At 40.2% G+C, this 70,369-nt stretch overlaps 8 protein-coding genes across 11 annotated transcripts in view; 3 read left to right on the plus strand and 5 right to left on the minus strand.

Annotated features, from left to right (window-relative positions):
* The window catches only part of wbp2nl (WBP2 N-terminal like), a 10,000-nt gene extending 4,597 nt beyond the window's left edge, over positions 1-5,403 (minus strand). The window contains exons 1-4 of the mRNA XM_080447486.1: positions 5,292-5,403; positions 2,589-2,697; positions 2,287-2,425; positions 2,047-2,139 (exon numbers count right to left, since the gene is read on the minus strand). Of these exons, the coding sequence (XP_080303612.1) occupies positions 2,047-2,139; positions 2,287-2,425; positions 2,589-2,697; positions 5,292-5,350 (400 nt within the window). The 5' untranslated portion in view covers positions 5,351-5,403. The remainder of the gene's footprint in view (positions 1-2,046; positions 2,140-2,286; positions 2,426-2,588; positions 2,698-5,291) is intronic.
* Positions 5,404-8,089: 2,686 nt separating this feature from the next.
* On the plus strand, positions 8,090-16,155 carry LOC308099478 (zona pellucida sperm-binding protein 4-like; the record flags this gene model as incomplete). The annotated part of the gene is made up of 11 exons (XM_080448223.1): positions 8,090-8,095; positions 8,474-8,573; positions 8,884-9,018; positions 9,210-9,388; positions 9,570-9,652; positions 10,042-10,175; positions 10,527-10,710; positions 14,245-14,389; positions 14,745-14,814; positions 15,057-15,191; positions 15,686-16,155. The coding sequence occupies 11 exons, from the start codon at positions 8,090-8,092 to the stop codon at positions 15,823-15,825; spliced, it is 1,311 nt and encodes a 436-aa protein (XP_080304349.1). The 3' UTR covers positions 15,826-16,155.
* A 144-nt stretch (positions 16,156-16,299) lies between these two features.
* Positions 16,300-21,307, minus strand: rrp7a (ribosomal RNA processing 7 homolog A). The gene is made up of 7 exons (XM_080447485.1): positions 21,240-21,307; positions 20,483-20,625; positions 19,768-19,890; positions 19,221-19,344; positions 17,975-18,072; positions 16,917-17,124; positions 16,300-16,426 (listed from the first exon to the last, which is right to left on the minus strand). The coding sequence occupies exons 1-7, from the start codon at positions 21,304-21,306 to the stop codon at positions 16,341-16,343; spliced, it is 849 nt and encodes a 282-aa protein (XP_080303611.1). The 5' UTR covers position 21,307; the 3' UTR covers positions 16,300-16,340.
* A 1,728-nt stretch (positions 21,308-23,035) lies between these two features.
* poldip3 (polymerase (DNA-directed), delta interacting protein 3) lies at positions 23,036-34,932 on the minus strand. 2 transcript variants are annotated; one of them, XM_080447484.1, is made up of 10 exons: positions 34,839-34,932; positions 33,735-33,835; positions 30,398-30,852; positions 30,090-30,134; positions 29,877-29,957; positions 28,637-28,879; positions 27,804-27,881; positions 26,954-27,083; positions 26,619-26,685; positions 23,036-25,559 (listed from the first exon to the last, which is right to left on the minus strand). In XM_080447484.1, exons 1-10 carry the CDS (start codon positions 34,913-34,915, stop codon positions 25,343-25,345), a joined length of 1,494 nt encoding a protein of 497 aa, XP_080303610.1. In that variant the 5' UTR covers positions 34,916-34,932; the 3' UTR covers positions 23,036-25,342. The 2 variants fall into 2 exon arrangements, with proteins under 2 accessions (XP_080303610.1, XP_080303609.1); XM_080447483.1 differs by having other exon boundaries at positions 30,389-30,852.
* A 4,362-nt stretch (positions 34,933-39,294) lies between these two features.
* fam234b (family with sequence similarity 234 member B) lies at positions 39,295-53,823 on the plus strand. The gene is made up of 13 exons (XM_080447476.1): positions 39,295-39,338; positions 43,066-43,602; positions 44,001-44,117; positions 46,642-46,893; positions 48,014-48,129; positions 48,396-48,546; positions 48,853-48,994; positions 49,467-49,661; positions 50,176-50,254; positions 50,755-50,922; positions 51,036-51,156; positions 51,449-51,675; positions 53,155-53,823. The coding sequence occupies exons 1-13, from the start codon at positions 39,302-39,304 to the stop codon at positions 53,155-53,157; spliced, it is 2,145 nt and encodes a 714-aa protein (XP_080303602.1). The 5' UTR covers positions 39,295-39,301; the 3' UTR covers positions 53,158-53,823.
* Positions 53,824-54,249: 426 nt separating this feature from the next.
* On the plus strand, positions 54,250-55,834 carry smdt1a (single-pass membrane protein with aspartate-rich tail 1a). The gene is made up of 3 exons (XM_080447492.1): positions 54,250-54,461; positions 55,189-55,345; positions 55,561-55,834. The coding sequence occupies exons 1-2, from the start codon at positions 54,321-54,323 to the stop codon at positions 55,324-55,326; spliced, it is 279 nt and encodes a 92-aa protein (XP_080303618.1). The 5' UTR covers positions 54,250-54,320; the 3' UTR covers positions 55,327-55,345; positions 55,561-55,834.
* A 349-nt stretch (positions 55,835-56,183) lies between these two features.
* On the minus strand, positions 56,184-58,399 carry ndufa6 (NADH:ubiquinone oxidoreductase subunit A6). The gene is made up of 3 exons (XM_080447490.1): positions 58,251-58,399; positions 57,250-57,365; positions 56,184-56,929 (listed from the first exon to the last, which is right to left on the minus strand). Exons 1-3 carry the CDS (start codon positions 58,387-58,389, stop codon positions 56,798-56,800), a joined length of 387 nt encoding a protein of 128 aa, XP_080303616.1. The 5' UTR covers positions 58,390-58,399; the 3' UTR covers positions 56,184-56,797.
* A 730-nt stretch (positions 58,400-59,129) lies between these two features.
* Positions 59,130-70,369, minus strand: part of triobpb (TRIO and F-actin binding protein b) — a 16,815-nt gene continuing 5,575 nt past the window's right edge. For 2 of the 3 annotated variants that reach the window (XM_080447481.1, XM_080447479.1), the window contains 8 exons: positions 69,949-70,369; positions 69,033-69,279; positions 67,441-67,552; positions 64,759-64,918; positions 63,706-63,819; positions 62,784-62,870; positions 60,336-60,532; positions 59,130-60,223 (listed from right to left, as the gene is read on the minus strand). The exon at positions 69,949-70,369 is cut by the window's right edge and continues 33 nt beyond it. In XM_080447481.1, the coding sequence (XP_080303607.1) occupies positions 60,371-60,532; positions 62,784-62,870; positions 63,706-63,819; positions 64,759-64,918; positions 67,441-67,552; positions 69,033-69,279; positions 69,949-70,369 (1,303 nt within the window). In that variant the 3' untranslated portion in view covers positions 59,130-60,223; positions 60,336-60,370. The remainder of the gene's footprint in view (positions 60,224-60,335; positions 60,533-62,783; positions 62,871-63,705; positions 63,820-64,758; positions 64,919-67,440; positions 67,553-69,032; positions 69,280-69,948) is intronic. The other variant, XM_080447480.1, reaches the window with a different exon arrangement.

Genomic DNA, 70,369 nt, shown 5'->3' on the forward strand with positions numbered 1-70,369 from the left:
CATTGTTCCTGTACAAAAGACCGGTGGTGACCAGATAGCACAACATTTAACTATGAAAGAAATACAGACAACTAATGATTGTCAGGTCACGGACAATTAACACGTTTCAGAATGAATGCAAGATGCAATCTGTACAGCCAACCACATAGTATAGCCAAAATAATAATAGTAACCAGAATGAATAAAATGTTTGAAAATAGCAGATCTACAAGCTCACAATGCGTTGTGAGCTTGTAGATATAAAATAGGGCTAAAGTGGTAAATGTATGTTTTATAATGTAATGTAATGTAACAAGTAACTAAAGTTTTCAAATAATTGTAGTGGAGTAAAAGTACAATATTTGCCTCTGAGATGTAGTTGAGTAGAAGTAAAAAATACTGATAATTGAAAATACTCAAGTAAAGTAAAAACACTTTATTTATTTATTATTTATTTATATTTATTATTAATTTAAATATATTACTTCTACACATTATATTACAAAGAAGATGGTGCAATTAGATCGTGAATGACAGTGCTGTGTTTCTGTACAGAGTAGACTGTGCAGTCATGTCAGTGTAGTCAGTGGGATAAGATGCACACAGTTTCATGCAGTTAGCGTAGCGCATCGCATACGCTCCGCTGGGACCTGAAGCGGAACTGAACGAGAACGTGAACGAATCATTTGAACGAGTCTTTGCCGTGAACTGAACGAGAATCATTCGTTCACCGAAATGAACTGTTTTTCCCATCACTACTACCTACCTACTTCTAAATGCAAGGGAGTTGCTAGAACTGGGCAAGAACGAACGCTAACACACCTATGCCTAGTACTGCTTTGCAAACCAATCGTCACCGTCCCAATGTGAAAGGCTGCCCTTAAGACTTTGGATTGGTTCTATTTTTTATATTGTTTTTGGGGCTTTTCTGCCTTTATTGCGGAGTACTGACAGCAAACAGGGAAAGAGTCAGGGAATGACACGCAGAAATGGTCCATTAGGCTCAGGAATCAAACACAGGACTCGTTGTCATCAGAACCTATATATGGTGCGCGCCTTAACCATTAGGCCATTGGCTCCCCTGCAATGCAGGTCTTTTAAACTCTCACATTTTCCACCCAGGTTCAGCAATGAAAAGTTAAGAGATTGTCCTCAGTCTCAAGTTAAGCGAAGCGTTTAGAGTTTGACTTGTGAGTCTAAAGGCAGCAACACACCAGACCGACGTCGGCATTGTTAGAAAGTGATAGTGTTAAAAGCTCTGTGGGCGAAAATCTGTTGTAGTAGAGGTGGTGTGCACACGGTCGTGACGGGTCGTCAGTTGTAGTGAGGCGTCACTCGCTGACCGAGAAAGCTCAGTCGGTTGTTGCCTGGCGAAAGCAGTGGGTGGCGTAGAAGAGGGTAGAGCTCTCTGGTTGGCCGTTTAGCCTTGCAAGCAGGGGTAGTAGGGGCCTTTCGCAAATGCAATGGAGGTGGTAGCTACTCGCTGTAAATATAATGTCTGTTTTTGTCTGCATATCGCATAGCCTGTACTGCTTTAACATTAAATCGATATGATAAATACAAACCAAAATAGTCTAAATAGCGACTTAAAGCATAGCCTTGTGTATATGTCCTGTAATCCCGCTGCTGTGCAGTGGTCACCTTTATTGCTATGATTTCTCAAATGATTTGAATTCATGTAAATGTACAGTATCAATACTGTAAGCCCCCCAGTTAAGCATGCACGTGTTAATATGTTTGTTGTTGAAAAGTGAACGTCAAGCCATAATTTTAGCACCTTAGTAACCAAGTGTCAAAGAGGTGTATTTCAGTAACTTTTTTACACCTTTCAGCCGACTGATCTCCTGACTTCAATCGACTTAGTCTGTAGTAGTCTGGACAACTAAGTTTAGTGTGTAGCCCGTTTAAGTCTTAAGACATTATTTGGACAATTTCATGCAATGTCTTAGACTCTAAGAAAAAATAATAAATTGTCCTAAAAATGTACTGTAATGTACTATATACGTTTGTGGAAAGAAATAGTTAAAAAGAACAACATATGGGTAGGGGTGGAACGGGGGGTCTTACCATTTGTAGCCAGTTTGAAGAGATGCTGTCCCAGCTCTATAGCTCCCCCACTGTTGAACGACATCTTGAAGTTGGCCTGACCCTCAAAGCCACCTGACATGGGGAAAATGCTATGTTAACACACCAGTGGCACCATTGGAACGACCAAAATGTATGCATTGGAAACAAATGGAAGCCACAAGAGGCAGACACTGACCAAGCTGAACTGTAGCGAGGAGAAGAAAACCAACAATTTCTTACCACCAGCTTCAGCTGACACTGTCCCTTTAATGTAGTTGGCTGCGAAGACCGGTTGTTCAATGCTACAACCCTTCATCAGATAGTAAGGAAACATGGCCGACCCCAGGCAGTCCTTGGCATTACTGCTAATAAACACCAACTAACCCACAGAACGAGAAACAGAGAGATATTGAGAGAGAGAGGATGGGGTATGAGTGCGAGATGCAACATGAGAGAAAAACTACTAGCAACTGCCAAGCAAACACCACATCACACACATAACTAATCCATTTGTTGACAAATAATTGTCGGGTGCACTGTACCCTGTATGGTGTAAGGTAAATTGTTCCTTTTTTGGTCCCTTTAAGGAGATCTGTCTTGCAGGAGACATCGCTGAAGGACAGTTCCACATGCTTACTCTCCCTCAGGACGCTTTGAAAAAGAGGAGACGTATGTCAACATGGGACTGCCTCTTTCTTTGGTGTTTCGCATTGAGTCTAAACCCCAACATTTAACTTCACTAAAACTATGCCTAAACCTAACCTCACAGAAATTACGCTTGTCCGCCCGGTGACAAAGATTAAGACGAGACCAGATCAAGTTGAGACCGCGTCTACTGTTGTCCTAGTAACAGCAGATGTTGTCCACGGTGAAAGAACACGTAGCTGTCCTCGTCAATGCCTGTTGTTTTTTGTTTTCATATCACAATGTCAAAACATACCGATCTGATTCTTGTTTGGATGAAGAAACGTCAGACAGACGAACACTCACGTTGCGTTGGGCGCTGGCTCTCCGTTGGTTTTGTTGTTGTTGAGAAACAGGAAGACTCTTTCCTGTGTCAGTCTCTCTAACAATAGATTTAAACGTTTTATAAATGCTACTATTCGCCATTGGAGTCATTGTGTGTAAGGTACAATATCTATTCAGCCCATTTAAAGCGTGGAAATAAACGCATCAATGAATACATAAATAAATAAATAATTGTTTATCCCCTCGGGGATTCGAACCACTCCCAATGTCAGCATAAATTCACCAGACAGGTGCTTACACCAGTGAGCCATTCTTCTCACAACAATTGCGTACCGTTAACAACTCATACAGTATACAACCAGCCATTAAAAAAACAAAACAGACATGGTCGCCAGATCAACTTGAGACCTCAAGTCACCACACTGATTTTATTTTACTGGTCTCTAACACACGGCTGTTTAGTACAGATTTGTTTCTCAAATATCTCACCATGATCATCTATTATTCATTATGTTATAGGCTACTTAGAAATAGTAAATATGACGCATGATAGGTTAGATAAACTGTTCGTTTATGATCAATGGTAGGCCTAATGATCAATGGTTATTTATATTGACCAGATCTGTAGAGGGCGCAGGTGAGTAATTTAATACTCACCTGCAATACATATTTTATTTTCTGCACAAAAAGTGTATTATACAGAGAAGGTGGTGTGCTGAGATGTAACCCACCGTGGAGAATAGTTTTTCAGCAACACAAAACAGCCTTTGTTTCGATGAGTAGCAAAATCGTTTTCTTTAGTTTTACTACAGTTGGAGACCTCGCACGGTAGTGGAATTTGCAGTCAATGGGAGGAGCACCGCTCCTAACGGAGACCAGAGCTCTAAATGGACATGCCTTGAAATGCCATTTTCTGTGCAGCGACTGCAACTGTATCTTAAACATACTATTTCCAGGTGATTAGATTACATAAACATTAGCTTCAATAATTTGTAGGACATTTACGTCACTGTACTGTGGGGTTTCAGACACTTTTGGCCATATTTTCTCTATAATTGGTCATGTTATAAACAGTTTATCTAACCTATATCATGCGTCATATTTACTATTTCTAAGTAGCCTATAACATAATGAATAATAGATGATCATGGTGAGATATTTTAGAAACAAATCTGTAGTAAACAGCCGTGTTGGAGACCAGTAAAATAAAATCAGTGTGATGACTGAGGTCTCAAGTTAATCTGTGACCATGTCTGTTTTGTTTTTTAATGGCTGGTTGTATACTCTATCATTTGTTTATGGTACCTATTTGTTGTGAAAAGAATGGCGCACCGGAGTAAGCGCCTCTCTGGTGTATTTATGCTGACATTGGGAAGAGTTCGAATCCCAGGAGGGAATGAACATTTATTTATATATTTATTAATTCATTGATGCGTTTATTTGCACGCTTTGAATGGGCTGAATAGTGATTGTACCTTACACATGTTGACTCCGACTCCAATGGCAAATAGTTGCATTTATAAAACGTGTAAATCTATTGTTAGAGAGACTGACACAGGAAGTGGTTGTCTTCCTTTTCCTCAACAACAACAACAAAACCAACGGAGAGCCGTCCACAACGCAACGTGAGTGTTCGTCTGTCTGGCGTTTCTTCACCCAAACAAGAATCAGATCGGTATGTTTTGACATTGTGATATGAAAAAAAAACGGCATTGACGAGGACAGCTACGTGTTTTTTTCACCGGGGACAACATCTGCTGTTACTAGGACGACAGTAGACGCGGTCTCAACTTGATCTGGTCTCCTTACAATTTGAAACACCGGGAACACCAAAGAAAGAGACTCTCCCATGTCAACATAACACAGGTTTGACATAACGTCTGGGTGTAATGATGATGTAACTTTCCAAAGTGACAACATACAGCAGCAGCCTCCCTAGATCCTGTTTTTGTTGCCAGCTAGCATTAGCCTAGCTTAGTGCTGATAGTCAACCTAATGCTAAAGAGCAGTGAGAAAGTACTAGCTTCTGACAACCACGACAACACAGCAGCAATGCTAACTGGTTGAAAACAATATGAACTTTGTCGTCGGATAAACGACGTGTTTTCATTCATGATGGCGCAGACATATTCCAAGCTAGCGTTAAGGCTACCTTAACTTAGCCAGCGTTCACCACACGTTAACGCAAAACAAACGCAATGACCGTTTGCTAGATACACGGAAATTAAGTTAAGCCACGGTAGCCACACAAACGTATTATTGACATTTCAATATACCTCTCTCCGTTGTTTATCAAAAGACCACCGTTTTGGGAATGATTTCGATTCAGAGCCATGTTTACTGGTGTTTGGTGGTCAGGTCTCAGCGTCAACTGGATGCCCCTAACCAGTGTTGCCAGGTTTTGAGAAAGAAACAGGCCACCATGTATATGAAAACAAGCCCAAAAGAAGCGAGCCCTTCGCCCTTTAAACATTGTCTATTTGAAAATGGCAGATCTACAAGCTCACAACGTTGTGAGCTTGTAGATGAGCTATTTTCAACAACAAAAAATCTTTAAAGAAAGAAAGAAAGAAAATTTGAAAAATGTGGAATATTTTTTTTAAACATTTTAACAAGACAAATCTATCCACTCCCCTAGCATAACATATTTTCAGATGGGGGTCCGCAGACAAATACATATTAATTTGGGGGTCCTTCACTTGAAAATATTTGAGAAACACTGGTTTAAACAACACTAGAAACATGCCCAAAAAATCGCAACCCGCAACAATATTTACAAGCAACTTTACAGACAAACAAGCACAAACTCGCTTATAATAAGCGGATATGGCAACACTGCTAACCTTGCGTCACCAGGCTTTCCGTAGAACCGGTGGAAAGCCTGTTTATCTATTTACTGCTCAGCGCTTGGATCCGGTCTAGAGCCCGCTGTATCCTGTAATTTGTACATCCACGTAGGACGCATGCACATAGATATACGCATGCACGCACACAAACCAATTCCATATCCGTTCCAGACCGGACCTGCAACCTGCCAAGCAAATGGACCCCAGTCGAGATGCCCCAGTAACAGCCAGTAAATGTCAACATGTGACGTCACGACGTCAGCTGGTACTCTTGTGATCTACGGTAAACAAGCGACGAAGAAGCATGTCATTACATTACTGTTATACATGAATGTCTTCTCTTCAGTAATCCTGTAATACTTGTCTTCCAATTAGATCTCAAGCATTGCATCTGCGATTAGACCTTCAATACAACATTGGCCAGTTGGCCAGAATATTTGTCGTGTACATTTCTAATTGAATTAATGAAAGATGGCCTATACTTTAATTGGTCTTGTAATATCTTGATGCCATGTGTTAAACTCGGTCCCGGTATTGAAAATGTACTTGAGTAAGTACAAAACAAGTATTGGCATCAAAATGTACTTAGAGTACCAAAAGTAAAAGTACTCATTATGCAGAATGTCCTATTTCACAAATGTTCAAAATGTATAGAAATCTTTTGAAAATAGCAGATCTACAAGCTCAGAAGGTGACACAAAGCGAAGCGTTCTGAGCTTGCAGATCGGCTATTTTCAAATAGCCAAAGTATAAGTTGAAGTGGTTAATGCATATTTTTATTGTTTTATAATAATAATCAAAATCTACAAAATAACTAGTAGTAACTATAAAGTTGTCAAATAATCAGTGGAGTAAAAGTATTGAAAATCGGAAATACTCCAGTAAAGTAAAATACCTCAAAATTGTACTTGAGTACATGTAGTTACTATACACCATTGTGTGTTTCTAAGGGACAAACCAAATGGCCAGTGTTCTGACCTTATTTTTAACTCTATGGTTCTGACTCACTGCATGAATCATTACAGGTCTTTTTAACGTGACATTTAAAAGGAAAGATACAGCTGGCAATGAAGTGACTAAGTGGTTATATAATAATTAGGTGCATTAGCATTTCCACGGGGATAATATAATGAGAGAGGGCGATGATGCTTCCATGAGGAGAGGCTGTGCTGTCATTTTAAACGCTGACTTTCAAATGAATGTGTCCTCATTTTTATTAGAATGTAAAAATTAGATTATTATTATTATTTCTTTATTTTTCAGTTTAATTAAAACAAATAAATAATAGCTACATAACTTCACCGATACAAATGCAAGTCTCGCACTGATTAGTATAATTAATATAAGTCACGTGATTTCTGCCGTGACCCACAAAAACACATCCAACCAAACACTGTTTAAAGTGAATTGAAATTTAACTCGTTCGATAGTGATACACAAACATACATCTACACTGCAACAAAAATGAATTATTGTTCATCAAATCTCTCTTTGATTTGGGTAACTGCTGCCCTCATGGCTCAATACATAATGTGTCTGTCGCACAAGAAAGAACAAACACTTGGGGAGAGGGATGTCCTGCCCAAAGTTACCTGTTCCAGTCATAGAATACGTGCTGTATTTGGTCGACTGGTCCAAAGTAATCTACGCGTAGAAGGTAAGCTAGGCCAAGATATTCTTTGTAATTAACAGTCAACGTTGGGCTACAGCTTTAACTGGATAGCAGTGGTGGAAAGTAATCTGCTATTTTCAAAAGATTTGTATACATTTCATACATTTGAAAACTTGTGAAACGGGACATTCTGCATAATGAGTACTTTCTACTTTTGGTACTTTAAGTCCATTTTGATACCAATACTTTTTTTTACTTTTAATCAAGTAAATCTTTAATTCCGGATTTTTACTTGTAACAGTATTTCTACATTGCAGGATTGATCATTTTACTTAAGAAATTTGAGTACTTTTTTCCACCACTGCTAGATAGTCATACTCAAGTGGGCTATCAAGTTGATAGAACATTAACAATATTTAATTCCTGTACTGTATTATTGGATTAATTTAAGATCAGACTATAATATATGATCAACAAAGTGACCTTTCTAACATCTCCAGACAGTGCAGGAGAAGTTCCTGTGCGTAATGATGAACACTGTGGGGTGTGGAAGAGAGATAAGAACAACACCCTAATTTTTTTCAGCAAATATGACAGCTGCTATACTCTTGTGGACATGGAGGTAAAGTAGCCTCACTGTGTCTGGGACTCTGGGCCAAACAATCGCACTATCCATTTTATTAATAACCATAATCTGAAGGCCCAGTGTGTGTGAGAGTTTCCTAAAAATGACATGTAGACTACCACAAAGGCACAAACCTGTGTTGGTGAGATGCTGACCATGGTTGATTTGGCCAATAAACTGAAGCAAAGCATAAAAGTCACATGTTACAGCCTCGATGCAAAAATATTTATTAAGGATATTGCTAAACAGCCATGGCAAGGCCTTAATAAATATTTTTGCATTGAGGTTGGGGTGTGTGACTATTTAAAAATGGCCATTATATTTTCCATAGCATAGTTTCCTAACATCCATCTTTCTATTCTTGTTTATCAACAGGGTAGCAAGGTGGTCATACCGCTACTGGTGCAGCTGACCGGAGATGATCGGTGGTTCGAGGTCAAAATCAGCTGTCCAAGGCCCTACATCACCACCACACGTGAGTACACGTGTGATACACATCTTCATATCTGAAAACAATTAAAAACGATTTACTTTTCACCAGACTTTAGTGTGTTAGAATGTTAAAGAAATTATAGACATTCAAAACAAACCGTTGTATTGCCTATTACTTTCCATGCATATTTGACTACAGACCATCTGAGATGGTTCCAAGGTTTGTAATGTGGATCTATCTATCTGTTAAAAGAAAAAAGTGAGAAATTAGAGAAGATGCTAAATGTAAGACAATTGTTTGATGCAATGAATGAACTATTTACCACAAGTACTAAAATATGTTGTTCCTCCAGTACTGCCTAGAAATTGTGATACCCGGAGAGATCTACGAGTGGATTGTGGCCGCCAAAATGTCTCCATTGATATCTGCCAAAAACTGGGATGCTGCTATGATGTTCAAGATTCGACCTGCTACTACAAACTCAATGGTAATGTGACATGAGTACTTTATTTGTGTTCACACTCACAGTGACACATCTGTGTGATATGTCAGCTATTCCATAGGATGGAACATTACCTTTCAGTCATGAGATAGTCATTCTAACAATGGGGGCCACCCTGCCAAACAACGACTCTGCTAAAGACAAAACAATTTTTTCCCCCAATTTGTTATTTTCAGCCTGTTCCTTGGACGGTCACTTTGTGTTCACTGTGAAGACTGCAGTCAGTGAGTTCCCATTTGGTCCCAGTAGTCTTGTAGTTAAGAATCAGCCACACACTCACTGCTCCCCTGCAGTCACCACTGCAGACACTGCTGTTTTCAAGATTGGTGTCATGGACTGTGGTGCGAAGATGAAGGTAATTCTACATACAATAATGTGGCTCCTCCATCACGTCATCACATTGGCTTTTTAGTCTTTACATGGTCTTTGACGCACTTAGACACGCACACTCGTACATGTGTGCGTGCGTACGTGTGTGTGAGAAGTTGTTCATAATTAATCAGGCTTCTCTCCCGTCTGTCTTGTTTTTGTTGTAGGTAGTTGGAGATGTGGTGAGGTATGAGGTGGAAGTGGAGGCAGTGGTGCAGACCAAAACTGTGAGCCAACATCCACCATTCAGGTGCCATGTTACATCTGCCTACATTTCCTACAATTCACAGGATGAACACAAGATGAAACCATCCCTTTTTATTATTTAGGTTGAACAATTTATCAAAACCTGGCATGGACGTTAGATGAAAGAGGGGTGGATAAGAACAATTATGTCTGTTGAGACACCAAGTGGGCACCTGGCTGTGGTCTCTGATTATTATTAATTAGATTAATTAATTAGAGCCACAATATCTTAAAAAGAATTCAGTCCCTGAAGCAGCCAAGCATATTGTGGGGCTGTGTCCATTTTGTATCTTGTATCAGAGGAAGAGATCCACAGACATCCTGTGACACTGACTGCACATGGCTGGAGATGAGCATGTTATTTGTGCACCTTATTCAATATGGGTTTTACAGGCTACAGGTCCAGTGTGAGTATGAGGCACCACAACTCAAGCGTGCTGCAAAAGCACAGTCGTTATACTTTGCCACCAATCAACCTCCTGTGACTGCCTTGGGGACCTTCGGAGTTCAAATGAGAATTGCAACAGGTACAGGAGTGAAATTAGATTCGATTTTATGATTTTAAGAACAGGGAGTATGATTAATTCACTGTGAATGCAATTTAATTTAATGTAGAATAATTACAATGCAAAAGCTAGTTTTCAATTCATTGTTTTTATACAGCCTTTTTGCTTTATTGATAACTTCAGTGGAGGGAGACAGAACATAGAGGATAGGGAGAGGGGCTGTTGTGCAACAGGTCTTCCACTGGAAAGAAACTCAAGTGCAACTGCGATTGTGGCAGCCTATTTGTTTAAGTGTCAGTATTAACACTCAGCAATTTACAATGTAATAATCTTCACAAAACATCAACTATTGTCCTTTGTCTTTTATTCCAGATGTATCATTCACCTCCTTCTTCCCTGAAGACCAGCTGCCTGTCGCCTTCGCCCTCCGTGAAGTCATATATGTGGAGATTTCCATCGCTCCACCCTCTCTAGACCGCACAATCTCCCTGCGTGTACGAGACTGTTTCGCTTACCCAGCCTCCAGACAATCTGTGTGGACACTCCTCTATGATGGGTGAGTCATAACGTTGCCTTTGCCCACACAGATCACTGAAGTTCTGGAAAAATGCTGTTTGGCTTGCTCAGTTAATTAGAAAGTCACATTTGCCCTCAGACGAATCAAATAAGAGCATGTAAAGAAAAGTAACGGAAATAACAAACCTGCTGTGCTTGGACTGAAACTTTTTTCATCCATCGGAACTGAAGCTGCCTCACATCCATACTTCTTCAGGCGATGAAACCTGTATAGTCGCTGCTAAGCTTTTTTCCTCACATGCGTGGTGTCAGTGTCACTGGTGTGTGTGTCCCACTTGAGCTCATTCCCCAACTTCCAAGGAACTTGAACGTGCTGACCCTGCATCGAAGATTGGTGCGTGCTCTCCCCTCATCTTACTGAAGTTCATGATCAGCTCCTTGGTCTTGTTGACATTGAGGGCGAGGTTGTTCTCCTTGCACCAGAGTGCCAGTAATCTGACCTCATCCCTTTAGGCATACTCATCATTGTTGACAATCTGGCCTATCTATCACTGTCATGTCATCAGCGCACATGATGATGACATTGGAACTGTGCGTGCGTGGCTATGCAGTCATGAGTGTACTGGGCGTAAAGGAGAGGGCTCAGCACGCATCCCTGGGGGGCTCCTTTGCTGAGGGTCAGGGCCAGGGGGTCAGATGTGATGTTGCCCATTCTAACTACCTGGCAGCATTTCGTCAGGAAGTCTAGTATCCAGTTGCACATGCTTGGGTGCAGCCCGAGGTCTCTGAGCTTTATGTCAAGCCTTGCTGGGACTATGGTGTTGAAAGCCGAGCTGAAGTCCACGAACAACATGCATACATACTTGTCCTTGAGCTTCCTGTCATCCATGTGCAAGAGGACGATGTGAACAGCCATGGCCATTGCATCTTCAGTGGATCTGTTTTGACTATATACAAATTGCCACTGACCTAGCGAGTCAGGTAGTGTGGAGCAGATGTAGTCTCTCATCAGCCTCTCAAAGCATTTGCTGACTATTGGGGTGAGGGCGACAGGTCTCCAATCATTCAGGCATGTTACCTTGGATTTCTTGATGATGGGCACAATGGTGGACATTTTTACTCTGAATGCTGTCTTATCTTCTGATGCCGCTGTTGAGAGTGCTGTGAGTAGGCCCTACATTGCCGTATCTGAAAGCACCATCACATTGATGCGTGTGATGTGAGTGTGACCCGTACCTTGTTGTTGATCCACGGTTTCTGGTTGGGGTAGATCCGAACAGTCTTTTTTTGGAACAATGCATCATTGCACTTACTGATAAACCAGTGACTGAGTCTGAGAGCTCATTGACGTTATACCCAGAGGTGTCCTTAAACACCCTCCAGTCAGTCTGGTTTTGATTGATTGAATACTTTATTAACAGTTTGCAAAAAGTGCAGAGGTACAGTTATACAATAATGCTAAAAGGATAACTCAAAAAGCATTAGCATCCGCCTAGATTTAAACATGTGACAATTTACTTTAACCCTTATCTATAAAACTATACTTTTACACAAGCTCAAATTATGAAATCTTTGTTTAAAGGGATATTTCACTTTCAAAAAAACATTTGGTCATTTTATCGTCTACTCAGGCTTTTGTGAACCCCCCAGACAGTTTTTAAGTTGCTCGATTAAGTATTTAGATATTTGATATTCATTTTATCAGACACGCTCCCTTCCTATACAAACCCATTGTAACATCAAACTCCATTTTAACCATGTTAGATTCATCAAAAACACCCGTCCTTGGTTCTGGTGACTCCTACCGCACCCCTAATACGTGAGGGGGCCGTGTTTTTTCAATTAATTTTTTCATTTATTTTTAATATTTTTTTGGGAAAATGAAAAAAATAAAATACAATAAAAAAACAAAATAAAATAAATGAAAAAATGTATCGGAAAAACACGGCCCCCTCACACATTAGGAGGGCAGGGTGAGTCACCAGAACCAAGGACGGGTGTTTTTGATGAATTTAACATGGTTAAAATGGAGTTTGAAGTTACAATGGGTTTGTATAGGAAGGGGGCGTGTCTGATAAAATGAATATCAAATATCTAAATACTGAATTGAGCAACTTAAAAACTGTCTGGGGGGTTCACAAAGGCCTGAGTAGACAATAAAATGACCAAAAGTTTTTTTGAAAGTGAAATATCCCTTTAACATCTTATTATCTTCAAAATAAGTCCACACACATTATACATTCATAATTGCAAACAGCAGTTAGAAATACAATGAGTCAACAAAGACAACAGTTACTTTAAGACTGAATATTTTCCTTAACTGACGTTTCTCTTTGTTAACCATACAAGTCATAGTTATCCAGACTTTAATCATTTTAACTACACACTGCAGACCCAAGACTGAAGAATAATCAAAGTGTATATATTTTAACTGTTTACCCAGTCATCTTGACCTGGCTTCCAACCATTCACTACACATTTCCTGTCTGTAGCTGATCGGCCCAGGAAGGAACAATGATTACTCTGATTAGTTTAAATGAATACAAAAGACTTCTTCTGATAATCAAGACAAGACAGAGGGTGTCAATGCCTCTGTACCAAGGAACAAAAGGTTTATCAAAACGACTGTTGTGCCTCTCACCTCTTACCTGGACTCTACAATGGCCAGGAACTCTGAACTGTTAACTGACTGCATTACAGCTGAGCCCACACAAAGGTCTCTCCCTAGCTTACAGTACTTGGTCAAAGGTCAAACTCAGTTCTAAGTACAAACCTTCAAGTGTTTTACCAATTAAATGGAATATCATGGAAATACATGTTCTCATGTTTGAAAAGCTACTTTTAGTCCTGGATATACCATACAAGATAGAAGACTTGTCAATTTGCAGACAGGTGCTCTTTTATGGCGGTTTCGAAGGAGGGTAGGGAGTCACTGTTTGTAGAGCACTCCACATTTTGGTGGCATAATAGTAGAATGTATTCATCCCAATGTTTGTGCCGAATCTGGGGGGAATGAGATCAGTGGAGCCCCCTCTGGTGTTGTGCCCGTGGGCGTTACTCACTCTTTTGAAGTAGTTAGACAGGAACATGGGCACTGATGCCTTGACTCTGAGTATCTCGAAAACAGGATTGTGGCATAGTCTGTATGTTCCGACCAGATTCAAACCTCCCTCTCAACGACAGGCGCACTTTTTAGCCTCTGCTTGTAGGCCGGTAGCTGTTGGATGGAGCAGTGGTCAGAGCTTCCAAACGTTGGGCGGCGCAGAGCTTTATTATCATCTCGGAATGGGGATTAACAGTTAACACGGGTGCAAATGACCTGCTTAGCTGGTAATATTTAGGAAAGACCTTTTTTGAGGTCTGTCCGATTCAAGTTACCTGTACATACATTACATACGAGTGTGGCATCCGGGTGAGCATTTTTTTGTTCACAGATAGCCAAAGCCTGGTGTAATTGCTTGAGAATGTATCACCTGAATTAATACATAAGTAATGTTTTATTTCTTTGTTACTCATTAATGTTATTACATAATGCTTCACTTATCTAACACATTACCCCCAACACTGTGGACAGGTGTCCTAACGCTGTGGATAACATGAGAAGTTCCATTCACAAGGACAGCCATGGGAAGACAACATCCCACTCCCAGGTCAGGCGATTTGATGTCAAGACTTTTGCCTTTGTGGACCCTCATACTGGCCATCCAAGTGTGGAGGAGGTAAAGTCTTCACATCAGCCTATTGCTGTGATAATAGATTATACAATTGTATGAACACCTGCTACTATTACTTACCAGTGCGTAAATGCACTGTAAATGTGGCATAAATGATATAAATTATATATATATACTGTATATAGTTTTTTTTTTTTGGTGGTGTGGGATGTAAAAATTCCTTGCTAAATAATTATATATAAATATAATTTAATCTTCATTAGTAGGGGAGCGAGTGCAAATGGAAATTGGAATAGAACAATATACTCTTTGCATAGAGCTCCACTATGAATAGGGGAAATGGACTAGAATTGTGCCAACAATGATAGCTTACATTATCAATGACTTTAAACTATTTCAGATATACTTCTACTGCTGGGTGGAAATCTGCACAGAGGATGTGGAGTGTGCACAGCCCTGCATGATTACCTGTGAGTTTTGAGACATGCAGATTTCAATTAATGCAGCATCTCTGGATAAATGGCAGTGTTTTCATCACACTTAAACCTATTGTCTTTATATAATCAGGATGTTTAATCTGATTCAGTCAATCAATTTTGGTTATATTTATTGAATAGGTCTACAATATTTTTATGTTATGCCGTTAAGTTTGAAAGAATAGGCATGACTTTGTTCAAACGGTTCCGTTGCTCTTGTGACTTTCCTTCTACAGCATCTGAGAATGAGAGGCAGAGGAGAGAAGCTTCATCTGGGTCCAAGCAGGCCCAGATTGTCTCTTTGGGACCTCTGTTGATGGGTCAGAACTGCACTGGACCAGAGGAGAATCCATGTGTTGAACAGGGTATAGGTAGGCCCTACGTTACTTTATTATGTATTTGTCGCTGTTGTGGGGGAAACCTTGAAAGTCCAAAACCATTACTTTTCAGGAAATGAGGGAAAGGGAACCTGTGTTCCAAATGGATCCAATATACTGTAGCTAAGCTCTTAATACTTTTAATTGGTTAAATATTTATAAAATCCACAGATTCAACCTGGTGTCCCTATATTGGGCACAGGAGATATTATAGGCAATACAAAATAAAACTACATATGCTATTTTCATCCAACACTGTCATACGAAGTGAAATAGGGCATTCATTTATGAAAAAAGATTAAATAGATGAGGTTTCTGACCGGCAGCAATCTATTATAAATTCAGATTAACACTATTAATAAAGAGCAGAGTTCAATAATTGACAGAACTAAATTCAAATTTTATTTATTCCAAAGATGTTAGATCATTTGTGAAGTTACAATTAGCATCAGATTGTAATCTCTAACCTCCATTTCTCCCTTCCTCAGTGTTTCAGACTACAATGTATGCTCTCTCTGCTGCGAGTGCCGCTCTAACGCTGTTCCTGATATTTATCGTCTTGTCAAGGATGAGGAAACACTCACTAACAGCTTGTTATACACCACCAAGCATTGATCCATGTCAATAAAGCATTTCAGCTCAAATGATATTTCAGTGTGTAAAATTCATTCTAGAGTCCTGAGATGCTCTTGGGTTTTAACCCATTTAGACCCGAAAAACGCCTCCTAAATCCTGACCTAAGTTTTGTGAACAACTTCAAATATTTATTCAAAAATTACAAGAAATGTATGTTGCTATATACTGTACATAGCAACAACAAAATCCCAAAAGGGGTTTCCGTATTGAAAGGTATAGTTACGTAGAGGGGTTCCCGGTCTAAATGGGTTAATAAAGCAAAGCAATCTTGTGTGATTTAGAATGCACAACAGCACCAGTACCCAACATCATTAAATATTAAGGCTTTCCGTACTCTAGAAACCCAAAATGAACACACCTCAGACTGGAAAGAACACTATGTGCAGAACTAGTGATTTATTCACAAAAGGAGTAGTTTATTTTTGTGTGTTCATATATAAGAGAAAACAATGGAAAGGAGATGTCCTCAGGGTAATGATGATGAATTTATTTAGGGTAGCCGTTGGTTTAGTAAGGTCGGAACTTCCGCTGTGCTCTCAGCACAGCTATTCTCTGTTTGTCCTCCTCAAACTTTTTCCTTAGTTCAGCAATATCTGAAAGACATGGTAGTTACATTTAGAAAACAAGTTCAGCTATAGCACTGACGGGCTTCTAAAGCTGTTCCATGTATATTCCCAATCCCAACCACAGTATTTAGTAAGTGGAGATCTGCAGTCCATCTTACATGCTCAACGTGCATCACATTTTAAACACTTAAACCCTACTTTGACTGGGATCCCCCAGGGGTCTATACTTGGTCCCCTCCTTTTCCCCCCCCCCCTCTACACAATCTCTTTACCGAAAATAGCCAATCTACATGCTCGCAATGTGTTGTGAGCATGTTGATCTGCTACTTTAACTCAATGTTCGCTCTAGAAAAGGGACTGAATCTGACTCAAGACCCATGCCACCGATTATTTACTGTCTTATGTGCCATCTACTGGAGCAGAAATGCCTTAACAACAAAAAAATATAATCTTGCGAGCTCCTTCACAGGCTCAGTACTCCCAATGTTTGCATAAAATGTATGTATAATGAACTTACGTTCTTTCTGTGTATTTCTGTGCTGCCAGGTGTAAAAGTTCAGGAGCTCCTTCCTCTTCTTCTTCCTGATCTCCTTCTTTAGAGTCCTCTTGTTGGCTGCCTCACTATGGGGGCGGGCCTTGGCACCTTTGTTTCCTTTTGTGACTTTAACCCATCCCTCTTCATCTTCCTGCTGCTTCTCAGCCTCCTCCTTCTGTAGCTCCTCTTCCTGCAACAAAGATGGAAGTCTTAGGACATACTGTACATGGGCAACTGGCGCCCCCACCTTCACTTAATGCGGCCCACAGGTTAATATTTGGTATACTGATATATTATTGATTTCAGCCGTTACAATTCCAAACATGCAAACATGACCCGCTTTAATTACTTCAGTCTATATTAGTAGCTTAACTCTCTCAGTGCCAATGAAATAAAAAAATATGTTCATACTGTGCCAGTAATTTTTTTAAGTAAAAAAAAAAGTGCTTAGGAAGCGAGATACAGCCTTTTCCAGTTATAAGTTAAACAAAGAGTGGATGGAGCTGCAAATCTTCAGATAATGATATCTTCGGTTCTGAACATTTTTTTCCAAAAAAGTTTTTTTTTTACTCTGGATTTCTCGTTTTGGCACTGAGGGCATTCAGAAAAAACTCGGGATATCTCGTTGTGTGGCACAGAGAGTTAATGACTAGTGTTAAAATTCTATTGTCTTTTTAATGTCCAATGTATTTGTATTTAAGTTCAAAAAGTTTCAACATAAGTATAATTAAATGCATTTGAAATTAAATAAAAATGTTACTTTTCAGGATTCCAATTGAAAAATGGCACAAAAAAATCTGGATTCCAATAAAAGAAATGCAAAAATAGCAGATCTACAAGCTCATAACGCGTCATTTACAAAAAAAAGTTTAAATACAGCTATAAGAGGTTTCTGTACAGTATATGCAATGTGGCCCTCTGGAGTGAGTGTGGAAATATAGTGGCCCTCTCCATCAAAGTTGCCCACCCCTGTCTTAGGAGCTAGAATCTCTGGGAAAATGTGTGGATGTTGGAGGTAAAGCTACATAAATAATCCTCACCGTTTCTTTCCTCCTGTCATAGACTTCCATGAATGTGTCAACCTTTACTTGCAGCGTCTCTGGAGGAATGAACGACTGTCTGTACTGCTCAATCCATTCTGGAAAAATAAAGAAATTAAAGAAACTCCATCAGTTGAAGGGATTTGAACGTCTTCATGGCTTTATATAATAAGTCTTTTTTAGCAACCTCCAACTAAAATTTGCATAGTAAACTACGGTATGGCTTTGTGTAGAAACAGTTCTGTCACATAAAGAAGTGGCTTTCACTGAAAGAATATGCAAAATAGACAACATTGGTTAGGAGGGAAGGAAGCGGGGGCGGATGATTCTGATTTTGGGTGGCAGGGCTTAATTTTTGGGCGGTTTCACCGCCCCTATATGTGAGGTTTGGACAGGGGGTCCGATTGCACCCCCCCAACCCTGCGCTGTGATTGGCCACCATTGTACCCCCCTAACCCTGCACCGTGATTGGCCAATCACAGTCTATTCAGGACTGTGATTGGCTAGTGAAACATGACACATGTGCATAGCCCTATTATAAATAGGACTATGCACTTAAAAAAAACACATTTATGTTTTTTTTTAAGTTAGGGGTGTACAATGGTTGGTCCACAATATTTTCTTTAAGTGAACTTCCATCACTGTGATGACCACTGTGACCACACCACCCACTTCACACTGGGTGTTTTTTTTTTTTTACATTCGTACTTGTCAAACCAGGCAAGTTGAATCCAACCTCTCTTAATCTTTGTTCTTTCAATGTAATAATAAATGCATGGTGGTAAAAAGTCAACCTCATCATTGATTTATTTTGTGTCATCCTACACACTATCACACTTAGTTTTGTAAGTTTTCCTCTCAATCGAGACATATTGGTTAAGTATTAGAGGTGGTCTCCCTGCTCTTCTACCGAGACATTTAGATCCCGTGGTTGGGTAGGTTGAAATTTCATCTTAAATACAAGTATCAAACTGTATGAATGAGGCATCGCCAAATTAAGTTTGATGCGAAATATTCACTGATGCATTTTCCAGTGTGTAAGGACCTTTACTCTTACCTGTAAATCATGTGGTTTACTAACCCTAACCCGTTTACTGCTGTTACTGTTATAACACCAGAACTTTCTCCCGGGCTTCAATAAAGGTGCATCTTTTATTACATTGTCATTTAATGTAGTATTTTGTGTTCTAACACAAAACAAATTTCTGCACCAACAGACAATAAGGAATGATCTAATCTAACTTACTTTGTACACCGGTCTTCACTGCCTGCTGCTCTGTACAGACCACCAATGGCACATCATGGGGGTGAGACTTAGCTGCTGAAATACTGGAGGCATTCTCGAACACAACGTAGCCCACTTTGAAACCCTGTAACCAACAGACATTGATACAAGGGGCAAATACGGATACAGTAAATTACCTGAAATATGAGTGACCGGTACCAGAAAGCATTTATCTTCATACTCAGTGATTCTTATTGGTTTCATGCTGGGCCCTGAATCCGGTATTGACTATGAAATCTTAAACCCAATGTATTTAATACTGAATTCCCCCATGGGCATTTTATCTCATTTTAATTAATGAATAGGGTTTTCAATTATTTCTTTTTACATGTCATGCCCAAAATAGGGAAACCAGGTAAGGTAGTAAGGTGGTTAAAACATATCAACTGCTCATGTTCTGTCCATTACCCAGTCAGTACTTCTTGGATCCCAAACCAATGATTAAGAATAACTGGTAAAAGGGGGTTGTAATGACACTGTGAGAAAAAGCAAGAGAAACAACACACACCTGTTTTTTAGCTGGTTGGAAGGCGTTACTCAAATTGGGTTCAGGTTCAGAGGAACCAGGCTGGTCCCTCAACGATACTGACTGAACAGTGCCAAACTGAGAGAAAAGTTCCTTAACCACCGCCTGTAACAATGTATACAAATGAGACGTTTTGTATGCCAACAGTGATGGAAAAAGTATTCATGTTTTTAACTTAGTAAAAGGTATCAATACTGCAATGTAGAATTACTTTAAAGTCTATAAGTTAAAGTATGGAATTCAAAATATGGTATCAAAAGTAGAAAGTACTCATTATGCAGAATGTCCCATTTCACATGTTTTCAATTGTATAAAATGTATAAAAGATCTTTTGAAAATAGCAGATCTACAAGCTCACAATGCCATGATGAATTGTGAGCTTGTAGAGCTGCTATTTTCAAATGGCCAAAATGTATATAGGTCTGGAATGGTTAATGTATGTTTTGTAATAATAATCAAAATCTACAGAGTAACTAAAGTTTTCAAATAATTGTAGTGGAGTAAAAAAATATTTGTCTCTGAGATGTAGTGGAGTAGAAGTACTGAAAACTGGAAATACTCCAGTAAATTCAAAACACCTAAAATTTGTACTTATGTACAGCAGTACTAGAGTAAATGTACTTAGTTACTTTGTATCACTGAATGCCAATCACGTTCGTCCATATGGAAAGGTGTTTAATTTGGAAAAACAACCTACCTGTGAGCAATACGGAGGAATGTTAAGGACAAACAATGTTCTGTCCAGGGGTCTGTAAGTCGTTTTCTCTGCTCGAACTCTGTGCTCTTTCACGTACAACTTGTGCTGTGCAACACTGTTTGGGGTGAACTGTAAGGACAACACTGCCGGAGAAGACAGACAAGACAGAAAGGTCAACATACGTACATACATTCAGTAGAGAAATTCACTAAACATATACATTACTGCAGCACGCACATGTCGACAGTGTTGCCATCATTTGCGAGAAATAAGCAACCTACTGTAGGAAGGTATAGGAAAACAATCCCAAAAGAAGCAACTTAGGCTACATGAACACTTTAAACCTATATATGCATCGGATAGCCGATTCAAAACAGACGATTCACTTGTACATTTTCAAAAACTCTTGAAATAAAATTTGGAATATTTTGGGGAAAAAAAATGTTTTGAAACATTTTAACAACACAAATGCTCCCTGGGCACAAAACGGTTTCATTAAAATACTTGAGAACCACTGGTTTAAATAATTAAAACATTGTGAAGAAAGTTTAAATATGTACACAAATTTTTACAAGCGAGAAAGCGAAAAAGCCGACATAGCGCGTTGCCGACACAGGATTGCAGGAGGTGCTTTACACGGATACGATACGTTAAAGATCACAAGAGTGAACACTAATATTTCTGACGATGAGTTGTCAATATGTTAATATTGACAACATATAAAATATGTATATGAATGTAAACGATATATTAATACCTGCATATCCCCCAGGAATGATACAAGCTTGACTACTGCCATGTTTCTTCTTCTTGGAGGGCGCCATGTTTGTTTGGTATAACCTATTACACAGGAAGTCGATGACACCGTGCCTTCGACTGGTAGTTGTAGTCAATATGTATTTTAGGGCTTTTTTGTAGTCCTTTCTGAAGACGAACGTAACCGTGATGTTGCAATCTCACTCACAGTACAAAATCCCTATAAACTTTACAGAATAAAGTAACTAAGTACATGTACTGTAGTTAAGTAAAATGTTGGGGCATTTTTACTTATACTGGAGTATTTCCAATTTTCAGTATTTTTTACTTCTAATCCACTCCATCTCAGAGGCAAATATTGTACTTTTACTCCACTACAATTATTTGAAAACTTTATTTACTAATTACTTTGTAGATTTTGATTACAAAACATACATTAACCACTTATGGTATCAAGAAGACTCACTCCAAAACCAACTCACTCCGGAAAACTCACCCCACAGGGTAGGAAAACTCACCCCCAAGATTTTCGGGGGTAGGAAAACTCACCCCAGGACCTGAGAAAACTCACCCCGGAAAACTCACCCCAATGGTTTTTAACTTTGTGAGCTTTCCATTTTCACAGAATGCTTGGGGTAAAACTTTATCAGTCATCCGCGGACTTCTTTTTTTCGCCGATAAAGTAGTTTTGGACCATGACGGAGGCGCGCCGACTCAGCAGACCTTGAGGCTGAGGAGTTGCGCCCGAGCGCCTCCAGGCGCGAGTGCCCGCAACGACCAGCCGATGGTCTGCTAGTCGAATCAGCGCCGTCCGAGTTATGTACCGATAGGGACAGAATAGTAAATATTTTTGGTTGGGACTGCGTTTGCCCCACTGACTGCGTTTGCCCCACTGACTGCGTTTGCCCCAACTGCCACTCAAAGTGACTACTGGCCAATCACAGTGCGTCTCCCCCGGGGTGAGTTTTCCTACCCCCGGGGTGAGTTTTCCTACCCCCGGGGTGAGTGTTCCGGAGTGAGTTTTCTCAGGTCCTGGGGTGAGTTTACCCACCCCCCGGGGTGAGTGTTCCTAGCTCCGGGGTGAGTTTTCCTTTTTGAGTTGGGGTGAGTTGGTTTTGGAGTGAGTCTTCTTGTATTCACCACTTATTACCCTATTTAAACGTTGTACAAGCCCACAACGCGTCGCCATGCAACACGTGAGCTTGTGGATCTGCTATTTTCAAACTTGTGAAACGGGACATTCTGCAAAATGAGTACTTTTACTTTTGGTACTTTAAGTATATTTTGAGGCCAATACTTTTGTACTTTTACTCAAGTCAATTTCGATTACATCGCAGTATTGCTACTTTTACTTAAGTAAAACATTTGAAGGTAATAAACCAAAAATGTCGGTTATATCCTCTATGGTTATACCACCAGAATGCCTATATAGCCTACACAGCCTACACATGAGAAAAGAGCTCCCAGTGTGATCTGACAATAGTCCCCTGTAAGAACGGAAAAGTTTGCTTCTGTTCAGCCCTGGATCCATATCTCCTTGATTAGTAAAGGTACCTCCCTGCTTAAGTATTTTATAAAACAATATACACCAGTGCTGTAACCGATTGTGATTTATTCACGTATAAATAGGTGCTTAAGCAGCGTCGATGCATAGATCTTTGCATCAAAAATATATGCAGTTCATTTTCTGTTTCTGTGTTCAGTCCAATTGCCCTGCATATATTGCCATTTCCTTTAAAAGCAATGTAAGATCAAACATGCAGTGTCTGACTTAAAAAAATGAATGTCAAAACAAGGTACAAAGCAAAATATTTAATGGCAGAATTTCACAAGACTTCACAAGATTTCACCTTACTACCATATTCTTAAGTAGAAAGGGTCATTTACAGTTCTTAAAACACAAAGAGTGAGTAGTAAACTAGCATGGCTTCGATATAATGTACACTGCTTCAAAACTATATAATCAAGTAAAATAAGTCCCACAAAAAAGAAGCACAGAACAATTTGAATGCCATGAGAATGGCAAAACCACAGCAATGGAATATGACTATGTAGGATGCAGTTTGCGCCAACTGTGACTGTTACCTTCCGGTAGCCTACTGGATAATTAGAATGTTCACCTGTAATTGAGGGCATGAATACTACCACTGGTGGTGGCAATTCAATCAACTCAAATCATGGAGGGGTGGTCAAAAGAAACATATCACAATAAAAAAAAACAGGGTGGTGTTCAATGTGAACTAGCTGAACAAAAAAGTGAGCAGCATATACAAAAAAAATGAAGACAAATCCCCATATAAACTCGAATCTGATTTTGCCTTCCATGATCACATTCAATTAAAATACCTACATATACACGAATCAGTCTCCTTCCTGTTGGTCCATGTCAAGAGATGTATGAAATGGCATTGGAATGCCACGAAAACAAACTCTAAAGGGGAAATAATTTATAATGGCAAGTATGTTCATTTCAATGTTGAAAGTTAAACCAGATTTTTTTATGTGCACATTGAGTGTGTACTTAGTTCAAACACGGTAGCCGAACACTCCAACGCAGACAATCTAATTGTTTTGATGGCAAGGCAGTCTTCACGGCAGAAGGCATCCAAATAGTTTGCATGAGGGTGCCTGGTGGCGTAGCCCATTAGTGAACAGACCATATGCTCCTTGTGAAATCAACCCTCATCTTATCCTGCATTCCTCTATTCTTCTTGGTTTCCTCTTTCTCTACACCAGGGGTGTCAAACACAGGTCTGACTGGGCAAAATTTGATATAACCACCAGCATGTGCGCGTTGAATTTGTTCTATTGCCGCCTGCTCTAGAGTTTTTCAACCTGCTCTTATAAGTCAGTCATAGGCTACAAGACCGTTGTGATGAGAGATTAAAATACAATTGAATATTTTAGTATCCTCATCCTTTACATTAAAAGTCATACATTTTCAGTTAAACAAGTTATTTTTTTTAAATCTTTCACCGGCATATTCTTGTCAACCATTTCACAAATGTGTTCTTGACTTCTCTAAACACTTTTTATTCACGAGTGTGTCCCTGACTCTCGCGCCAAAATGATGCAGGCACCTTAAATGTATTAAAGTATTTTTGTGTTAAATAGTTTCTGGCAAGTTACATTCCAAAATATACTGGGGCATTAAAACCCTGCAGCATTCCTCTATGAGCGGTAGGTTCTGTGTAGATAAACGCTGTAATGACCGGGACATCACCAAAAAGATTTCTAACATTCTCAATGAAATTAATACGCCATTTGAAATCGAACAATATCTGACACAAATGTAGGCTACAGAACAAATGTAGGCTACATAATTGCGCCTACTTTTAATGAAGATCGAGTAGAAGCACACAGCTCCAAATACTTCAAACTACTATAGGTTAAAAGAGGCCACCAGCACTCAGCGGAAGGAAAGTCAAGAAACTAACGCATTTCACTTCTGTGAGTCTGTGGGTCAGCGTGATGCTGATGATGGCTTCTACGAATTTCACTATGAAATAAGAAACGATTGTGAAACTCACTTTTTAGCCATTATACCCATAACAGTTGTAATTATTCCCATGAGAATCTGTGATGCACACAGACTGTAAAAAGGAGAAATGAACTGGGTCACTCTGGGGGTTGAGTGGAATGACATCAACTACTGTCAATTGTTTTCTTAAGTACTCAACAACAAGCTGCATGCTAGACTACGGTAGTGAAAGACGGCAGTGAGCAAAAGGCCTGAGATCAGCTGTCATACAGACACCATAATAATGGATGTGAATAACTTTTTTACTTCTTCTCCAAATCAGGCCCACAGGCCACCAGTTTGACACCCCTGCTCTACACCAACCCATCTGTAAGAAAGCATAAAAATGCCCAAAAAACTTGTTTGCATCAGAGTAAGCGGCTACCATTTTAAGTTTCACTAACTGTCCGTAGCAAGCACTCCCTCAATGCGCGTGTGTAATTTCCCTACCACTGTGAATAGTACTTAGAGGACATGGCAAATACTGTGTGTGCATGAATGTGTTGCCTTTGTCTATGCGTGTGTGTGTGTGTGTGTGTGTGTGTGTGTGTGTGTGTGTGTGTGTGTGTCTCCTCATAACACAGTTATATCTTGATGCGAAAGGCAGTGGCCTGGGAGCTTGAGGGCTCAGTGGTTGCAGTGGACTGGACAGTGGATTTGAACAAAGCTTTAAGGATGGTCTGAGGGTCCACTTCTGGGGTGGGCTGAGAGGAAGCTCGCTGACCATGAGGGCGAGACAAGGAAGGTGGCAGACCATTTTTCTTTGTACCGCTGCTTGAGCCTGGACTGTCACTGAGCCTCCTGCAATAGGGGATCAGGAAGAAATGAGAAGCATGTTTTCACAAGCCCACAAAATGTAAAAGATGACATAACAGGGCTCCCCAAACTCTTTCAACAACACTACACCAACATAATCCATTTCTGAATATTGCCCTAACCCTAGATTAGTTGGTTCAAATGCCCATGGTCTTGTTTTGGGCCGCTATGACTTTTAAGAGATTGTTTTCAACAGCTGTAGAAAAACTGGGGGCATCAAGCGGGCAAAACCGTTGATATGCCTTTCAGAGCGCAGTTCTATTTTCAAGCATCGAGACGGGGCACAATAGATCACCAAAATTCATTGTGTTCTGTATAGGGCAGTAAAAAGACCACGGTCTGCACAGATCCGGAAAATTAATAGGTTTGTCTGTGAAACTAAAGTAGCCCATCTTCCTTGTCAGATACTAGCTGGTGACATCAGTGCTTTAAAACGGCAAAAATATGAGAAACTCAATAATGAGGTACCAACCAGTCTATATGATGGCAAACTAGCTGAATATAACATGTAATGCTTCAAAGTCTCCTGCCTTCAATGTAAACAATTATTGTGTATGTCCCTTTTAGTGCATTACTCCACAAATGTGGAATTTGCATTTACCCATCTTAAATATTAGGAGCACTGACTGCTATTAATATGGCACCACCTGGAGAGCAGTTAGGTGTTTACCAAGTGGTAAACTAATACTTGGTTGACCCCAGTACACAAAGTCTCTTTGCCAAAAATAGTTGCGATGCGTTGTATCTGTCATTGTAAATGTGCCATTGTTATTTACTGTGAATGTTAACCCAGAAACGGGATGAAGGTTCAAGTGGTTAAATGTCTTGCTTCAGGACACTTCAACATCTACTGGGCAGGCCAGGGAGCAAGGCTGTGACCTTCCGTTACACAGATGGCCGTCTAATGCGTCACATGATGCCAAGGGGCGTCACATGATGCCCCAAGTGGCCATAATGCACTGACCTGTCTGCCTTTATAGTCATTGTAAACTGCTTGACGAAATTTTTAATTTAAACTAAAAAGTAGATTAATAGCTCACTTACAACAGTATAGGCTGATCTGAAGTGATGACATTTCCCTGAATGTGAAGGTTACACTTCATGGGCTGACCTGGTTGTGGAAAAAGAAAAACAAAGTTTCAACCACACAGGAGAAACACCTAGCTCTGAAATGTTACCGACAGTGTCTTGTTTTAATATTATTACACATCATAGTAAAATGATGCAAATATCTTGCTTCAACTGATATTCTTTTATTTTTTTTACATCCCCCTCTCAACACACTTAACACTGATAAGCACTGTTGTCCAACTGCCAGTCACACAGAAACCAGTGTCTGCAAGTGTGAGGTAATATGTGCCCTTGACCCCAGCACCTACCATCCAGGCAACGGTTGTTGTATTTCCTGTAGGCGTTCACTGCATCATCCTTACGGACAAACACCACCTCGGCCACCCCCACCTTCACTAACCGTGCTCGTTTCAGGGCGCCACACACACAGAACAATTCCTGTGGACAAACAAAAAAAAGAACACATCGAGTCATGAGCCAACTTATTTTGGATTTTATTTTATCTCTGAGAAACACCATCACTTGACACTTACTGCATACTTTTGTATGTTAGTGTTTTCTTTTGTTGCCCGTTTTATGTTTTTTGTGGGGACTGCAAATGAAAATTGGCATCATTGTTAAATCCTGTGTATTTTCATTATTTCATGTCATTAATACGCACCGTCCTGTCTAAAGTAAAGCAATACTCCACTGATGCTGGGTTGATTGCATGTTTTTTTTTAAAGCAAGGTAAACAAATGTGAACAAAGCAGATCCTGTAAAAACAAAAGTGCCAATGAATGGTTTAGGGCCAAACTACATTTCTGATCTTGTGCTGGATCGTGAACCATCCAGACCTCTCAGGTTATCTGGGTTTTCTTCTCCCAGAATCAGAACTTAACATGAGAAGCAGCGTTCTGTTTTTATGCACCACATATTTGAAACAAACTCCCAGAAAACGCAAAGCTAAAAACTTTTATGTTTGCCGCTGCCTTTAATCAAGATTTATTTTATGCTTCTGCACTCTAATTTTAACTATTTATTTTTATAATCAAATGTCCATTCATAATGTGTTTATTTTGCTCTGTGTCTTAATGCTTAATGTTTTAGGTAAGGCACATTGAATTGACTTGTTGAAATGTGCTATACAAATAAACTTGCCTTGCCTAGTATACTCACCACTATGTCTTCCTCAGTGACACGAGGATGCAGGTTGTTGACTGTTATCTTCGTTCCCTCCAAAGGACTGGAAGCAGACTACAAAAGGATCCACAAAACATGGTTATGGAGGTGGAGAAAAACAAACTTGCCCGATGAACAGTTTGCTTTCCTTGAAAACATTTCCCGTCTTGCACATGCCAGCTATTCCAGTCCTGCCATGGCTGCCATCATCAGAAAATAGATTGCCTCAAACTTGTGGCTCTTTGGGCTCTGCTGCCAACCCATTCCTCTGGCACTAACTTTATGTAGTATAACTTGGGGTGTAACCAGGAACCATCAAGGGTCTAGTTCTGCAACCGGAGTAGGGCTGCACAATTAATCCACAACTGCAGGCTACTTTATGTCATTAATGTAAAGTAGGTTCTTCTGATATTGTGATGGCCCACAACTTCAAGCTGTAACTTTGCTGTTTTTTTTGCCAATGAGCCAACAGAGACTGCCTAATAGAGCCAAACCAGACAGAGAATCTGAATGTCTCAAATTGCCAATAGACGAGCAGGGAGACCAAATACAGCCACCCCAATTGTATATTAATATATTGTATTAACATACTCTAGCATACAGACTGAACAAACAAACATTTTATTCACTTAATAGCATAATAGAGCTTTAATTTGCCGATTAGAGGATTTGTATTTTTGCTAGTTGCTGAAAACAATTATGCGGCAATGGCTCCATCCACACTGATCGCAAATAATGTTGCTATTGAGGTACTCGGCTATAAGGATGTGGCAACGAAAGGGAGGAATGGAGTGAGGCATGGAACCATGAAGACCATAAGTTATGCTAACCTGTGGTGGAGTGGGTGGTGGCACGCTGGTCACCGCTGGGGTCTGTTGGAGGGTCCTGGAGATGGGCTGCAAGGGCGCAGCAGGGAGGCGCAAGGGCGCATCAGGGGGCCGGTAAACTGCCGCACTAGTGTTGGGCCTGGTGTGGGCGACGGGGACAGGGGGACGGGGAGCTGTGTATGCATCGTTTTTAACCACCTTGGTGATGGGCACCGACATGGAGAATGGTGAGCCCATGCTACCAGGCTGACAAAGACAGATGGGGAGAAAAATATATTTTCATTTGTGAGAAGCACGTTACATTTTTAGGACATCACAACAGTTGACGTTCCAGCCATTACGCAAAATTTTACCAGTTATTTTTTACCAAAATACTTGCCAATGTTCTCTGTATCTACCGCCTCAATTACTGCCACTACCCCGTGATGTATTTGATTACTTGAATACTTAATTAATCAGAAATGTGAACAGCTCGTGGTACAATAAGACAATAAGACCTGCATGAATGAATGAACCATTGTAAAGCGCTTTGAGCACTTGGAAAAGCGCTATAAAAATGCAATTCATTATTATTATTATTATTAAGGCTAAAAGGATAACGCAAGAAAGTCCTGGGAACTTCAATAAATCAACATGGCAAAACAAATGTACATAACAATACATGTCATCAACACTAAAGGATGTACAAAGTATTCCGACATCACTGGGCGGCTGAACAAGTACAGGCAGTTTCAATTGCATCTGGCTGTGGACCGCAGAAGTACAACTTCCTTTGTTGTTCTGCAGCTTTATTGAGCGACAATAGATATAAGTCTCTGCCAATGAGAATCTCATGTTCAGTGCATATTGCACATGTAAGCAGTGTAGGCATAGTTATAACCATGCAAATAAATATCAACCTTTTACATGTATGGCTATGCACCCCACTTGTTTGTGCAGCATACCATGTCAAAATGATCACAGGTGCTTACTGTGCACACTGAAAAACGTCAAGATAAATTGGGCTGCGTAACCCTGAATGCTTGCCAAAATGATAGCCAAAGTATTTTCAGCTAATAAATAAATTCCTTTTCATAGACAATTTCACATTATGTTTTTTGCCTTCTGTGGACTTGTGAGCCTAACGATTAATCAAAAGATTAAAACTCGAATTTCAATGACACCATCAGGTATGACTGAACATCCACAAAGTGGCAAAGCTACCCTTCATGAAAGTGTGTCAGTCAGACCTGTGCAGCCTTACCCATGATGAATGCAGCATACTGTTACCGGTGGTGATCTTCATTTGTTTATTAGGGATGCCATCAGCCTCATCTGAGACAGACTGGAGGAGACAGAACGGTACATTTAGAATTGAATCAACAGGGCTCATTGCATTGGAGACAGACTTTGCATCGCAATGTAAAATGTTTTACTAAATGACACAGCAGTCAAACAAGATTAAAAAGACCTTTACCTGTGTGCCCAAACGTATCCCACTAGACATCCCTACTGGCCGTTGCTGTAGAAAGATATTGTTATATCAGAACATGATGGGCTTTGGAAAAAACGAATTCACTGGAAATTTTAACTCAATATTACAATGTACATATTGAAATCATCCTGACAACATTCTCCATTATGGTAAATTAGACAAAGACTGTGAGAGAAGACAATCAACATAATTTAACACATCAATGAGCGAGCATTAAGCCAGATTTTTCTCCGCAGCAGCACATGCCACATGGCCAATCATTTATCAGTCATGTTCATTACCTGGAATCCCTGGATGGTCTTGGTGATTTTAAAGGGTGCTGCTGCTGCTGCAGCAGCACCAGCAGCAGCAGCTGCCTGCGTCTGTGTCCCTCCAACACTTCTTTTGAGGCTCAGTCTGTCACGAGCATCCATCATCCTCTTTGGGGCAGCACCCAGCAACGGTGCTCTTACATTCATTCCTTGTGTATTGGGTGTAAACTGCCTGTTGTTCACATTATTAGCAAGGTTGTTGCTGGTCTGCATCTGCATGGGTGGCACATGCGCCTGGCTCAGTAGGTGGTGTGTCATGGCTGGCTGTTGAAAAGTCTGTGAGGGGACCCCAAACTGATTCTGGACCTGTTTGCGTGAGTTGATCATCTGTCGAGCATCCTGCACCCCTCCTCCCTGTGCGCCTCCTCTGCCACGGATTTTGAAGCGAGCATCTTTCTGAGCCAACTTCTCTCTGGCATCCTTCACTTGAAAACCTGTGTGTAGCAGATGGAAAATATCTTGAATATATTTATCCTCCATAATAAGCTACGCTTTTTTTTTTTAAAGCTCTGGCAGCATTTGGCTCAGGACGCGGAGCAGCCCTGTGCGAATAAGTTTGATTCCACCTCCAGGCTTAGTGTCAAAGTGGCCTTGAGTAAGTCAACCACTACTTGGGCGCTGAATTAAAATTGGCCACTAGGGTTGGGTTTGTACAAAAATGAATTACAAACCGGTAATACCGCCTTTGACCACATTTATAAAGTTTAACAAAAATAATAAATGCAATAACATTGTTTTAGGCAACGTTTCGGTTTCAGCTCAAAACGAACACTCCCGACTGCTGTTTTGGTTCACTCAACGTCCTGCGTATGTGCAAGGTTTTACAAGAAATGCATGGCTTTATAAATCACTACACAAGGCAAGTACCCCAACAGTGAGTCGCTAGGTGAACGAGTTTCTCTGTACTCTGTCAGAGTTTAATGTAGCTCACAAGCTAACAACTGGGCTCTGATTACCCCCTGGGTAGTAGGCCTATGACATTCAGGATAAATTATTGGGGTTGTCGGTGAAGGAGGTCAGAGGTGGAATATGGACATAACAGAAGTGAACAGAATGTCATATTATCTATCAAGGAGTCGAGGGGGATAAGCAAAGCCACATTAGACGCTAGCCAAGTGACGCTAGCTTCTAATGTTGCTAACCAGTAAACTAGACGGAGTAACGAGAATGGCAACCACAAAATAACATTAACATAGAATAAGACCAGTTTTTTGGGGGGTGAGTCGATGTAAAATATATTTCCATCATCAAATAACATGAAATTCTGTGTCAGTCTCCATATAAATACTGAGGCATCCAACGTCTTGTGTGTTTACAATGCCTAGAGCACAACGACATCATCAAAATAAGCTGTACGTGTGCACCGATGGCTGTTGCCCGCTCACCAATGAGACGATTATTGCCTATTGATACTTGATTAATACTTGGGTGACGATCAATCAGCAATAAAAATGTCAACATGTTGTGACACTGGCTACAGCCAGCAGATGCAACAGTTCGCTTTGTTGACAAACAAGCTTGTTTATTTGTGATTACATGTATTTTACGAAGACCAGTCAGATTGGAAGCGACGATGGAGTGAGGACGACCTAGAGAGTGTCAGATTAACCATGACGATTAAAACAGCAGTTGCTGGGGTCAAATGTTTTGATACTGTAGCTCACGCGTTGTAAACACGTATGTCAGTGAAATTCAATCTCTTTGTTACCGGCAGCTTAGAGGATTCACTCTCTTCTCTTTTGATCGCGAATTTTGCATAGTCGTTCGTGTTCAGTGTGTAGATCGAACAAGCCACATTCTGCTGTAATAAATGTACTAAAAACAGCATGCACATGCATGAGATGAGTTGCTTAATAAAGTTGATTCCAAAGTCTGGTGCATGCCTCAGTTTGTAAACAAACATGTTAGTAAGTTAACGTTGCCATATTACTTATTAATACAATACAACATGGATTTAGCACCATCGACCAGTAAACAAAATGCTGTAGGCTACTTTTAATTTGCCAGCAAAATACGCATCCCGTTCAGTCTGTCCACATAAATCGAATCGGTTTAAGCTCGTATAAGACTGGACAAACCGTTGATTGACCCAACTCTAGTGCCTTGCTCCCAACAGTTAGGAAGCAGTGATGTTGTTAGGTTTTCAATTTAGTGAGTCCCGGGACTCACTGGTGGTCATTTGAATGAGTCCTGAAAGAGAAATCCTAATAAAATGTTGTTTTTGAGAAATTGCATTGTTAAATCTGTTTGATATTATATTGCTATAATTATGGTTATATTCTGATAATGTATCTGAAAAACAAACGGTAAAAAACTAAAGCCGAATAATTTTGGGGGGGGTAAAGGTTTTCCCAAAATGCTCTCCTTATCAGCACAAAAATAAATACATCAATAAATAAACAATTATTGCAATAATAATAGTTTTTTGTTAAGTCTAGGTAAAATGCATGCGTCCACTGGACAGAAACTGTAGTAACGTACAGTTTTAATATTGATTTCAGATCAATAGAATTAGGATAGGTATGGTGTATATTCTATGCATTTCTGTGCCTACAGTACACATGTATGTCCTACTGTACATTGTATTCACTACTCCTTGGAAAGTCTGAAACTCAGAATACATAAGTGACAAAGAAACAAAGTTCATATTAATAATAATAGGAAAAAGATAATTTACACTTACAGAAACTTACAGATATAGATGGGAACTACAGAACAAAAACGCTATGTGAAAGGATAATAGAGACGGAACAGAGCTATTTGTTAATTGTTGGAGAAGTAGTATTTATTGCTCTCGCTCTGGTGTTTTTTTTTTCAAAAGCGGGATTCCCTTCAAATGATTCATTTACATTTGGCTGCTTGTGTCGCACCGAAAATAACAATTTACAACATGTCGCGACACCTCAGTGTTTTCGGTGCGCAACACTGCTGTTCGATGAAATACACATAGCCAGCGGGAATGTCTCGCATTATAAGTGCTGAATTTGTTCATATGTAGCAGGATAAATTAGTATGCGTCCGGCGGACGCCGCAATGGTTTGTTTGTTGTCCTTTCTTCAAAATATGCATCAGAGACGCAGGGCTATGAGCATCACTGTAGAATGGGTAAATGAAGAGGACTAATTCCAGGTATATCTAAAATGTACTTGGCAAATACCTCAACCAACCAACAACAACAACATTGTTTCTCACAACCAAACGATTCCTACAAATCGACAGGCTTTTCTGTACGACTCGGTATTCTCGGTACATAACATGGTATTGCAGTTTTCTGAACATCAATCGGAGCTCTTGTGGCAATGTTACCGATTCATACCTGTTCCACCTCCAAGCCTCTGTCTGACATCACTGGGTCCGATCCTCTGCCGAGCATCAAATCCCCTCCCAGCCCCACCTGTACCCCTGCCAAACATGGTCCTGAGAGAAAGACAAAAAGCGTACAAAGAGGCACTGTTAATGTTATTTACAATGAGAATTGTGGTTTCTTCTGAGTTCTGATGTAAACATTATTATACTTGTTAAGTGTAGTAAACTTAGGGAATTGTACTGTTCAAATTTAATGGTGCATAATTTCAGGGAATTATAGAACCTTGAAGGCATAATGGTTTGTCAAGGCATGTGGCTCAGTATGCTAGGAAACTACAGTGGTTTTATAGGAAGCAAGCAGGAAAAATGACAAATATAAAACCCCTAAGCCAGTAGTTTTAAAAAGGCAGGATATTAACTTCATCAATACAGTATATCAAATAATTAAGTATTAGGACTCTTAAAACTTAAGGCGTAATGGGGATAAGTAAGTAAGTGAGAAATAATTAAGTCATGATTTGCTCAACTGGGACTAACCGGCCTTTCGAGAAATCAATGAACATTTTTGGCCTTCACGTTAGCACTAGAACATCCTTGACTGAAACCTCGTTAATTATGGTCAAATAGTGTTTAACTCTTCCAGAGATTTAAATTCAGACGACCCACCGAAAAAATAATAAATAAATAAAAAAGAGCAACAGTAATGTGAGTGAGTGAGTGAGTGAGTTGGTCATTCGCTGCTCAGTGGTTTACGACGTTGCCTTGTTATGGACTATAGTGGTTGCCAGGATGGATTACATGTTTCTTATATCTTTGTATATGGTTCCTATATATATATATTCAGAGAAGGATTTTAGGAGAGGAAGAGCGGAAGAAAACAGATGAATAATAGACTCGTTAATTGTCTAGAAAAGACGGACAGGCCTATGCCCAAAGGGCTGGCTAGCTAACAGCTAACTTTAGCTTGGCTATCTATATTTAAATGCAAACAGATGCCTCACAACCACTGGCGTGGTATGTTTTCGATAACTTCGACGAAAAATATTACTACTGCTAGTCAAAAAAACATTGTTGAATAATGAAACTCGCGTCGGCACGCTAAAAGCTCTCGTACCTTTTAACGGGTGCTTTGGTGTTGTTAATGCCGCGCCGTCGGATCACTTCATCCAAGGAAATGTCTGCCATTTTCATTCCTTGTTTTGTCTTGCGCCTGCGTAGATTAGTTAAACCCAATTATATTTCGACGTACGACGGCGTCGCGCGCCGAAAATAGCCGATCTACAAACCCACAGCGCGTTGCACCCGCTACGAGTTATGGGATTGTACATCTGCTATTTTGTGTGGGCGTCGACACCGTCGTACGACGGAGTACAAACCCGGACACAACCTAGACGTGACTACGGCTCGTAGATAGGGCCAAATTGTACGGGAAATCGAGATTTGATAACGTTGTTGATAGTGTACATTGACTATAGTTACAGTCGTATTTGTATATGGAGATGTTCTGCGTTATTATTGTATACTCTGGCATTGAGCAAACTATATGCAAATAAAGTCACGGCAAACAAATTGTTATCCATCGTATCTGTTTTCGATTATTAGCCCTAGTCCGCGGATGCAAAACAGATCTGCGTCACTGGTTTCCCATGAGCCTTTGCGCTGAAACGCAATAAAGATTTACTAAAATTGGACTAATTTCTCATTGAAAACGTGTTTGCAAACACCTTATCCTGTCATTTAACCGCCATGTAATAGCAATATTTATTTATAATTATAATTACGCAAAAACATACACATAATGTCTGTGTAGCCCACACCGTGACGGAGAACGTCAGACTATAGTGACTTTATCTATGTTCGCAGACGGGGCAGGTATGCCTTAAACTGATGAGTAAGGAAAATAACGACGCGGGGTGACGCCCGTGTCCTCGTTACAATTCGAGATTAATTTTTGAGTGGGTACAGGTTCGTCTGCTGAGGTGACTCACTTACTTCGTGAGATGCCTTGTAGAACCAGGATCTGCCCCGACCTTCCCTGTCTAATTAAAAATATCATATTGGCTGAGTAAATATGGTTATTGATGCATTAATATAATGGTAGTTACAAGTGTAAATTGGTTGCACTAATCCAAGAGGTTAAACGTTTAAATATACACACCGGTAGTCTAATTAAGCAGTCTATATAAAATAGTCTATGCAATATTAATGGACTATATTATATCATTATTATATGTTGGATGAGATGGATAGCCTTTCACAGGCTTGTGAATCGGCTCTGTGCTTAACTCAACTGTATTCATATTCATTTATATGTATGCGAAAACCAGTGGTGTAAAGTAAGTAAGTACATTTACTCAAGTACTGTACTTAAGTACAATTTTGAGGTATTTTTACTTCACTGGAGTATTTCCAATTTCCAGTACTTTTACTTCTACTCCACTACATCTCAGAGGCAAATATCATACTTTTACTCCACTGCAATTATTTGAAAACTTTAGTTACTAGTTACTTTGCAGATATAAATTATTATATTATAAAACATACATTAACCACTTTAGCCCTATTTTATATATAAGCTATTTGAAAACAGCCAATCTACAAGTTCACAACACGTGACAGGCGTTGTGAGCTTGCAGATCTGCTATTTTCAAACATTGTAGTACTTTTACTTTTGGTACTGCAAGTATACTTTGATGCCAATACTTTTGTACTTTTACTCAAGTAACATTTTGAAAAAAGGCCTTTTACTTGTAAGTATTTTTTACATTGTGGTATTGCTACTTTTACTTAAGCAAAATATCTGAGTACTTCTTCCAGTTCCATCACCACTGGGAAAAACTAAAAACATACAATAGATCAAGTGTGGTATCTGTTCTTATCAGTTTAATATCTGATACGTCCCCTGTGTAGGCTAGCCCACACCGTGACGGAGAACGTCAGACCATAGTGATTATCTCTGTGTTCGCAGAGAGGACAGGTATGCCTTAAACTGATGAGTAAGGAAAATAACGACGCGGGGTGACGCCCGTGTCCTCGTTACAATTCGAGATTAATTTTTGAGTGGGTACAGGTCCGTCTGCGAAGGTGACTCACTTACTTCGTGAGATGCCTTGCAGAACCAGGATCTGCCCCGACCTTCCCTGTATAATTTAAAATATCATGTTAGCTGAGTAAATATGATTGTTGATGCATTTAAATAATGGTAGTTATAAGTGTAAATTGGTAGCACTAATCCAAGGGGTTAAAAGTTTAAATATACACACCGGTAATCTAATTAAGCAGTCTATATAAAGTAGTCTATGCAATATTAATGGACTATATTATATTATTATTATATGTTGGATGAGATGGATAGCCTTTCACAGACTTGTGAATCGGCTCTGTGCTTAACTCAACTGTATTCATATTCATTTATATGTATGCAAAAAACAGTGGTGTAAAGTAAGTAAGTACATTTACTCAAGTACTGTACTTAAGTACAATTTTGAGGTATTTTTACTTTACTGGAGTATTTCCAATTTCCAGTACTTTTACTTCTACTCCACTACATCTCAGAGGCAAATATCATACTTTTACTCCACTACAACTATTTGAAGACTTTAGTTACTAGTTACTTTGCAGATATAAATGACTATATTATAAAACATACTTTAACCACTTTAGCCCTATTTTATACATATAGGCTATTTGAAAACAGCCAATCTACAAGTTCACAACACGTGACAGGCGTTGTGAGCTTGCAGATCTGCTATTTTCAAACATTGTAGTACTTTTACTTTTGGTACTGCAAGTATACTTTGATGCCAATACTTTTGTACTTTTACTCAAGTAACATTTTGAAAAAAGGCCTTTTACTTGTAAGTATTTTTTACATTGTGGTATTGCTACTTTTACTTAAGTAAAATATCTGAGTACTTCTTCCAGTTCCACCACCACTGGGAAAAACTAAAAACATACAATAGATCAAGTGTAGTATCTGTTCTTATCAGTTTAATATCTGATACGTCCCCTGTGTAGCCCACACCGTGACGGAGAACGTCAGACCATAGTGACTATGTCTGTGTTCGCAGAGAGGACAGGTATGCCTTAAACTGATGAGTAAGGAAAATAACGACGCGGGGTGACGCCCGTGTCCTCGTTACAATTCGAGATTAATTTTTGAATGGGTACAGGTTCGTCTGCCGAGGTGACTCACTTACTTCGTGAGATGCCTTGCAGAACCAGGATCTGCCCCGACCTAACCTGTCTAAAATAAAAAACAGGAAATTAGCTGCAATGTGCAAACGTGAACAGTTATGCACGCATGATGGTGTATTTAAGTGTAATCCAAGGGATTAGAAATCTAAATATACATAGTCTATATAAAATAGACTATAGAATAGGCTATATATAATATAGTGTGTGTGTGTGTGTGTGTGTGTGTGTGTGTGTGTGTGTGTGTGTGTGTGTGTGTGTGTGTGCGTGTGTGTGTGTGTGTGTGTGTGTGTGTGTGTGTGTGTGTGTGTGTGTGTGTGTGTGTGTGTGTGTGGTGTGTACCCCTGACTGAGTAGCTGCAGATCAGTGATAGGTTCTTTGAATGTTTTTTTCATAAAGCCTGTATCTGCAAAAGCTTAATAATAAAAAATGTAAAAAAAGCTACGGTTGTGCAGAACTTTATTGTCACTTTTTGGCTACTGCTATTTGCGCTGCTTTTTTGGTACTTTGCTTATTTCAATTTTCTTTATATTGTATGTTTCTCGATAAAAGAAATGTATGATAGTCTTGATCCAAGGCTCTACGCATGCTTTGCTGGCTGCATCTGTATTGTGCAGTAAGTGCATCATGTGACAATAAAAACCTTGAAGACTGATGCCTATGGCAAGATATTCTTTTCCTCTTTAATTTGTGCAATTTATCAATCAACCAATGAATAAATGGATGGATGAATCACTCAATCAATCAATCAATCAATCAATCAATCAATCAATCAATCAATCAATCAATCAATCAACCAATCAACCAACCAACCAACCAATTAAACAGTCAAAATCACACAAAAATACCACACACATGTATTCCTTGCAACATTGTCAACAAGTCAAATCCTCTCCTCTCAGTTCTGTGTTTCTGAGGCTGAGCAAGCCAGCTAACCCCTAAATGCCATGACCATATGAGTAGCCATCAGCTGGGTTCAGATTAAACTGAAGTGCCCCATTACGTACATACCATAGACTGTATAAAAAGGTACATACCTGGTACATACACGCCGTGTTAAGCACACATCCCACCGGAAATTGATCAATTTTACTTTCAAACTAAAATCAAAGCTGTCATTATTGTTTTTACCAGTCTTACTTTGATGTCTACTGACCGGAAGTTAATCCGACTTGATGCAGGTACCTGCAGCTCATCACCAGTGTTGCCATGTCCGCTTATAGGCTTATTATAATCAACTTTCTGCTTGGCGAAGGGCTCGCTTCTTTTGGGCTTGTGTTCATATACCTGGTTGCTTGTTTCTCTCGGAAAACCTGGCAACACTGCTCATCACATCTGCTGCCTAGCTGCAGCTTCTTTATCAGTGAACCGTTAGAAATAGTCATGGCTGCTGCCCTGTCCCGTGCTCTAAAATTACCTGGTAAGATGCGCTACAGTTAACTACAATTGTTTTATGTCTAAATAAGTAAGATAGATTGTACCTAAATGTGTTGTGGGTTTTAACAGAATCGCTATTAAGTCGACTATCGGCCGTGTTGGCTGGTTTGATGCGGTCATCTTGAGCTATATGGTAGGCTATTCGTTTACAGTTTGTATTGCCGAATACAGTATGACGTGCGACACAATACGTTAAATGTATTGGGGATAATTTGTGGAAGGTGTCCGCGTTTAAAGAGTGTTTTTGAGCGTAGATTGTTTTTAGATCAGTGGATCTAGTATGAGAAGCTCAGTTTGCACTCGCTGTTTAGATGGTGCGTTGCCACACACACACACATGTATGTATATATATATATATATATATATATATATATATATATATATATATATATATATATATATAGATATATATATAGATATATAGATAGATAGATAGATAGACACACACACAGAAGCAGTAGCAATTTGATTGATTAATTGAGCTATTTATTGAGTTTTCCTACGGATTTGTCATTTGCATACAAGTGGCATTACTGTAATTGTGTATGAAATGAAAGCCTGCCAGGTACTTATAACAAGGCGTTAATACGGTGTGACGTCATGGATAGAGAGCCCCCTCTCTTTGATCAGGAGTTAACGAGAATAGTTTTTTTCCTCTGAAAATCGATCAAACTACAATAATAAGGACTGACTGTCATCTTTCACCCTGACATGTGCGTGAAGGATATAACATGTAAGCAAGCTGTGACAAGCTGTGACACTATTACATAGTTTATTGTATTGTTTGTTTTGCAACGGTTTAATTGTTTTATTAAGTAGGCTACTTTGCAGATAGATTACCGTTTTTATTCAGTGTTCATATGTTTATAGTGATGTGATGAACACTAAGTTTTCCTTGCAAACGATGCCACAATAGGCTGATGTATTTGCACTGTATTAGCCATACTGGTGACAGCAGATTGTTGTCTGTTGTTGACAAGTTGATCTGTGAGCCCATCCCATATTGACAGACATACCTGCCACATTACCTGTAGCCTATATGCTCGACTCAGTTCCTTTAATATGCATATGCAACTTTCTGGTATAAAGGTTTCTCTGACTGGTATTATTTCCATAGTGTACCAAGTTAACCTAAACCATACCATACTGTTCACTTCCTCACAGATGGTGTTTCTTTTGTTCCCCCATGACAAAATATTGCCCCACCCCTCCTGACAGAGGCTAATCGCCTGTGTGCGTGCGTGTGTGTGTGGGCTATATTGGTGAGTGAGGCCCCTCTCACTCATTTAATATTGTGAGGAGGGCATATTTGATTCTAACAAAAAGCCATGGCTAAGTACCGCAGACTTACTGTCCGTATACATATTGGGGAAAGAACAGATTTCAATTGCTTCTCATACACCTGAATTGAATGAATCATTTCCACTTTCCACCTATTATTTCTGACCAGCTCAGTGGCCTTGCGGTTAGAGTGTCCGCCCTGAGGCTGAGAGATCGGGTCGATCCCAGGTCGGGTTATACCAAAGACTCAGAATCCATCAAAGGTTGGATTGGGGTAAATCCCTGCGACATACTAGCGTCATGTCCAGGGGGTGTAATTGTACATCAAGCTGCCTCACGCTAAGGAAACAGGAGATAGCTCCTGCCCTATGGGACTCAGGACTCGGCAAGACTTACCTCTCATTTTTGAGTTGTTCAGGCTTTGACTGTCCAATTGGAATGAACTGGTATGATCACTTTATCCCCCAAAAATATTGTATTTTTATTTATTTGCTACATGGCAAAAAAATACAAATGTCACATAACAGAACAGACCCACAAGCTTCTGACTGACAAAAGTGGCAGGGCAAATATATAATTGATCTGTCTTTGGCAGTAGCCTATGTTTTCACCCGGTCTTGTCTATCCGGGGCTAATCTCAATCTATCAGCACCACTGCCCTAAACATGTAGTGGTGTTGTTAGTAGAAATAAACAAAACACAGAATTACCCGGGAGGAAGTAGACTAAGAACCAAGTTCCTGTTTCTACACAAAAAAAAGGAGTTGGTGCCCCCAGAGGCAAAAACCGAATGGGTTCCCACTGCAGATTGATCTGATTCCCGGATTGAGCACACCGCTCGATCGATCAGTGCCATATTTCTTTGGCACGCTGCTAGTAGTAGGCCAAGGAAGTACCTGCACACATTTTTCTTTTACATGTTTTATATATATATTTTAAATGTTTAATATTCATTTTATAATGTAAGTCAATGGCAGTCAGATCAGCTGAGACCATGACCAAATATGAAGTCATACGTCATAGATGACAGACATTTTAGACTGGGACCCGTCACCCGGCCTGCATGGCGGAGGTACAGTAATGCACTCCATTGAGTGAATGAATGTCTCCTGTTCAACCACTTGCCATTCCATACATGCACACATGACACCTTTACATGTGTATGTGCAGACGATAATAAAAATAAACAATTCTGTTTAGACAGACTCGACTCCCCCCGAGAACTAACTATCTTGAAAGGGATACAGAGACAGACCGATACAGAGATCTACATATATGGGCATTAAATGGGACACAGACAGACAGACACTTACAGAGATTTGGGGATTTTCGGTTCTCAACAACCTCCGGTCAAGTTTGAAGTCGATCGGTCTGCGGTGCTCGAGTTATGCGCAAGACAGACACACATATTATGTGCATATAGATAGACTATTGTCATTAATGGACAGTGGGCCCATTAGCAGTGTGATATAGTACATGATTTTCGTTAAGCAAAGTACTTAGTAAGACATTGGAGGCATCCCCCTTCTAAATTAATCATTATAACAGTATTACAATATTTGAAATAAATGGCTTTTAAGGAAGGAAACTAAAAAGTAGTTTCATAGCAATACAGTAAAAGGCACACAATCGTCGGAAATATATAGTTTTGACAACCGTATTGCTCCAGTTTTTTCCCCACAAAAGCATAAAAGGTTCCCAGTACAGTCACAAACTTCCAAGAGCAGGCTTTTTTCCCCTTAAAGGAGAATTCCGGACAAATTAAGTGTTATCTTTCATGTCTCGTTACTCACCTAGCGACGTAAAAAGTGGCGTTCTTTTTTTCCATATATTCCCCTGTCGTCATTTTTTAAACACCCTCCGTTGTTATAATGGGAGCGAGTGGGTTAGTGAAGTTCGTCTATTATAACCGACGCAATGTTATTTTTTTCTCTACTACGATTCATTGTAGAGTCTCATGATAGTCAAACATGCGCTGAAAATTCCTGCGAGCCTGCCGTTAATGGCGAACGATTTAACACTGGTTGCTTGTTTCCAGAATCTGGCAACACGAGTTGCCAGGTTCTGGAAAGAAACAAGCATCCAGTGTTAAATCGTTCGCCATTAACGGCAGGCTCGCAGGAATTTTCAGCGCATGTTTGACTATCATGAGACTCTACAATGAATCGTAGTAGAGAAAAAAATAACATTGCGTCGGTTATAATAGACGAACTTCACTAACCCACTCGCTCCCATTATAACAACGGAGGGTGTTTAAAAAATGACGACAGGGGAATATATGGAAAAAAAGAACGCCACTTTTTACGTCGCTAGGTGAGTAACGAGACATGAAAGATAACACTTAATTTGTCCGGAATTCTCCTTTAACAAACAAGACAACTGAAATCACTGTATTCAAATTACTTATTCACCATCTCTGGGTCTCTACAGGTAAAAAGGGATCAGAGCTGGGTGAGTATGATCCTCTTACCCAGGCTGACAGTGAAGATGACAGTGAGGAAGATGACCTGGTGCTCAACTACCCTCGCAACGGTCTCGGTAGGGGAAACTGCCTCGGCACCGGGTCTTCAGACCTGCGGGGCAGCAGGTCTGGGAGACTTGTGGGGGGTGAAGATGAGGCGGAGGAGGAGGAGGATGAGTGGAGAGAGCGTCTGCCCAGCAAATCCAGACAAGAGAGAGACGATATGAAAGGCACACAGTACTGGAGTCAGAGGGACACAGGAAGGGACAGAGGAGGAGAGGATGGACGGGGTCCCAGTGCAACGGGGGGCACTGGGGTGGGTGCCGTCGGAGCTGATTCAGATGGGAAGAGGGCAAGGGTGAGGGGCGCCATCAGAGCCGCGTTCTTCCTGGTGCCTCTGGTCTCTGCCATGCTGCTGGTGCTGCTGTGTGCTTTTTTGATCCCTTGCCAAAAGGGGGAGCTGGATAAACGGCCGCAGTGGGAGAGAGAATTGGGAGATGCAGGAGGTGAGAGACTGTCCCAATAAGTAAGGCAGTCTTTAAGTCAAGCAATCCTATATGACAGGCCCTTGGTTCCACTTTCAAAAATGTAAAATGAAACCCTAATGGAAAAGAGCAATGGCAGATGTTTGGGTGGCCCTGTGTGAAAACCAGTTTACACAACAGTCCATTGTTGTTGTGTACAGAAGAACTGAGAGGGGCGTCGCTGATGGTGCTGACTTAAATAGACTTAAAGTCGAGTCTCTGTGGCTAGACACTCTTAAGATAGCTATAATTACGTGGGACTGACAGTAACACAAAATCTTGCCGTTGTAGCCAGGGTAAAAATGACTACAGAAGCCCTGACATAAATTCTACACTTTCTAGGCCCATTTCCTGGTGTTATATTTCCACTCTCCATTTAGGTGTCACTCCACCAGCATTGGCTTTGTGGGATGTTGATGGAGATTCTGTGGAAGATGTGCTGCTGGGCGTTACAGAACGAACCAATGACACCCAACCCTCCATGGGAAACAACAAAGGTATGGAATCAATTCATTGAGATGGAAGTATGGTTCATTTAATTCTTCATTCCATTTTATTCAGCCTTTGATTCGTTTTTTCAGATAATTATGGCAGATAATTGCAAGGGAGAAAAAAACATAGTTAGAATGTTTTCTAAGGAATCACACTAGTATACAAAGATACAGCCAAGGTCACCTCTACTTTTTCTGAGTGTCAGGCCTCCTCTCCTTATATTTGCCTCGTGGTGTCTGCCTCATAAGTAGCTACTGCATGGTGAATGCTAGGAAGGCTTATGCAATCTAATCCTCATATCTAATACTGCAAGTCCCACTAAAAATGTTGAGCAGTTGATTGATTTAAAACATGTTAAGGTGGCTCCAGACCAAACAGACTACTTCAGACTACTTCAGACTACTTCAGACTGCAACAGACTGGTATTCGGTTGGCAAAAGTTGGCATTTAAGTCTGTCAGCCGACTGGCCATTCATGTGCTAATTCATTTATAACTTTCAGACCAATCTGGGAAATAAAAAGGAAAAACAGCGCCCTCTGCTGTTTTTGACTATTAGCTTGCCAGCATTGCCAGGTCTGCTTATTATAAGCGACTTTGGGCTTGTTTTCCTGCAAAGTCACTTGTACATAGGGATGTTCTCAGCGTTTTTTCTTCACTGACGTGCAGTGGTGTAAAGTAACTAGTACATTTACTCAAGTACTGTACTTAAGTACAATTTTGAGGTACTTTTACTTTACTGGAGTATTTCCAATTGTCTATACTTTTACTCCACAACAATTATTTGAAATGTTTAGTTACTAGTTACTTTGCAGATATAAATCATTATGAAACATACATTAACCACTTTAGCCCTATTTTATACCTATAAGCTATTTGAAAATAGCAGATCTACAAGCTCACAACGTGTTGCGATGCACGCTGAGCTTGTAGATCTGCTATTTTCAAACATTTTAGTACTTTTACTTTTGGTACTTTAAGTAAATTTTTATACCAATACTTTAGTACTTTTACTCAAGTAAATGTTGAATTATTTTACTCAAGTAAATAGATTCACAGAATGTATTTTACCCAAGTTATTTTCATTCAAATGAAATGTGATTGAACTTGCACTAATAATGACTTTAGTTGATTTTTCACTCTTTAAAATATAGTATTTCTTAATTATTAATAATTACAGCTTGTAGATTGGCTATTTTCACGATTTTAAATTGTTTTTAAATAATAATAAAAAAGGAACACTGTGGCCGTGAAGGCATGTCATTATTCGAGGGGCACACGGCCAATGAGAGGGGCAAAGACGGCCATGGCCATCGTGGCCACCGTGAAATTCCTGCCCTGATTGCATTGATACTTTTACTCAAGTAAAACATTTGAGTACTTTTTCCACCACTGCTGACGTGTACACAACATTTTTGAAAACGGTTATTCGAATAATCAAAATTAAATACATTAATTAATTTATTGAAATTAGCACCCAGAAAATAGCCAAAACTGAGCACATTTCGATCTATAAGGCCAAATCTAATTTGAAAAAAATATATTAAGAGTATATGAAAGCCAATTAAATTGTTTATACTATTGGAATCTTACACACCTGCTCCCAATAAATTACATCACCACAGCGCAAAAGTAGGTCAAATCAATCAATCTCTCTCTCTGGGAGCAACAACGAGAAACAGTGAATGTAGGTTTTCATAGACATGGTCGCTTGTTTCTCTCACATAATCTGGCAACACCGACAGCCTTTTGTTGTCACTTCGTCTCTGCGGTCCGACTGGACCGGGGCCAGTCGGGGGCCAGTCGGACCTTTTTCGGCTCTGGGTCGGCCGAAAAGGTCCCGACGGACCACCCGACGGACCCCTAACCGACTGGACGACTATATACGAACCAAGTCGGCCCAAAGTCGGTCTGGTCTGGAGCCAGCTTTATGAACCCTGAATCCACTTCACACCTGTCTGCCTTTGTTTTGCCTCTGCTCCCCCCACTGCTGGGGGGGAACTGGAATCAACAGCAAGGACACTGTGGCTTGACTCAGGGTCAATGGGGCAGGGGGACTAAACCAGGGGTTTTCAACTGATTTTGACCCAGGGACCACCATCCTGACTAAGAGCAACCTGGGGACCACCACTATTGTGCGTGGTGGGTCCATCATAGACCCACCCCACACAATATCAATCACATTTCATATCACACACACACACACACACACACACACACACACACACACACACACACACACACACACACACACACACACACACACACACACCATACAGTAAGAACTCCTGTAAGTTATTAAAAGTAAACAATAAAAAAATATATATTCTTTTAATTATGCATGGCCAGGGACCACCTGCAATACCTCCGTGGACACCGGTTGAAAACCCCTGGACTAAACAATTCAGATTTTTTGTTCTATATAATAATTTATTGGCAGACAGATTGGCATTCGTATGTTTTTGTAACAATGGTCTCTGCTGAAGCTTTATGCTCCTTTTTAAAATTCTCTTTCTCTTTCCTTGTGGCAGTTTACAGTGCAGTAGCATTGTCTGCTGTCAGTGGCCAGGTGCTGTGGAGGGTAGTCATGCGGGAGACTGTCAGCTACATCCAGTGTGGTCTACAATACGAGGGTCACCCTGTCCCACTGCCGGCTGGTGGAGCTGCCCTCAGAGCATACCCCGAGACAGCTCCTCTGCTGACAGGCCAGAGGGAGAGGGCTAGTGGGCCTGTGTGTCTCCTCATAGGAAAATCAGTCCTAACAGCTGTCAACGGAACCACAGGTTAGGAGGCTCGCCATTCTAGGCACAAAATACACTAATGTTACAATAGTGTTCACATATCTTACGGCGTATTTCCATATTTGAACTTAAATTAATGCCCTACATTGTTGTACAACAGTGTTGCAAAAGAAGTGGAAATAGCCAATCTTCAAGGTCACAACATGTTGCGATGCAACACATTGTCAGCTATTGCTCTCTTTAAAAACATTTGGAAATTTGAAAGTAAAAGTGGTTTAGTCTGTCTGTGGGGTTTTATAAATATTTAATCAATGAAAAGTATTAACAAGCTTGTGACTAAATAATAACTACATTGTGTTCTTTGAACAAGCTCTTTTTTTCCCCCATTTCCTGAAAGGTAACAGTAATTAGGTTATTAGGTGGTAGTTCTTACAAGCTGTTGTATCATTGCTAGTGAAGATGCTAATGAGACACATTAATGTTGCAACAGTGTAGGCCTGTTCCACATTTAGTCAACCAACTTCTTCACTCATTAATTTGATTATCCACAGGAAATGTACATTTGCTAAAAATACACTGAAACCTCGAAACCTCAGTTCTCTCATAGGCCATATCTTCCACGAGCAAGGGAGTAAATCATTTTAAACAAGATTCAAGATTTTTTCCTTTGAACAGGCTCAGCAATGCATGTTTAAAACACATTTAAAAACACAAAAGTACCACTGAAAGTTGTTGAACAGGTCAGAATATTAGCATATTTGAATGCCTATTGTAATTTGAGTGATGATAGCAGAGGTAATAAAGGATTTCCTTAGATGATTTATGGGCCAGTGGGACTTTGTAGTGTCGACCTGATGGCAGTAACTGGAAGAACTCGTGGAGGGGGCGAGAGGGGTCAGAGTGGCTTTCCTGATTATGGTGTACAGTTGAGTTGAGATGGGGGAGTTTGGGGTGAACCAATCATTTTTGCTGGTCTGATTAGTTAGTTGTGTTTGGTGGTGAGGGCATTGTACCAGGATGGAATATTGAAGGTAAGTATAGATTCAATTTGTGTCCAGTAAACCAGGCTTGAAATGTCTTCTCTGTCAGTCAGGTTACCACCCCAAACACAGAATGAGGCCAAAAGATTTAATAATAGATGCCTTTGTTTTGTCTCTCGCAGGGAAGAAGTTGTGGTCAGTTCCCATTGAGAACATTGAGTCCCAGGCCGTATCACTTCCAGACCTTCAGGGAGACACAGTCCCAGACCTGCTGATTGCTACACTACCAGCAGATGGGGTATTGTTGTCAGACGCCTAATCTCTTGTGGACTTATCTCCTCTTTGGAGATGACGCACTGAAATCAATCAGGAAAATTAGTCTGGGGAAAAAACTCACAGATTTTCGTTCCTTCTATTCATTTGTTTTATCAATAATAGCAACTTGCTTGATTCAAAATTATTTTCTTATTTCTTATTTTCAGCATCTCAGATTCAGTGTTAATATCTCTCTCTCTCTCTCTATTTCTTTCTTTCTCTCTCTCTCTCTCTCATATAAATTCCTAGTCGTCTGACCTCGCACTGATCTTGCTCTCTGGGCTGACAGGGGCAAAGCTTGGACGTCCTGTGCCCTTCAACCTCACTACACAGGGGAAGCTGATTGGTCCTCTGCTTCATGAGACACAGCCAGGGGCATACTACATCCTGTTAGGACTAGGTACTCTAAAAGCGTCAATCCATAATCTAAATCCATAGCACCCCTCAATATAGTTAGTTTTCATAATGAAAAGCGAAAACATCTGAATTATTGATTCTACACTATGTTCTCAATATAAATGTTGTATTGCTGTAGATTCAACTGAAACTCTAGACATTGTGAATGAGAAATTAAACATATCACATAAATATCTATGGATGAAAGCTATGTTTATTTGAATAGGAAACAATTGCTTATTCTTTACTTTGCATTCTGACAACTGCTCCCCCTAATCTTTGAATAATGTTTGTTTAATTCCCTTCTCAGGCACTGTAGAGGCTGTCTCCCTGTGTGACATCTACATGCGTGCCACTGGCAAAATGCCCCTCATGCAGGCACTCAGACATAAGGACGCTACCTGGGAGAAACTCAAGAAAACAAACTCTTCCTCCCTCATACACATCTACAGGTAGACTTAAGTGGCTGGTAACCTTATTTGGTTACACATCACAAAACCCCCTCTGTCAGTTAAATGGTGAAACCTTTAATCTGCTCGATCTGTTGGTGTAATGGAGAAATGCATGCAGATTGCAGAATGTAATAGTAGAAGTGAACCTTTTAAATATGCATGGTGGAGGCTTTTTTCTTCTCTTCCACTGAGGTAAAATAAAATGTATTAAACTTGTTGAACATAGTTAAATGTGGATATTTAAGTAATTTTTTTAATCTGTCTGAAATGGTTTGACAATTAAACAAATTTATGATTTTTTAAAAACACATTTTTGTGACTGTGGAAACACGTTTGGGTTGTGTGAGTGTTACATATCTCTGGCATTCACACTTAATGAGGTGTCAGTCACAGCTGCTTTTGTTTACACTATTTTTAGACTAGCCAGTTAGAGTCTAGATTTATTCAGCTCCACCTTTTATTGTCTCTCTAGTGGAAAAGATACTGTGGACTTCCTACTCCCTCTTGTGTCTGGTTTTTGCAACAACCACAACAGTCTGGATACTATTGCCAACCTCAACTCCACCAGGAGTGACTGGGCACTGGTCTATGGTTCCAATAAACTGTCCGTTCTGAGAGAGAGGGACGCACATAAACAGTGGACCAATATCTTAGCTCCCATTCACAGGTACAGTATGGTGATAGCCACTAGTTTCCTCTTCTAGTACTACTATTCTTTAAGTCTGGTTAATGCTGACTGTGTAGTACAGTGTTAGTGACCTGTAACTCTAGGTCTAGCCAGGCTCCATTATTTTTTTAATATTTGCTTAACCACTGAGCATATATTTTGTATTGGTTTGGTTCTCATATTTGCCCCTCCCCTGCCAGTAATTTATCTCCACCCCATTAGAGATAACAGAAAAACAAATAGTTGTCTTTAATTAATACTTTGTCACAAGTCCATGGTTGTACTAACATTATTTTCAACAAAAAAAGTGTTGATGTGACTGCCATGTGTTGATGTGACCTTTTACAGTTGAACATTTGACACTTGCAATTAAAGTGAAGACAAAGGAGCACAACATGTTGTTTAGTGGGTTGACTGGTAGAGAGTTAGAAAATTACTTTAAGAAATTAGAAAATGAAGACCTCAGATGAAACTGACTTGAGGTATGTCTTGTCTTTGTCTTGTTCCATCATAGTCAGCCTACCCCAGGCCACTTCAATAATGACAGGATACCAGATCTCCTCGTTCAGCATTCTGCAAATGGAACCCGAAAGGTAAGACATTTTATTCATGCATATAAATTTTTGTCCAGGCCACCGTTATTGTACACCCTCCAGTATATATTTCTAAGGTATTCTATATAATTTTTCTTTTCTTTCTTATATTACAATTGTCTTAAGAGAGGACCGGCCGGCGGGTGGGCGTCACTATGACTCACTCAGCCATAACCATATAAGGAGTTCCCAATGCTACGCCCAAATATGGAGTGTGTTGTCTCTAACCTCAATGTGTTGTCATGGCATCAGCCGCAAACAAATCAGTCAGCTTCATATATGGGCACAAAAGGGCATATACAGAGATCTCTATATATGAGCATATTGGTTGGATCTACTGTGCAATGTAGGTGTGAGGGCCTGAACCTCTAGTTACTGTATTGTAACAGACTATTTTCATTCAAGATTCTTCCATCTTGAAGTGCCTGTTCTTATGTGGAAGAATTAAATAAATTTAAAAATAATGACAGCTCTTTTACCTTTGTCTCTCCTGTCTCCAGGTGCAGGTGATTGATGGGGCTAGTGGACATGTCCTCTGGGCAGCAGAGTTTTTGTGTCCTCATCTTGTAGTGGAGGCTTCCTCAATCGCCACTACTAGTGGCCTATCAGTATTCCTATTCTGGGTCGGTGAGCCCATCAGAGCACAGAAGAACATGACTAAGACAACTGTGGGTAATCTTTGATGAAAAATCCTTATAAGTGATGTATTGTATGTCCTTGGAAGTGTTGACATTGATCAAAAAAACTTGATGTCTAAAAAAAAACTCTATATTGTCAACAGTTGGCACCAGGTGTGGTTGCTGAAGAGTCCCACATCAGAAACCTGTTCCTGCTGCATCCATTGTATCCGACAATCCTTCTGCAACTCACCAGCACCATAGACACTGCTGTCACTGCTGCAGGTGATGATGACTATGGACAGTAATATATAGAATACTGTGATGCCAGAAGTCACCTTTTTCGATAATTAGCCATCAGGGTAATATATGACCCGGCAGCAAATCTTTTCAGTTGAATTGCTGCTATACTGTGTTAATTTACCATAATTGGTTAAAAGAAAGTGACCTTTGGCTTCACACAATTCAATAGTTAATTCACATTTCAGCACAATTGCTGCTAACAAATTGGGCCACCCTTTACCCAGCTATTCTATCTCTCATTGGGTCATATCATACATAATGTCCTCCCACACAGTGAGCTACCAGGAGCAGCAGAAGGATGCCTCCTACATCTCTGTGCTATCAAGGCCAACGCTTGACTCTGAACCATTCGCTCAGATAATCAAGAGCCTGAGCCTGAGGGCTGCCATCGCAAAAGGACAAGTGGTGAGACTGGGTGACAGCAGCAAGGCCAGTGGAGCCATCAAACCAGGGATGTTTGAAGTGAACAAGTTCTTCAGGCAGCTCTCCTTCAAACAGCAGGTAATTTCTCATCACCATGGAATATATTCATGTTTTTTTTACTGTATATTTCTGATGTACTATGTAAAGTAATCAGGTATACATTTTAATGCAAAAAAACAAAACAACGATTGATTTCTCGTTTCACAGCTTAATTATTTCAGAGCTTAAAAACACCATTACACGCTATAAATCATGATATCTGATTCTACATATCACGTGTTTCCTGTAAAAGTAATAAGATAAGGCGGGACATGACACAGATATTGAATGGCTTTAAGCCTTACTGTGTCAAATGATATTCCAAAAGCAGGTGTTTCACCCATAGGCAGGGTCTTATCATTCGCATTTGGATTGTCAAAAACAGAAGCTAAAACATTTTTATAATGACCAAATGTAATGACCCAAACTTATGCTTATCCAAAGAACAAACCATGGCAACGGATATCGATTCTTCATTTACAGCAACAGCACATTGTAACGAGGATTTCAGCACGTTGGAAAGGGTGTGGTCAAATCAAAGACACATCACAGTCATGGTGTTGCATAAATGACCAAATGAACACCATGATATAACACTACACATACTGAAGATGCCAACAACATAATCCCATAACACAGTCCTATATTCAACCAACAACAAAATACAGAACAGAATTTCCTGCACGCTGGGGCAACCCTACTTTCCCTGGCTCTAACTACCCGGCAGGCTACACTAATCTTTGCTTTATCACAAGGTTAAACCTACAGGAGACATCACACAAGTTGCTGTAACTTCAAAATTACATTATCTTGTTTTGTGATAATAAATTGACACATACAGTAACAGGTGTTGAACAAAGGCCCCATAATTCTGCTTTTCACAATACTTTGTAATGCAATATAATTTAAATACCTTTGTATTTTTGTATGCATTCAGACTTAGTCTGCTATATAGATGTAACTTGTATTTGTGTATGCACTATCGCCCTAATACTGATTCATATTGACATGTGAAAAGACTGTTACATTTCATTGCCATGAATAGATTATTATTGATTATTTAATTGGACGCAAACTGAGTATACACCCAGGGCCAGGATGCATCATCAACTTTTCTTTTTTTTTATGAGAAAAGACAAAATCTAAAATACCATTATGACTACCTAAAAAAAATGTAAGTGAACAGCACAATAAATATGTGATAAAAAAGCTAACATTGATTTGAATGTCATTACGGTCTTTAAGCTACAATCCGGGACTTCTTTTAATTAATAAAACATTATTTTAAGCTATTTGTATGGTAGAGTATGTTAATGCAATTACTGACATAAAACTTAAATTTAAAAAAATCAGAATCAAATTCACCTAAATCCACCTTAGTTTGCTGGCTTTACCTTCTGCCCATATAATATTTTACTTATTATAAGTGCTGTAATCCATTTGTTACCTGGCTACTACATTTGAAAGTATTATTAGGTGACAAATTAGATTGCTATAATTATTTTCATTTTTTTTTAGTGATGAGCCACCAACTCTACCCTATCCTGTATAACAACACTCAATCCAAGAGGTGTGATGAATGGGACCCATCACAAAGAACGCACAAGGACACTGGAAACTAATGACAAGCTGTTTACATATGTTCACAAAGTATGAATTTACAGTAATCTGTATCACTTGATTCTTTTATGTAAATTATTTGTTGCTTGAGTATTTGGTTCTACTTTTTAAAAATATGATATACATACATACAGTGAATGTGAATTTAAGTTATTTAGTAATGGAATTAGAGTTTTTAAATATTTACTTGAATTTTTATACTTGTTTTGAGTTTGATGGTAACAAAATAAGTTACGGTACAATACTGCTTAAGGCAAACCATGATGAGAGAAAGTGTAGGCTAATATTGTGTTTCCATAGAAATCTACAAGACCAATTCACTACTATAGATGCAGGTCACTTGCACTTCCTAAACCACTAATAGTGCGTTTTTTGCTCAATGCCAAGTTATGTATAGCAAATCTGTACATATTTTATGGCTGTACAATATTTATTGGTTCGCTTTAAGGCTTGGAAATATTTTGTTGATAATTTAATTCAAATATGAACACTTGATTGCTGACATGGTTGTGGCATTGAAATGTAAATTATTTGCGACTGTACTGTTAACTGTAAATATTTGTGGAAAATGAAAGAATGGAAATTGTTACCGCTTTGTGACCTCTTCATTTCATTCTCTCTTCATAAATCTGTATATATACTTGTGTGTGTGTGTGTGTGTGTGTGTGTGTGTGTGTGTGTGTGTGTGTGTGTGTGTGCGTGTGTATAATGTATAATATATATATATATATATATATATATATATATATATATATATATATATATAAACATAATAATGCACTGCTGTCAGTGTCTATTAGGTAAATGTAGTGCACGGTGTAAACCAGTAAACTTTGTTGAAGTGTGAATTTAAAGAAGTTTTCAATCTATGCATGTGCCTGCGCGTGCTCCTGGTCAAATAGGTTCTTGCACGCCGTGCAAGGCCGTTCAGTGAGCATTGCACCCCTGGTGTAAACTAACTGCAGCACATTCTAAAGGGCGGCGCTCATCACAACAAGTGTCCAAGCCAGGTAAATCTCGTGTTCCGCATTGCTGCTGCTGTGCTGCTGCATCAACCTGGAAACATGGCGTCGGCCTACGGTCGCTTGGCCGGGCTGTCGGCGTTTCGAAAGTTTTCCACTTCAAGCTGGTCGGGAACGGCGCTGACACCGTGTCGGACAGCCGTATTTAAGTTATCAGGCGCCATTCTGCCAAAGCCCAAGAAGGTGAGTGTTGGAATTGAATGGTAAACAAGTGTACGTGTCATGTGTGTTCAGGTAATCAGTCTGGTTATGATCCGTCGTACGACCGTGTGTCGTGCACCGAAAATAGACGATCTATAAGCTCACATTGAGACGCATCCATGACCCGTTGTGAGCTTGTAGATCGGCACGCGGCACCATCGTACGGTTAAGCTTATAAGGGGAGGAGTCATGACATACAGTTGCCACTGCAGGTTCATGGTAACTGACTATAATAGCTGGCAGCAGGCATGTCTGTTTATCAATTTTGTGTATTGGGGACCACAGTGGAAATACGTCTTGTCTATGACTTTGCTGTGTTGTTTTAACCTGTATGACAGTTGTAAGCAATGAAATAAATACAAATCAAATTATGCTATTTAAGTTTACGTTCCATTTCTAGTGAACCATCATGCACAATAGCAGCACCCTGAGCCGTAATTAGAATCCCTGGTGCCTGGTAGGGTAACCTGTATGGGATGTAATATTACCCTACTATGCATGTCAGTATGGCTGCTGTGAAAAAGGTCTGAATAATTGAAACAGAATATCTGATCAAATAAAAATTGTAAATTAACCTATTAAAAAGGTGTAGTTTTATAATCTTACATTATAGCTCTACCACAGCCTTTTTTCTCTCACAGAACATAACCAATGGTAGCTTTCTTTAGCTGAACTAAAAGTTGTTTCTGTCATGGGATGTTTTGAGCAGACCTCCTTTGGCCTCATACGGCTCACTATGGTAGTGGTGCCGTTCTTGTACGTGGGGACCCAGATCAGCAAGACCTTTGCTGCACTGCTGGAGGAGCATGACATCTTCGTCCCCGAGGATGACGACGATGATGACTGAAGAGTCTGTGTGCTTTCTGGTAATCTGGCTATGACTGGCATGGATTGTGTGGCTCAATTAAAGCTATTGTTTGCATGTCTGTAAAAGTTTGTTTTTAGACTTATAGTCTGTTAACAAGTTGTCTAGTTCTCTCTGTTTGCTATTCTATTTCTGGAGATACATTTTACTTGTTGCAGCTAGCCAAGTGATAATTCAGTGTACTTCACCACCCTGCAATATTTTCTTCCTCCCCAGATCACCCTGCTTTATGTAAAAATAAAGAACGACCACCACCCTGGGATAGATCTGTGAGCTTCCGTGTAGACAAACTAAGGATCTTCCTGGAGTTCTCTCTGCTGCCTTTTCCTCTGTCTGCCTCGGCTATAAAGCTGTTAACTGTTGTTGATCCCACTATATAAGAAATGGGGGTGTCCCATTCTGGTGATCGCATTCTGTGTTTGCATGCACTGGTTAAGTCTTAATAAAAAGGTTAATTATCACAATTGTAAAATTCAGCACTTTGGTATCAAGTTGATTCAAGAATATAGTATGACTGATTCATGTGCAAAGGTTGCAATGGAACAGGATCACAGGTCTGTTGGTTAATGCATACCGTTCTGTGTTCTTTGTATACACTAACATTCAATGACACATTGACATTTACCCACTTTACGACATGGCATTAAGACAAATGAAGTATACTGACTGTGTCTATATACACACACGCATACAAATAGCATATATTCACTATGTGTGGTGAAACATCTCATGATCTAAGCGTAATTTTAAAATGTTCTCCACAACCAAGGAATGGATTTCCCCAAGATAAAAATAAAATCTTAACAAATCTGTCAAGGTCCATGTGACAAGATACCAACCCAATATAACTATTTATTAATCACTACTTTGCATAAGATCATTAGAGGTGTGGGGAAAGTTGAGGACAGGAGTAGTAAAGACTTGTGAGATTTAGCATTTAGTCTGCCGTAACTGATTAAAACCAGGAAAGCATCTGTAGATCTTAGCGTTGGCTATTCAAAAATAGCAGATATGCAAGCTCACAGCACGTCACTTTGTGCCACGCAACTAGCTTGTACATCTGCTATTTTTGAACATTTTTTTAAAATCTTGAAAGAACTACTGGTTTAGAAGGCACTTGTAGAAACGGCCTCAGGTCTTAATGGGTTTATTGGACTGTTCAACCAGTCTGTGTGTATACCACATAACCACAACCTCCTCTACTTAAATCCAGCATATACCTATGGTACTTCCCCTGTCTGCAAGTACACACAACACCAGACCATTCTTTCTTCAAGGGAACACATACCAGTCTAGATTAGCCCTAATGGTAATTTAAAAAAAAATCAATGAAAGATCACAAGGCACAGATTTAGACATTTGTGTGTAATGTGTATGTATTTACAGTTGAATAAAGAGGAACACAAGCAGGGAAGAGCCAGAGGTCACAGAACATAATACATATATCAAGAGTTCATGGGTCGTGACCATGATAGAATTTGCCCAGGAAGTCTGTAGGGCGAGGTGCCTCGGACTCATGGAAATACCGCATAACGTGAGTCTTCTGCTTCCAAACGTTGATGGTCTCCTGGAGTTCCATCTTGCCCTGATAGAATAAATAAGGACACAAAAAAACAGAACCATTACTACACTTAGCAGTAAATAACAGCACAGTATACATTAACATGCAGTATTAGGCCAATTCATATTTTATCCATTAGGCTGAGCAAATAAGTAAAACTTGTCTAATTCTAACTGGAAACCAGAAAACATTTTCAAGAAATTCTAACAGCAACATTTGTCAAAATGCATAATGTGTCTTTATTACTTTTTAATGCAAGTATCATGGTGAATGACAAAAGTAGCGAGGTTGATGCGAAAACTGAACAGGATAGATGAGCCAGGAGCCAAGTTGATGAGGTTTACCTTGATGACGAGCAGGTCAATCACACGTGGGTCGGTGACGTGCTTGTTTTTGTTGAACATCTCTCTTACTTTGTCTCTTCCCTGACGTGCTGTTATATCCAACTGGAACAATGCCACTATGGATGGACAGATGGGGCAGTATTATAATGTGCATTATCCATAAACAACCTAGACTCCTCCACAATAACAAAATTAAATGAATGCTTGAAATGTAAAATATATGGTGGGGTTGAGGCGGATCTAGATGGCATCCACCTTGTCAGCACAAATTCTGTAACGCTCGGTTACTTTAAACATATCAGGGTTATACCGTACCACAGCAAAGAAATCAAACAAAAGTGCACAACCAGTAGGCCATCAACCAATAGATTCAGCAGTAACCATAATACAATAAATGAAAATAGTCTGTTTGTGCATATGCACAAACTACTAGGTGGATTATTTACAGCCTGCATAATTATGGAAAGCATTGTATGCACCTACATACAGTATGAACCCACACCAGGATATATAATGGTTATGTTTTTATGCATCTGATCTTAAGACTATACCTACGAAATGATTTCATCTTAACTGTGAGCAAGCAACAGTTGAATGATCTCTTGGAGATTATTATTGTGTCCATTACTTTGTTAATTATCATCATAATTAACAAAGTAATCATCATAATATAATATAATAATATATTTTGCTCATTCCTATCCATGCAGCTGCTAAATTGCTGTCAATTTTAAGAGTGAGTTTGTCCAGACAGAATTGTTGCAGCTGACAATCCCCGAGGACCCAGACATCTTTGCGTTGATAGTGATACACTTCAGTTAATCCACAAATCCCATTTTGCTCCTTATCTTTTACTAAATGCGTGGGCAATTACCATGTTTAAAACGAGTAATGTAGATTGATTAGCCACTGCCAGTGAGGCTAACAGTACAGATACGACCTTGACGGCTCCACACGGGTCTTTATATGCCTGTTACGCACGAATTTAGAGGCCAATATACCTGAATTTGGCACTTCACGGTACCAGGCCCGGTACAGTTCCCGAACTCTGCGTTTCGCTTCATCCAGGTCCCGGGAAAAGATAGGTTTAACCACTCTAGCAGCTCCTGCTGCTGTTCGGGTCGCCGCACTGGACGCCATGACAGTTGCCGTTTACTCTTCTCTATGGAAGTTCAGTATTTATAACACTTCATATTGTACAGAGACCGTGTTGCTGCCACCTACAGTCGAGGATGTTTAGCCACTTAAAGGAGTAGTTCACCCAAAAAAAATATCTTATTTTCTATCAATTACACACCCCATGAAGCCTTGAGTTGAATCCATGGATTTATTTTTGTTTTTGTCGCATTCCTAAGCTAATAATTTGATTCCCGTCTCCTACCGGCTAATGTATCCGGTAGGAGACACAAAGTAGATTCTTTGTGTCTCCTACCGGAAATACACCCGGTCATCAAATAATTGGCTTAGGAATGCCACAAAAACAAAAATAAATCCCTGAATTGAAGGCTTCATGGGGTGTGCAATTGATAGAAAATAAGTAATTTTTTGGGTGAACTCCTCCTTTAAACCCCATTAACCTCACGTCATCAGTCTTTCCACCTCGGACTCGGAGGAAATAAAACCCCATATGGGTAAACAGAGGCCCTTAGGGCTATATGATATTAGATCCTGTAGTATTTGTCTACACCAAATCTTTTCCAAACATAGCTGATATTTTCACTGAATGTTCACTGCAGTCAGAATAGGCACGGGTTCATGTGGTTCAGTAATATTTCACTAGTTGTGACATATAGTAAGCCATATTGTACATGTATTATTGTGCAACTTCAACTTGTGTAGGTGCATCATGGGTAAAAAACAAACATAACATCATTTTTCTAATAACCTGTATTTTATTGATTGCAAAATGTAGATAATTTACAAATTTGTCAATGCTCTACAGTACATTAAATATGAAAACATTGTCAAAAGACAGGTAGCTAAGTTTATCATGTTAATCACAATACACAATATAAAAACATTGGCTCATTGACGCAATACTTGACATTTGATGTGATAGTGGTGGCACACAATTGCCAAATAATGTTAGGAGTTGGAGACTGGGGATTTGATCTCAGTTAAGATCTACTTTTCTCTGTCATGGTTAAAAGAAAACAAAATCTCAGATGTAGGACAACAAACATTCATCAACAACATTTAGGAGCTTCTCCACCAAAAGACGATCCCAAACATGTTTATACATAGTCATGGATAATGGATATACAGTTCCAATTTGGCTCTCCAGGAATCAGAATCTTTCACAGTCTCTTCCTGAATCAATCCCAAATAAAGTCTCAATACAGTAATTGTAATAATTAATGTCCACAAATGTTTCAGGATTTAAAAAAATTATAATAATAATTACAGCAATTGAAATATGCTCCCATTTCTGGAAAAATAAAATAAAATTGTGAGGCCATTTTATATGGTAAACATGAGACAAAGCTGTACAAAATTTAAAAATGAGATGACGGTAGTTCTGCTGGTGCATTCATTCTGTCCGTCTCACTCAGGTAGCAGACACAGAAGCAAACATTAACAGTTTCTACAAGCTAAAGAAAAAAAACAAGGATGGTGCAGACAGTTAAAACTCATGTCCTGTGTTTATCCGCAAGACGTGATAATACAAAAGTTGTCGTTCAAATATTCCAGTTTTCAGACCAAAATGTTCTATCACCCACACAATCTCTCTCACACTCACACCAGATAAAAAATAAAATAAAAAGTGCAGATTCATATATCATGCGCGACCCAGTGTACAGTAATTTAACCGATCAGCTGATAAGTCTATGGTGCTGATTGGCAGAATGATTGAAAGCTAAGGCACTAGCATGGTCCCCGAATAACCAGCATTGTCCAGTAATACAAGTCCACCAATGGTCTCTTCTGCTTTACTGCATCTTCTTTTGCTTCAGTCACCATAGTGCGGACACAACTGGAAAAGAAAAATAATATGTAATTAAATTCAAACTGAATCCTACTGTACCATACAGATTGGTTAAAATACAATTTCGATGTCATATTGAGGTGAGGACTCGTTGCCCTACCGGTCTTTGTGTCCATTAGTCCCAGTGGCTGAGTGTCAGTGGTCCAGGCTGTTGCCCAACATCTGTCCCTCCTGCAAAGCAGCCATGGCCAGCCTCAGGTTCTCCTTCAGATTCTGGATCTCCCTCTCGCTTCGGCCCTTCATCCCACTGAGCTCCTCGTGCAGCTCCTTATACCGATCGCAGGCCAGGCGCTTCTCCTGCAGTGAGGGGATATTTAGTGGAATTGGCTTGTTATGAGGCCAGAGGCAAAGGTTATACAGATGCCACAGCATCCTCATAGAGTTTAACTTTGCCTAAGACAGCTGTGCAGTTCGAGAAGGAATAATGAAGACAGATGTGCAGTTCGAGAAGGAATAATGAAGACAGATGTGCAGTTCGAGAAGGAATAATGTAGAAGACAGACGTGCAGTTTATAGCAGGAATGATCATTTATACAAGATTCAAAGAATACTAGCAAGCCATCAAATGCCATTCATTACTCAACAACAATAAAATCTTGTGGCTGTGTTGCATGCACTACAGAGGCTACAGTGGGTGTAGAAATTGGTATCTCCCTTTATGATTGTTGATCATAGGTGCATAATGGTGAGTCTAGAACAAGGGTGATAAGGGTAAAGGAAAAAGAAAATCAATAATTATGCAAACAAAATATTCACACACAGTTTGACACACTGGCAGCCAAAGCTGCCAAACATTTGACAATGGAGGCAGCAGGTAACCACCCGCTGTGTTTAAGCACCTCCCATGAGAGCAAGCATTGCACTGAAGACGACGAGGCATTCTGGGATATTGCAGGAGATTAGTCAACTAAAAGAAAAAGGTGAAGTCATTTATTGCCTTCTCTATTGAAGTTTATAATGAAGTACTTCCACTGGTGAGTAGGAATGTAAATTGGGAAGCTATGTGCACTGTATGGTTGGATGCTTGGACACTGCAGGCAGAAAGCATCTGTACAAACCAGATAATGCATGTAATTGCAATTAAAATATATACACATTCCCATTTAGTCCTATACCTGAAATCAGTAGCCTAAGAATGCTACCCATCATTAAGTTTTATTTTATGTAACAGAATACTACCACACGGACACAGCCCACATTAAGTTGCATTTTGACCAATCCGGCCCATGACCTAAGTCTAGAAACTCCTAGTCTAGAAATAAGCCTTTGCTCTTTTAATTTTAGGGGCTGACATTGAAACCTGACAGTTGCCATTATATTTTAGATGACTGAAAAATGTTTTTGCTCAGTTAAGATCCTGAATCCCCAATGGGGATCTGTCTGCCTACAGATAGTAGGTTGACCATCTGGCTTCCTAGTGCAGTCAGAACAACTTGGAGCTTGATGCTCTTCTAAAGACAGTAGAGATGGTGGTAGACTTCAGGAAGGGCCCTACCCCAACACCCCTGCTTGTTCTGCGTTACTCCCCGGTTAACACTGCAGTCTGCAAGTTCCTCTGTACAATAAGCTCACAGGATCTCAAGTAGGAGGAGAACATCACCTCCATCACCAAGAGGGCACAGCAGAGGATGTTCTTTCTGTGGCAGTTTATCCTGCTCCGGGAAATGATGGTTAATTTCTACATGGCCATCATCCTCACTGCACCCATCACCATCTGGTTTGCTGCCTCCACTGACATGGACAGGTGCAGACTTCAGCGGATCATTCAATCAGCCAAGAGGGTGCATCAACCTGCCATTTCTCCAGGATCTACACAGATTCCTATTTCCTCCCACCTCAGTCACCACCTCTTCTAATAGCTACTCCCAGCAAAGGTGCCGGTCTATCAAGAGCACTTCATCACGCCACGGGAACAGTGTCATCCCCATGGCAATGAGACTCACAAACATGTCCACTACCCCGGTGTATTGCTAAGATCTGTTTTTCAAGGCTTGAGTCCTATTCCACAGGCTCATACATTTAATTTTCACTATTTCAAAAGCTGCAATAAAACAAGCAATGCATTAGGCTCCTTACATCTAATCTTATATATTAAATTGGCTTATAGGTGGACGGTGGGAGGGTGGCTGGACTTCACAAACCTAACATCCAGATTTGATTGCCCAACAAATGTCAAAAACGTGATATCCGGATTTGATTGGCCAAGCTTTGCGTGACGTAGTGTTCTGAAAAACCAGTATAGAACAGTTCCACAAAAAAATCATTTCCAAATAGCAAAAAACAAGAGTCTAGCAGTGATAGGGATTTCAAATGGTTTAAATATTGGACACCTTTTAAGCATTTAGCAAATTTTAATTAAGGATTTTTTGGCACTATATTTTCAGATAGACAGAAGGTAAGGAGCTTGTTTAGATTTAAGGATTAAGATACCAGGTTATTTGTCCTAATTTTGTGGGGTAGACAAACTCTTGTTTTTTCAGCTATGACAAGAACAGAGGCAGAGGCATGCTTTCAAAAGAAAGCAACACACACGCACACACAGGTTTACCGTGTTGAGAAACTGCAGCTCATTCCGCAGACAGCTGATCTCCTTGTGTAAGTACTCCACCTCATTTTCTTTCACTCTGAGAAGAACCTGGAAGGAGCAACAGAGTGTTCATCATATGCTGCCAAAGGCAACACAACACCTATTTAAGCATCCATATAATTAACCCAAATCTATATAATTAACATACAAGTCACCAAGGCGACTGGACAAAATTAACCTTTAACCCACCCAAGATGTGAAGTGCAGAGAGTGATGTATTGCTTTAAAAATATCCACAGCCCATCCCAGGTTTCAAGAGGATTTACAGGAGGCTTTCAGTGCACATATAACTTGGGAATGTAGCCACTTTACAGCCCCTGGATGTTCTCAAGCCAAATCCAGTTTAGCAAGCAGTAAATTGGATTTATGACATTCCCTTTGTTCATTTACTAGAACAATGCATGAAGCTACACTTAGAATCAATCCCGTTCAATTGAAAGGTATGAAAATTGTAAATTAGTGGTTTTACTGTAAGTGTTGCTACATGTACTGTATGAGTTTAGTCTTCAATAATACCATGTCTTCTTAGCACCCGGGCAGGATGACATGTTTTTATTTTTGTAAGTTTGCTTTGTGTGTAAAGCATGAATTCCAACTGTGTGAGAGAAGACAGGCTTGCTTGTTATGTTTTCAGGCACTGGTCTACCCAGGTGGCACTTTGTAAGCCATGACAACCATTGATCATGATTAATGGATACTCATTAAAAGGCAAGTATCCTCAAGGCACCTATCTTAGCGAAAGGGGATGCCCACTAGAGGGCGCACTAATGCACGTAATGGTTTAAAATTCTCCCATATGGCTCAGTTCAAGACTGAAGTTGTATAGTTCTATATCTGGTGGGAGAATGTTGTTAGACCATCTCCCCTCCCTCCGGTGACCTACCTCCAGTTCACAGGACGTCCTGTCTCTGTTATCATTGGAGACTCCCTCTGACCCTTGACCTGAGATGACAGCGCGCATGCGCCTGATCTCCTCCTTTAAACGGGTCTGTAGGTCCTGAGGGAGGGAAACATGTAATAGCGATTATTAATATCTATTGTTTTGGCAATAAATTATACAAACTTTATAAAACACAGCTGCTTTCCATAGAATTATAGTGTCCTTGGCATTAATTTGCTATTTCTCAGAGACCAATAAGTTATTATTTAAAATCTTTCGCCAGGCCAAAAAGCCGAAGGACAGAGATTATGTTCTTACCCCTGTCCCACATTTTCAAATCAGCCCGATGGTGGTGCTTCACGTTTTGTCCTATAACTCCCCCTGGTTATCACGTCACGTCACATCACATGACCAGTGTAGTGACGCAAAATCATAATCCAATGAATCCAGGGGGAAAAACTACAGCTTGACTCTACAACCTACGGTTCAAGAGTTACAGGCCAAAATGTGAATCAATCTGTTACTGCGCCACCAAAGGACTGCTATATTTTGTCCCTAATTTTGCGTTTAAAAAAAAACGGAGTCATGTGATCAAGATGTATCAGTGAGATTTTTCATATTCCATTCCGATTGGCTACGATTAACTTCTAAACTTTGCGGGCCCTGGGTAGCCAACCTGGCCTGGTGGAGATCTGAGGAGCGCACTTTTCTAGTTGAAAGATTTATGGTAGCCTGATTTAGCAATCAGTAACAAACAATTCACAAATCCGTACATTAAAATCAAGTTGAAATTAGTCAAACGGGATGATAATTTGCATAAGCAATTTTCTTTCTGGCATGGTGCTCATACTTATCGGTAATGATTTAGGATAAGCACTGAAAACGCTTCTCCCTACACAGGATATGATGCAACTGTCACTTTCGCTATATGAGACTGTTACATGAGATCCTATGTATGTACTTAACTGCTTATTTAGACTTAACTATAGCCTAGGGTGAACAAAAGTTACTCCTTTTTTTCTGAGACACTCCTGTACAAATATACAGAAAACTCACCTGGTTCTCCTTCCTCAGCTGTTCTATGTCTCTCTCCTTTCGACAGATCTCTCTCTCCCTCTCAGCATTGTTCTGCTCAGCCCTGTTCAGCTCCAGGCACTTCTGAGAGTATCGCTCCGAGAGGCCGGCCAGCTCTCTTTGCAGGGCCTGGGTCTCTGCCCTGGGGAATACATACACGATGACTGGACACTGCTGACGCCAATGGCCAGCTAAGGTGCAGTTTCTCTCAGGTATGTTTACACTTTTTGCACATCTGCAGTGCTCAGCAAATAGGTTTGTAAACAGGCTTCATCTGACTAAGTTGTTTGCTTATAGGGGAATGGATTGTGCATTAATGTGCAAGTATAAATACCCAATACTTAGTCCCATGCGGACAAAAATGTATTGTTGTCTTGGTGTCATAGAAGCTAAATGGAGTGGTACAAGACGAATGGAAAATACTTCTGATCTCAGAATCCAGCTCATGATGAATGAAAGTCAGCATGAATCAATGCTGACTTTATATCTGTAGGAATGTCCAATATTTACAATAAAGATAGCAAATATGGGCTGATAGGGCCAGTGTGTTGTGTCAATTATATCAAAACAAGGTTTATGTGGAATGACCTTTGTTTTAACAACATGCAGAGACCTTTGTTTAAACAACATGCACAGACACATCTTCCTACAAAACCTTCTATTATATGTTGGCCCCTGCATCAATACTACACTACTCTTCTAATTTTGCAGTTTTACAACCAGAGTTTATATGACTGCATACTAGTAAAAAACTGTAACAGAGAAAGATCAGTATTGCATGGGCATAGCATGTTTCAGTTTGAGTTCTCAAATAACCGCGACTGTTTCCTACTGTGAGTAGAAGGTATTTATGTTCACCCTGTTAACCACAAAAATAACCACAGTGAACATGTGAAGAGTATTAGCATAGAGAGTGTAGCACATCTCTTCTCCGTAATACAGGCTCCAGTAGGTATCACTGAGACGGCACTGTGTACAATAACTTGGGAAGCTAACAAAGGAAAACGAATCCATGGCCAAATTCTTCTTTTACATTCCAAAAGTGCCAAACGACAACCACTGGCCATTGCGGCTACTGGTTTGGCTAACACAAAGAACCCCGGATGGTTGTTGTGGATTCTGAATTCTTCTCTGAATTCTGCGTCTCAACTCGAAGCATAACAGAAAGCCTTTTTGTGGCATGCTAGCACCCACTTAAAAGCACGAGACAGTTACTCCCATGAATTACCAATGTAGGTCTTTTCAGAGACTGACGGCAATGAGTCCATGACCCTGATAATATTCTGAGGCCACAGTATATGATGGTAATAATTTTTTTTTTTCAACATTGTGTTGTCCACACTGTTTTGGCAATATTTACAAGTTGCCATAACATATAATAATTAAAATAATATATACCATTCAATTTGTTTACATAAGTCTCCTATCATGAGTAGCTTGTAGTCTATAACTTGTAATATATGTGCAATTTTGTCACATCCGGTTTATGACCGGATGTGACGTAGGGGGAGGGGGCGAGCGAGTCAACGAGGTGATCAATGTGTCGATTTGCTGCTCTCTACTGGTAGAACGTCGTATGTGTTTAAAACCGCAATCAGACAATTTATTTGAATGAAAAATTACAATTGTAACTTGTTTTTAGATTGTCTGTGGACTAGACCACCTTTACACTGTATTTTTGTTAGCCTGTAGTGAATTTTGATTTGAACACAAATGACTTGTGTCAGCTCTTAACACATCCACCGCCAAGGGCTAATCTCATAATGTACTCACCAGTGCCAAGGTTTTATTGTTGTTTTTTGTTTTTTTCAGGTCGCCATAGGCCCCGTTAAAATCCTTTAGATTGCCCGATCCAATGTTTGTAAACAACGGGCACATGTCCTGGTGTCTACTCGTCGAGACCGCGTGTCAAACGGAGCCGCCATGTTTGAGTTCTGATCGTTTAAGTTAACATGGGAAATGCGAGGATGAAAAACTACATGTCCTGTACAGCTTTTACAGGGGTTTATGTGTACGACTTAGAATGGAGACAGACGGGAAACAAAAAACGTGATCGCACTTCCGGTCCGATCGGGTGGTGTTACACTGAAAATGGTCCCCCTAGAAAATTAAAAAAAAAAAAAAATTCGAAAAAAAGGAAAAAGCACCACAGCCCGTAGGCTACGGGATTGGCGCTTAACCGTTGGATTTAACGGCCCGTAGAACTACGGGCCCGGCGGTAAATGTGTTAACCAAATGTTTCTGTGATTCCAGCTTTTGAGATTCTGTTGTCTACTAAGATGATGTACTGTACTTATTCGACTGCAAAATCATCCTTCCGTCATTGAAATGACTGAATACTGAATATTTCATTCCAAAAAAAGTTGCGTCATGAATAATTTTGTTATGCTATAACAAGTTAGCTTTGATGGCTAGGGAATATGTTCATAATGGCCCAGGTTGCACTAGGATGGACCCCAGCAGGGAAAACGAAACTAGGTCGGCTCAAAACTATTTGATGGAAGACTGGGACAGCTGAGCTACTATGATCCTTACATGGGGCAAGGCACGGCATACAGCACAAGACAGGCCCTGGTGGAGGCAGATCATGGAAGCCTTATGTCCCACTTGGGAGTTGGGAAAAAGAGGATTAAGTAAGTAAGAGGGTGTACAGAAGTTACTTACTGTTGATGGGAACGCAAGGTCTGAGAGTCCGCAACCCCTCCGCTTAACCTCTTGGCTTTCTCCACCTCCCTCTCCAGCTCCTCCTTGTGGGCCTTCCTCAAAGCCTGCATCACTATCATACATACAAACACAGCCGGAACAGGGAGTTACATATCTTGTAGTGTAATTTGTTGTGTTATCTCTCTCCCACATACTCTGACCAGGTTGATGCTAAAGTTGCAGTTTACCAACTTGTGTGAACCCATATTAGCTGATAACAAGAAAAGCAACGCTTTCTTCTGATTGCATTACCTGACCTAACTAACACACTATGATTATTTGCACCTGGGAGTGTTGAGTACAGTTTAAAACAGCTCACTTGACTTTAACCAAGCATTAAACCCATGACTTTGGATACATAATATTGGAGGGTGTTGCATAATCCATCAATACATCGTTTTTTCCACATTGTATTGTTTAGTTAGCGAGTTAAGATATCAAGAGCAATGAACGTTCATGAGAAAATTGGCCAGTGGCCCCAATTTGACCTTTGTTCCCGTCCTGATAAAATGCTTGTCACTAAGACAGCTGATCTTATGAACTTTGATATATTTTAGTGTTTTTATAGAGGCATTATTAACTGGGCCCTATGGTGTATTATTTATTTCCCTATAAATAACAATGTAATACTCCTCTTTCATAACAGGTTTAAGACTGAATTTTTATCTAAATGGGATATTTAGTTTGCAGCCACGTATGAGACACACAACGCAATACAGACTGAATCAACAAAACAGACACAAAACACATTGACACACTGATTACACACGTATTACGACACAAACTTTAAACAACGAAAACAAACAATACCAACACACACCTGCTGCAGGTCACTAAGCACTGCAAGCACTGCACTAAGCACATCCTATTATATCCTAGCCCAGGGTATCTGCAGGTATCATGAGTCATCACTAAATGTCATCGCCAATCCATATCCGTCTGTATCTAATTAAGCAAGCAATCCCAATGTTGGAATGATGATACAATCCAAATCCCTGTCAATTCTGTCCCACAAGTGATTACACAAATGTTGAGGCACTCAAATGTCCCTTTTAGGGAAGCTATCACAATACATTTTGCTCATCAGTTATAGATCGCAAAAAGTAAGCTGTCTGTCAAAATACCTATTTTAAGAAATTGACAGATTGACATCTAGGGCTGTCGCAATAACTGCACCACTGCAAAACCACAGTGGTGTCAGGAAACCTGTGGTGGAAAAGAAAATAACTGTCACAGCCACTATGTCCCCTGCCCTGTGCCATCCAATACAATCTATTAAGTCCAAACCTATCCTGTGCAATCCCTTTTATTATATTCAACTCTAAATGCCCTCGGGTCTTCCTTGTGCTATCCCATCCCCTTCATTTTATACAGCTCTGTCCTATCTCGTCTATTATTAAAGCCTTGCCCTACCCTGTCTATATAATATGTCCTGTCCTATTATGTCTATATTACTGTCCATAATACCCTGTCCTATCACACATAATTTTTTCATGTATTACATGCAGTCCTATCCATATCCATCCTGACAATTACATATAGCCCTGTCTGACCTTGTGCAGTGGCCTGGCTCTCCTCCAGCAGTAGCCTGTCCTTTTCCGTCTCAAGCTCCCTGGTCTGTCTCTGGTGCTGTCTCTGCAGTTCTTCCAGCGCCTGCCGGTGGGCGCGCTCCATGGCTGCCAGGCTGCGGCCGCAGTGGGCCTCCGGACCACAGCCACCTACTACACCACCTCCTCCTCCCGCTCTCCCCCCTCCTCCACCACCTTGCAATCGCTCCACCTGTTGCCTCAGTGACGCCACCTGAGAGGGGGAAAGAATGAGAGAAGACAGGGTAAAGCTCACTGAGATTGAGAGAGGTAGAATGCATTATGGGTCAATATGACGGCATGCAGCAACTCGTGTTGGCAGTGAGAGACTCCATAGTGATGAGGACACCGTTATGTGAGAACAGAAGAGCTTCAGATGGCCCAATCATGAGGGAACAGTAGGGCTTCGGATGGCCCAATCATAAGGGATAAACAAACAATAGGCGCAATTATATAGGCCTACTTAGCCCAAGTGTGTACATTTACCAAGTGAAGATTGTATTCACCTCAATGAATCACTTTATGTGTCCCAATGCCAACATGTTTTACAACAGGAGACTGTAGGCGAAGAAGCAAGACAACACTGCACGCTAGCACACAAAGACAGAACAGGAGTTTCAGCAATATTTCCACCATCAATGGACTGCATGTGTGTCTTACAGTGGCAAATATTTCATGTTTTTTACATGTGCTTATGGGAGGTGAGCAGGTATGACTAACTTGGCCATCTCCAACTTCTGCTTTGGTTGGAAAATATTGCTGAAGAGAAACAATATTTAAGTGTTAGCAGGCAGAAATCGGGCGAGCTTCATCTGGGAGGATGAAGGGTTAATTTGCATGTTGTTTGCTGAACTTTGCAAATTGGAAAATCAACTCCACGCACTACCTCCCTCTGCAGCGCCTCATTGGCTGACTGGCTAGAGGATCGCGACCCCACAGAGGGCAAAGACCTCATCTCCGTTAATGGCATCCTTTCAAACTCTGCCCACTTCCTCTCGATATCGTCTTCCGTTTGCAGCCTCGGGTCTGAGCCTGAACCAGACCCCTTCCTGGACAGCACTGCCTCCCATTGGCTTGTCATAGCATCTTTGCTCCTCTCCTCCTGCCATTGGTTGTGCTCGCGGCCCTGCCCCTCCCCTGCTTCTCTCTGACTGGTTGGGAGGGGGTGGGATGGCACAGGTACAGGGGACAGCTCAACGTAGTCAAACCGGCGAGGAGTCGAAGGGGCAGAGGTCGGCGCTGCTGACCGCGAGTCACCATGTCGTGACGGTGTGCGACGAGACACTGACAGGGAGCGAGTGTGG

Source organism: Gymnoscopelus braueri (assembly GCF_963280865.1).
Source record: "Gymnoscopelus braueri genome assembly, chromosome: 13".
Classification (NCBI taxonomy): Eukaryota; Metazoa; Chordata; class Actinopteri; order Myctophiformes; family Myctophidae; genus Gymnoscopelus; species Gymnoscopelus braueri.

What these genes read in the sequence shown, in the direction of transcription:
- rrp7a (XM_080447485.1), bottom strand. Translation starts at nt 21,306, where the DNA reads ATGGCGCCCTCCAAGAAGAAGAAACATGGCAGTAGTCAAGCTTGTATC. An exon ending in TTCCTCCGTATTGCTCACAG is followed by an intron (nt 19,891 to 20,482) that starts GTAGGTTGTTTT and finishes ACATTGTTACAG; the next exon opens with GCGGTGGTTAAGGAACTTTT. An exon ending in TCCAACCAGCTAAAAAACAG is followed by an intron (nt 19,345 to 19,767) that starts GTGTGTGTTGTT and finishes TGTTGGTTACAG; the next exon opens with GGTTTCAAAGTGGGCTACGT.
- poldip3 (XM_080447483.1), bottom strand. Translation starts at nt 34,915, where the DNA reads ATGAAAATGGCAGACATTTCCTTGGATGAAGTGATCCGACGGCGCGGC. An exon ending in GAGGCTTGGAGGTGGAACAG is followed by an intron (nt 30,853 to 33,734) that starts GTATGAATCGGT and finishes TGCTACACACAG; the next exon opens with GTTTTCAAGTGAAGGATGCC. An exon ending in TCAGATCAGCCTATACTGTT is followed by an intron (nt 25,560 to 26,618) that starts GTAAGTGAGCTA and finishes CCCCTATTGCAG; the next exon opens with GAGGCTCAGTGACAGTCCAG.
- fam234b (XM_080447476.1), top strand. Translation starts at nt 39,302, where the DNA reads ATGGCTGCTGCCCTGTCCCGTGCTCTAAAATTACCTG. An exon ending in AGCTGTCAACGGAACCACAG is followed by an intron (nt 46,894 to 48,013) that starts GTTAGGAGGCTC and finishes TGTCTCTCGCAG; the next exon opens with GGAAGAAGTTGTGGTCAGTT. An exon ending in CTACATCCTGTTAGGACTAG is followed by an intron (nt 48,547 to 48,852) that starts GTACTCTAAAAG and finishes TTCCCTTCTCAG; the next exon opens with GCACTGTAGAGGCTGTCTCC.
- smdt1a (XM_080447492.1), top strand. Translation starts at nt 54,321, where the DNA reads ATGGCGTCGGCCTACGGTCGCTTGGCCGGGCTGTCGGCGTTTCGAAAG. An exon ending in TTCTGCCAAAGCCCAAGAAG is followed by an intron (nt 54,462 to 55,188) that starts GTGAGTGTTGGA and finishes TGTTTTGAGCAG; the next exon opens with ACCTCCTTTGGCCTCATACG.
- ndufa6 (XM_080447490.1), bottom strand. Translation starts at nt 58,389, where the DNA reads ATGGCGTCCAGTGCGGCGACCCGAACAGCAGCAGGAGCTGCTAGAGTG. An exon ending in CCGTGAAGTGCCAAATTCAG is followed by an intron (nt 57,366 to 58,250) that starts GTATATTGGCCT and finishes GTCCATCCATAG; the next exon opens with TGGCATTGTTCCAGTTGGAT. An exon ending in TTGACCTGCTCGTCATCAAG is followed by an intron (nt 56,930 to 57,249) that starts GTAAACCTCATC and finishes TTATTCTATCAG; the next exon opens with GGCAAGATGGAACTCCAGGA.